The sequence below is a fragment of the Lontra canadensis genome, unplaced genomic scaffold (assembly GCF_010015895.1).
Source record: "Lontra canadensis isolate GAN:19392208 unplaced genomic scaffold, GSC_riverotter_1.0 scaffold184, whole genome shotgun sequence".
In the NCBI taxonomy this organism is placed as follows: Eukaryota; Metazoa; Chordata; class Mammalia; order Carnivora; family Mustelidae; genus Lontra; species Lontra canadensis.
In genome coordinates, this window is record NW_022631178.1 from 644,768 (window position 1) to 711,208 (window position 66,441).

The following is a 66,441-nucleotide window of genomic DNA, read 5'->3' on the forward strand; positions in this document are numbered from 1 at the left end:
CCTGCCCTTTGTTGAGGGCCGTATGAATGGCCCCCGGCGCGGGCGGGTGGAGCGCGGGGGCGGGCCGGAGCGGCGCCAGCCCCGCCCCCGCCGAGCACCCCTTGGCCGCCGGGCCGGGGGCGGGGCGATGGGCGGGCCCGCGCGGCCACGTGGGGCAGCGCCACTGCGCTTCTCATTGGCCCGCCCGCGCGGCCGACTGGGCGTTCGGCGCGCGGCGATTGGCCGACTCACGGCCGGCGGAGTAAGTAGTGAATGGGAGGGGGCGGCAGTCCCGCCCCTCGGAACGTTGATACATTATAACTTTTTTTTCTTGTTACTTTCACCCCCAGATCTTTCAAGCGGCGGCGGCGGCGGCGGCGGCGGCGGCAGGGACGGCTGTTGCTAAGGGAGGGGACGCGCGGGGAAGCGCGGCCCGAGCGGCGGCCGGCACCGAACGCGACCGCCTAAGCGGCGCCCCTTCTTCGGGACCCTCCCCCACGCCCAGCGTCCTTGAAAGGAGCCGCGAGTGCAGTCCCCACCCCCGGAAGGCGCCCCGACGAGCCAGAGCGACCCCGGAGCGCCGCTCGGATTTTTGATTCTTGATTCACCTTCCGCTCCTGGGACTTTCTCGAAGGGTTCCTGCGCTTCCCCTAGGAACGGCGAGGACCCCCGGTTCGGGGAGCCCAACACCCCGCACTGCCCGGAGGCGCGACGAGGATTGGCGGCGCCCCGTGGACCCCAGCCCTCCAGCGCGGGCCGGGGATGGAGCCGCAGCCCGGCGGCGCCCGGAGCTGCCGGCGCGGGGCCCCCGGCGGCGCCTGCGAGCTAGGCCCGGCGGCCGAGGCGGCGCCCATGAGTCTAGCGATCCATAGCACAACGGGCACCCGCTATGAGCTGTCGGTGCCCCCGGACGAAACGGTGGAGGGGCTGCGCAAGCGGCTGTCCCAGCGGCTCAAAGTGCCCAAGGAGCGCCTGGCGCTGCTCCACAAAGACACGTAGGTACCGCGCGCCGCCCTCGGACCCGCCGCCCCCTCGGGCCCCGGCCCCCGGGCGGGAACAAAGAGCGCGCCGCACGGGAAAGGAAGGGGGCGGCCAGACGGGGGGCGGGGGCGCGCCGCGCGCTCTCGGGCGCCCTCTGCTCGGCCTTGCCTGCCTCGGCCCCCTCCCCCGCCCGGGGTCGCTGCACAAAGGCTGCTGCGAGGGCGTCCCCCTCCCTCCTGGGAAGGCAGGAGTCCCGGGTCAGCGTGGGGGTCTCGGCAGCGGGGTTGGGGGGGGCGCGGCCGCCTCCTCCTCTGCCTGCTTTCCCGCTGGCTTCCGCATCTGCTCGGTGCCCCCCCACGTCTGGCTGTTTTCTTCCCCTACTTGCGTCTTTCTACCCCCCTTTGTTCTAACCACCGAGCACTCCCGCAGTCTCCCCCTCCCCCCGGTATTTAAATCGCCTCCAGGCCGGGGAGCACTCCCCCCCCGCGGGCCTCCAGGGACACACAGTGTCCATCCCCAGCGGAGGGGCCCCAGTGGGGGAGGGGCGGGTGGGGGAGGGTCTCCTTTGTCTGAGCCGCCGCGGCCTGCGCCGGGCGCCGGGGAGGGAGGGAGGAGGGAGAGCCCGGCACTGCAAAAGACCCTAAAGGCTAAGGTCTGTGGCTCCCACAGAGAGAAGCTCGGGGCCGGAGTTACAGGCAGGGGCCGGCCGTGGGGTGAGGGGCGGGTGGCAGAGGACCGCAAGGGTGCACTGGCGCCTGTCGATGAAAAAGTGCTTTGTTGAGGTGCTGAGGTGGTGCCCCAGCCCAGAGTGGGGCTTCTTCCCCGAGGAGGTTTGAGCCACTTGCATGGGGGCCTTCGGGGCCAGATACTTGACACTCCCCCTACATACACACACATACCATCCCTCTGGTTGGGGAGCTGGGAAGGGATAGGGGTGGGTAGGGCTCCCATATCTCCCCCAGGAACACAGCCCTCCCCGCTGGCCTGTGCTTCCGCCTCACCGCCGTGTCTCCTTGGCCTCACCCTCTTCCTTCCTTCCTCCCCCCAGCCGGCTCAGTTCGGGGAAGCTGCAGGAGTTCGGCGTGGGGGATGGCAGCAAGCTGACGCTGGTGCCCACCGTGGAGGCGGGCCTCATGGTAAATGGCTGGGGCACAGTGCCCCAGAGGCTCTGGCGCAGGCGGGCAGCCCCTTCCCCTGAGAGCTTGGTTACCAGCACACACCCTGCCAGGGCGGCCCCCGCCGGCGAGCAGCTCCCCCGCCCTGGTGCCCGGGCCCTCTTGCAGCGGAGCGCCCGCTCAGAGCGCCTTCTCCTCTGTTTCAGTCCCAGGCCTCGAGGCCAGAGCAGTCTGTGATGCAGGCCCTGGAGAGCCTGACCGAGACACAGGTAAGACCGGCGCCGGTCCCTCCGAGACCAGAGGGAGGGCCTGGGAGTGGGGGTGGTTGTGCTCCCAGGAGACCCGTGGGGAGGGAGGGGACGCACCGCCCAGCCTTCCTGCCAGTTTGGGCTGGTCACCCAGCTTCCTCTTCCTCCGCCCCCTCCGCACTCACCACCTGACCTTGAGGGCCTTCTCTCCCACGGTGGCTGCCATGGGGGAGGGGGCTGGGCTTTCACCAGCCTGCCTGCCGGGGTGACCTTGGGCCTGGGGCCCCAGCCCTATACTGAGGAGTACTCCCTCCACAGCCACTGCGGTTTCCCCAGGGCGACCTTTTTTTTTTTTTTTTTTTTTTTAAACATTTCTGTGGGTGGGTGGGAGGAGGACTGGAGGGGCCAGCCTGGGTGACACTCCTTCCGGCTTCTTTGACCCCATTGTAAGGGGTGACTCCCTCCCCTTCTCCCTTTGCCCTTTGTTCTCTGCCCCAAAAGGGGGAGGGGGGCTCCCACCCCAGGGCCTTAGCCTAGACAGGATGTTAGGAAAATATTTAGCAACTGGCCAGGAGCTGAGGAGGAAGGCAGGGACTGGCCCACGGCTGGGTTCCCGGTTTTGTTGCAGCATTTATTTATTTATTTATTTATTATTTTTTTTTTACCTCTTCCTTTCCTCATTTTTCTGGCGGCAGGGCCCTCCTCCCAGGAGGGTGACACAGGCTTCAGCTATCCGCCTGCTGCCAGGGTGGGGGAAGCAGGCTGCTGCCCGCCCCGCTAGGGGGTGGGCTGGGCTGGCCGCAGGAAACCTGCTCAGCGGCTTCCCTTCCTCCTGCCCAGAGGCCCTCGCCCCCTCCCCGACATGTAGCATCCTGTCCTCACCAGCTAGGTAGTGAGGAGGAAGAGGGGCGCTGGTGCTGGGTGGTCTGCCATCAGGAGGGCCGGTGGGCTGCAGGCAGAGCTGGGATCCCAGAAGCCGGGTGGGGGCCGCACTGGATTTCCTGGTGAAGATGGGAACTGAGCTCTGGCTCGCAGGGGGGCCTGCGGTTGGCAGGGGGGCCGGGGTGTCTTTGGTTCACATCCGCCCCACAGTGCCTGCGTCGGGGGGGGGGGCGCTGGGCGGAGTGACTGGCTCCCAGGGCTGTTTCCCCGCCTGGCACCGAGTCATGCCCGCCTGTTTGCCGTCCCCAGGGAGGAAGTTGCAGGGTGGGGGGGGGGACTCCCCAGCTGCTCTTGGGGAGCCACCCCAAGCCTTTCCTGCAAGGGGAGCTTCTGGACCCGGGGGGGGGGTACCCTGCAGACCAGGCTTCAGGGTTTGGGGGAGCTGCACACTGCCCGCCTTCCTCGCCGCCTCCCTGTGGCCCCCAAGCAGAGAAGGTTACGCCAGCCGCTGCCAGCGGAGGGCTGGGAGGCGGTGGTTCTGAGTCATCCCGGCCTATGTCACTTCTCAGAAACCTCCACCCTCCCCACCATCCTCGCCCCTGGGGAAAGCTCAGCACTGGCCAGGCTCCAGAGGAGGGACCCAGTCTGCACTGGGTGTCGGATGCACCCCCTGCCGCCGCCACCCACCAGATCTGAGGGTTTGTGTTGGGGCTGCATAGAGGTCTCGTGGGACCCAGGCCTCAGAACCATCAGGGCCCCCTCCAGCAGCGAAGCCTCCCCCTCAGCCTCAGCCCCACCCAGGACAGATAAATATTTATCTTGAGAAAGCAAAGGTTAGGAAGAAGAATTTGTCCAGGAATTCCCGCCCACTTGCTGCCTGGGTGGCTTAACTGGGAGGGGGTCTGTGATTGACTCCCCTCTGGTATTCACAGGCAGAGGATGGGGAGCTGGGAGGGTGGGGTTATTTGAGGGCAGCGACTGCTGACTGGGTCTTGCCCCCCTCTGGCCTCAGTTTCCCCTTGAAAGAACCAAGCTGGCCAGGGAGGGCCAGGCCCCCCCCATCTGACCCGCCTCTGTCCCCCACAGCCCCCAGTGGCGCCCGGGCCGGGCCGGGCTGGCGGAAGCGTCTTCCGGAAATACCGATTCATTTTATTTAAGCGTCCGTGGCACCGACAGGGACCCCAGAGCCCAGAGAGGGGCGGCGAGAGGCCCCAGGTCACGCAGCGTGGGGCGCCGGGGCTGGGCCGGGCTGGGGGCGCAATAGGCTGGGGCCCTGGCGCTGACGGGCCCCTCTCTACAGGTCAGTGACTTCCTGTCGGGCCGCTCGCCGCTGACCCTGGCGCTGCGCGTGGGGGACCACATGATGTTCGTGCAGCTGCAGCTGGCCGCCCAGCACGCCCCGCTCCAGCACCGCCACGTGCTGGCCGCCGCCGCCGCTGCCGCCGCCGCTGCCCGCGGGGACCCCGGCATGGCCGCCCCCGTGTCCCCCTGCCGGCCCATGGCCGGCGCTGCCCGAGTCCCCCCGATGGCCAGCAGCCCTGCCCCCACGTCCCCCTCGCCTGTCACCGCCGGCTCCTTCCGATCCCACTCCGCTTCCGCCGCCTGCCCTGAGGTGAGTCTGGGGAAGGTGGGCTGTCCCCCGCCTCACGGAGGGTGGGGGCTCAGAGCCCCAGGTCTGCAGCTTCCAGGGACTGTCCTTGCTCCCCCCCCCCCCCCCACCCCCCCCCCCCCCGCTGACCTGCCCTCCTCTCCCTGGCATCCTGCAGATGGACTGTTCGCCCCCTGCCAGTGCTGGCGCTAGCCCCACTTCCACCCCCGGGGGGAGCCCTACCTCCCGCTCCCGCAAGCCTGGCGCTGTCATCGAGAGCTTCGTGAACCATGCCCCAGGGGTCTTCTCAGGGACCTTCTCTGGTAGGTGTCGCAGTACCCCTGCACGGATCCCCCGCCACCCAGAGGCAGCAGCTGGGTGGGGGTACGATCTCACCCGTCGCCCCCCAGGGTCTCCTGGCCCGTGCCCCACCATACGGGAGGCTGGGGGCCCCCAGGAGGCGCAGGTCCCCGCGTGCTCACTCCCACCCTGGGGGCCCACCTGTCTGCGCATGCGCTTCAGAGGCCACGTGTCCATCCCGCCCGCACTCACCAGCAGCCCCCCACCTCCTGCAGGCACACTGCACCCCAACTGCCAGGACAGCAGCGGGCGGCCGCGGCGTGACATCGGCACCATCCTGCAGATCCTCAATGACCTTCTGAGTGCCACGCGGCACTACCAGGGCATGCCCCCGTCCCTGACCCAGCTGCGCTGCCACGCGCAGTGCGCGCCCGCCTCACCTGCCCCGGACCTCACCCCCAAAACTACCTCCTGTGAGAAGCTGGCGGCTGCAGCCCCGGCCTCCCTGAGCCAGGCCCGCATGTGCAAGCCCCTGGGTGAGTGTCCAGCGCACCCCGCCCGTCCCTGGGCTGTTCAAGGCCCCTCTGTGCGTGGCTCAGAGCAGCTGACCCGCCGGGGGGCCGGGGGGGGGGTGGCAGCTGCTGCTTGCCCTGCTCCGCAGGAGAGTGGAGAGAACAGAGCATGTGTGTTTGGGGCACAAAGTGTCCTTGTCCTCTCCCGAGGGGGGCACTTCCTTCCCTCCCCCCACCCCCCTGCACTTTGTCCAGATGGCAGGTGGGGCCTCTGTGAATGGCCTGGTCTGATGAAGGGGGGGAGCCATTGCTGCTCCAGGGGTGGCTTGAGTCCCCCAGAGACCCAGCCGGCCCCAGGAAATCCTGAGCCCTGTGGAGCAGTGTCCCTGTTCTGCCTTGGCAGGCCTCCGGCCCAGGTCATGAAGGGGAAACAAAGCCACCAGCCTGAGGGCCATCGTTCCACCTGACCAGTGGGCTGGTGGTGTGCTCCGGCGCCCGCCTTGGCCGGGTCCCGCGGTGGCCGGGGTCTGAGAAGCCTCCAGTCTGAGACACCTCCTGGCGACCGGGAAGGCTGGGTGGTCCCCCATGCCGTGGGGATTGGGGGTTGTCTGGCCTCTCCCCCAAGGGTCACAGGGCTCATGGTCCCTGCCTCCTTGCAGGGGACCGGCTGCGGCAGACAGAAAATCGGGCCACCCGCTGCAAGGTGGAGCGCCTCCAGCTCCTGCTCCAGCAGAAACGGCTCCGCAGGAAGGCCCGGCGGGATGCCCGCGGGCCCTACCACTGGCCGCCAAGCCGCAAGGCTGGCCGCAGCGACACCAGCGGTGGCGGTGGGGGCAGCGGGCCCAGCGAGGCCTCCGGCTTGGGCCTCGACTTCGAGGACTCCGTTTGGAAGCCGGAAGTCAACCCTGACATTAAGTCAGAGTTCGTGGTGGCCTAGGAACCATGTCCCTCGCCCGGCCACCTTGAGCAGAGAGTCCCCTGGGCCAGCCTGTGCGCGGGAGGGCAGGCAGTTGGGGTCAGGGCAGTGGGAGGCCCCTCCCTTCCTACCAGCTTCCTTCTGGTTTTTGGTTTGTTTTTTTGTTTTTGTTTTTGTTTTTTATTTTTTGTGGGTTTTTTTGTTTTTTTGTGTTTTTTTTTTTCAGTATTTGGGTTTTTTTGGGGTTTTTTTTTGTTTGTTTGTTTTAATTTCCCTTCTTAACCATGGTTTTCTGAACTCTCCATGGACTTGGTTCCTGCCTCCTTGGTTCAGCTCACATTTCCCCGCCTCTTCCTCCCGTGGTGGCTCCCGTCCTCGGCCAAGCCGGGCCCTCCCCGCCCACTTCCCAAGCTCCAGAGATGTAGCAGTCACTCCAGATGGCCGAGAGTGGGACGAGACGAGGAAGCCGCCCCCACCCCTTCAGGTTTAAGTCAAAAACATAGATGCCTCATGATGCACTTTACAGACGGGCAGGGCCAAGGAGGGAAGGCCCACTGCAGCTGCACCCTGGCCTTCAGGGTGGCCGGCAGGCCCCACAGCCACCGGAGACCCGCTGCGCTGCCCCTGCGGCCAGGTCTCCTCCACACCTATGCTTTTTTCTCTTGGTCTATTTTTCCAGGAAAAAAGGAGGGGCGCTTCAGTATGCTGACCCCAGCCTGCCTCTGGGGTTCAGGTGGAAGTGTGGGGCCCTCTCCTAATAGGAAAGGGAGGGAGGGGGACAGACCAGCCACCAGCCTTTGCGTCCACGCACTGTGCCATCTCCCCCGGCCCCACCCCCTTTTTGTTCTGAGCTTGGGGTATTTATAGACTATTAATTTTCTGAGCCAATAGTGGTTGGGAGTCTCTTGAAAACTGGGAGAGAAATGGTTGGGGGACGGGGAAATCACCCCCAGCCCTCCTTCCTGGCCCAACCTGAGAGAGATGTGGCCTGTGGGCTGTGTCTGGAGGGCCCCCTGGCAGTCAGGAGGGGAGGGGGTGCTGAGCTGTGAAGCCCCAGTAGGGGTGACGCTGTGTAGCATTAACCCCCTGGGGGGGGGGGGCTTCGCTGCTGGTCTAAATTGGACCCTCCCCACTCGTGCCCTTATCCCCAGATTCCCCTGGGGCAGAGGGACAAGCCCTCTACTGGGGCCATTTCAATGGGGGTGGAGTTTTTTTTCATTCACTTATTTTTTACTGATAATGGAGATGATCAGGCCCTGCCCCCTGCCCAAGTCTGGTCCTTGCCCCGCCTTTCTGTCCTCCAGACAGCCCCACCCCCTGCCTGTTCCTCCTTTCATCCTATTGTAGGTGAACCCCCCCCATTATGTGTTTAAAGTTAATGGTTTCAGATGTGAACATCATGTTTTATTTGTAGCTCTGTAAACTTTTTTGTGGGGGGGGTGGGTAGGGAGGGGTCAGAGGGTAGGGGTCACTGATTTTTGTTTGTTTTCATTTTCCAAAAAAAAAAGAAAAAGGAGAAAAAAGGAGTGGGTTTGTTTTTGAAGAACTGTGTTGGATACCTATTTAAATGTGTTCTGTTTTGTCGGGGGGTTTTTTGTTTTGATTTTTTAAACAATTTTTAAATAACACCTGTGCCTCCACGGGTCTGAGGGTGGAGGCCCCAGGCAGGAACCCAGGCAGCCCGTCCCTCTCTGCCCTCACCAGGGCTCCCCCAAGAAAGCATTACCCACTCTCAGGGGTCGGGCTGTGGGGTGTCCCGGCACCTTGCCTGAGTTTCCTGTATGAAAACAAAATTGGGAAAGATTAAACCTATACAAACACCGTGATTTCAAGTAATAAACAAGATGAAACGAGTGAATGTGCTGCCCGCTTGGGGGGGGGGGGTCTTGGCCATCACAGAGGGCGCTCCCAGGTACGATGGCTGGTCTTAAAGCCTGGGAGGGGCACGGCTGGCGGCTGTTTCCCCTGAAGAGGGGGCCCCGAGAGACCCGACAGGTAGTGGCAGCTGGGGAGTGGGTGGGGCTTGATCCCAGAACGGTTCCCACGTTCCCTCCCCGGCTTGAGGTAAGGGCGGGCAGGAAGTTGCCCCAGCAGGGGAGGGAGGGGCCAGCCACTTCCCGGTACTCAAGGCCGGAAGTCCTGCAGGGTGTGGGCACGGGGCTGCCTGCTAACAGCGCGCCGTGGGTGGGGCCTCCGTTCCCGGCTCTGGGAAGTGGGCTGGGGACTGACCCCTGGGACTCTCACCAGGGCTACCTGACCACGCTCTCTGGGCCTCGATGTCCCCAGCCACTGACGGGGAGCCTGCTTCAAATGCTGGGCCAGGCAGGAGGTGCTGCCTGGGTGGAGGGCTGACCTGAGCCCTCTCCTGGGTACCGGGCCTCCCGGAGCTGTCTAGTGGAAATCAGAGGTTTCCCAGGGCCCGAGGCTTGCGTTCGAGGCCACCGGCCTGGCCGTCACAGCCCTGGGTGAACTCTCACCCCTCTGGCCTCACCCTGGCCTTGCATTCCAGTGCTCCCCAGCCCTGACGGTCATGCCTCAGGCCTTTGTCCGGGCCATGCCCTACGCAGGAACACCCCTCTCCTGGGCGTCCTTGCTCTGCCTGGGGACTTCCTCAACTGGCATTTCCCGAAGGCTGGGTCAGGGGCAAGTCCGCTGGGGTCCCCCTGTCATCCACTTTGGGGCTGGGCAGGGAGAGGACAGTACCAGCATCCTCACCCGTACTTCCTCAGTTCCCGAACCCTGCCAACTAGAAGTTACAACTAATTACAGTCCCATCTAATAGGCGAGAAAACTCCGAGCCCAAGGAGAAACAATCAGTCGCCCTAGAAGATTGGGGTGTTTGTCAAACTGGTGACCACTCACTCCTGGGCAGATTTTGGGTGGCCCAAGCCCTTGCCCTCCCAGCCCCAGGGGTAAGGGACAGAGGTGCTGTCCCAGGAGTGTCCTGGGAACATCTCCAGAAGGCCCTTCTGCCCCTCTCCCTGTCCAGTCACCTCCAAATCATCCCAAGCCCACAGCAGGAAGGTTGGGTGCCACATGTCAGGGTGATCCCTCCAGACCTTAGAGTCAACGGCCACAGGTTGGAGGTGTGGGTGGGACACCTCAGGTGGAAACTTCCGCCCACGCAGCCCCTGAGGGTCAGGGCTGAGGACTGTACCCAGGTGACTCCGCAGGGCTGGGTTGGGGGTGTGGAAGGAGGTGTCAGCTGAGGCGCCCGCTGAATCACCGGCTGCTGCATCACAGGCTATGTGTGCGCGCGGCAGGGCGGGGGGCCTTGCCCTGCTGCCCAGGAACCCACCCCTCAGGGCGCTACCTGGAGCCCAGCTCGGGAGTCCAAAGTTCGCGGCCCTGCCCTGGGGTCGTAGGGGGACTACACCCCGGTAGGGGTTGCGGGCCCTTGGCCTCCTTCCCCCTGGAAGGGCGCGTAGAGCACACAACTCGCCGGGGGGAGGTGCCGGGCCAAAGGGAGCTGCGGCCAGAGGAGCTGCAGGCTAGGCCACTCGAAAGTAAGGTAAACTGAGGCCCAGCAACGGCTGGGGCTGCGGAGATCGCAGGGGGCGGTGTCTGCCCTGCGCCACCCCCTCCTCCCATTGAGGAAAAAGCTGAATGGGAGGGGGTGGCCCCCGGAAACCCGCAGGAATGGAATCGCGGTTTCCACGGCAACGCGCCACGAATCGGGCCTGACGTCATCGCGGGGAGGGCGCCCCGGTCGCCCCCGTCCGCGCGTCGGGGAGGGAGGCTCGGGTCCCGCCCACTCATCCCGGGGGACGCCTCACTGGTGGCCCCGCCGTTCGTTCTTCCGCGCGCACCAATGGCAGCGTGGCGTCCGCGCCGGAGGGTGGGACCGCGCCCGGGCCAGCAGAGTGCGCAAGCGCGGCGCGGAGGCGGTGGGGGGGGGGGCTCCCTGCGGTCGCGCGTCTGCAAACTTGGGGGCGGGAGGCGCGCCGAGGGTCTGACGGCTCCGCAGCGCTCGGACGGAAGAGGGGGCGTAGCGGAGGGCGCCGCACGTGGACCCCAGCACCGGCGCGCTCGCTCGCACCCCTCCTTCCACGTCCCGGCATTGTGTGCTGCCCCCTCCTCGGCTCGGCGGCGCGACCTCCGGATTGGGGGAGCACGCGGCCCCCGGGCGGGGGGGAGTGCCCCCGACCTGAGGCTTTGCCAAAGGAATAGGAGTTTGCCAAGCGCTGGAAGAGGGAAGGGGTGCCCCTAGGTGGGAGACAGCGTGTGCCACGACCCGGAGACGCGCAGGCAGGTGTATTGGTAACAGCTGCGAAGTGAGCTGGGGGAGAGGAAACAAACGGCGGGAGGAAAACGCCGAGGCGAGGACCCGAAGGGGGTGATTCCCCAAATCTGTGGCTGGGGATTGAGACGGTCCCCCGGGGAGGAGGGCCCAGAACATCCAGGTGGCTGGACGGCCGGGCCCGGGCCCGAGGAGCGCCGGGTGAAGCGCTGTCCGAAGGCGGCAGAGGTGGTCCGCAAGGGGCCGCGGGAGGCTAGCGGGAGCACGTTTTGCTGTGATCAGGAGTCCCCTCGGAGAAGGTAGCGGTCGGTGGGAGCAGGAACAGGCCCCGCCTGGTGGGGAACTTCGGGTCCAAGGGTAGCCCCCCGCTGGGCAGGCGCAAGACTCAGTCGCGGGTCTGGCGGCCGTGTGCACTGGTGTGGCTGCCAAGCTGTGGAGTCTGGACTGGAGGCTTGGGTCCCGGTGGACAGTGCTCCTGGTTGATGCAACCGCTGTGGGCAAGCAGGAGAAGGTCACTGGGGTCACTGATTTCTGCTCCAGGCCAGAGTCCCCTGGGGGTGGCCAAATGGATAATTGGGGTTGGCTCCACGGTTTTGAAATGCCAAAGGCCGGGGTCAGGGCCTGGCTTGGGGAGGAGCCCGCCTCTGGCAAGGAGCCATGTGGGGGACAGGAGTGAGCGATATCCCGTCCGGGCCAGCTGCCGCAGCCCCAGCACCAGGCAGGTGCCCTGGCACAGCCGCCCCCACCAGGCCCAGTGGGACCTGCCTGCCTCTCTAGGCGCCTGGGGAATGGGAGTTACCAAGCCACAGCCAAGGGTGCTGGGGCCTAACCCAGGAGTCTTGACTCCAGCCCCACCCACGGCTGCCCAGCCCTGGGAGGGCAGGGGACAGGCAGCTTCTGGTGTGACCCAGTGTGGGGGCAGGGCTGCTGTCACCTGGGGCCCTGCCCCTGTGACGGCCCTCCCTCCGGGTCCCTGTGCCTGGCTTGCCGCCTCTCCTTCTCCCCTCTAGTTCTGCCCCCTATCTACTTCCTTTGCTGACTCTCCTTCGGGCGGCGGGTTGTCCTCTCCTCTGTTGGCCTTCCTCAGTGTCTCCGTCTGTATCTGGGTCCCTGTCCCACCGACTCCTCCCCCACTTCCGCCCCCTCTCCGGAGGGGGGAGCCCTCCATCACCCCCGGCACACATTCCAGCCTCCACCCCCGCCTGGCTGCCCCTCCCTGGAGCCAGCTGCTGCTGGAGGGAGTGGGCTAGGGATGGGTCAGAGGTTGGGGTGCCGGCAGGGGCTGTAGGGGGCACCCCCTCCTCCGGAATGTGGGCGGGGCTGCCCGCAGGCTGGGGGGGGTGGGGACAGGGCTCTAGACAGCTGGCTGCGAGCAGACCGCCCGCGCCCCCCCCCCCAGACACTGCCCACGGCCCACCTCCCACACACGCCACCCCCCAACCCGCCCTCTCGCCCACGCTCTGAAGAAGTGCACCCTCCAACAGTTAGGGGCCTGATACCGATTCCCACCTGAGTGCCAGGCTCCTGGCTCTGCAGTACGCAGGCCCGCCCCCACACACACACTGCCCCACTCACACTTTGATGCCACCACAAAGTCCCTCGACGCTATGATTTTCAAAACAGTGCCCCCCCCCCCCCCCCCCCCGTTCTCACCCTGAACCAAGACCTCCCTTAAGAAAACCGCAGAATTGAAAGTCACACCCGGCAGGGCAGGCACTTGGAGCCTCAGAGACTTGTCACCCACAACAGCAGCACCCTCCCAGAACACGGCCCATCGCTCCAGCCACACACTCCGGCCCACCATACGCTCCGTGGCTATAGGCCTGCCAGAGAAGCAGAGAGCTGCTTATCTGGGTTGGGGATAGGTGGGGTGCGTGCCCTCACTCACTCCATCCCTGCTGGGACCTGGAAGAAGGGGCAGGAGCGTCAGACCATTTCCCGTGTGCCTGCGACAGAAGAAAGGGCAGAGAACCCCAAGTGCCTCCTGGGGGGCTCTTGTCCCCATTCAGCCTCACTGACCCCAGGAATCCCTGCTGCTGCACCCACGTCTCAGATGGGCAGCTGAGGCCTGAGAGGGGCCTGGCCACACCAGCCCACCCAGCAGGGCACCCGGCCCTCACTGACCTTCAAGGAAGAGCAAGACAGCCGTGGGACACCAGCACTTGTGTGGCGGATGCTTGGGGCAGCCCAGGCCACACGGACACAACTGTCTTCCCTGAGCCCCTGGCAACTGCCACAGGAGGGGGCCACTCTGTCTCCCTCCGGCCACTCCAGTGTTGCCGTGGAGCCACAAGCCCCGGGAAGGGGTCCTTCTGCCCCTCCTTGTGCCCACAGGGAGGCTGTGTGTGGGTGCCATCTTGAGTGTGGGGCCAAGGTCAAGTGAGTGGATAGGACACTTGTGGGGGACAGCTCCTCCTACCTGCCAGGGGTGGGGAGGTGTGAACCTCAGCCCCTCCCCAGCCTCAAAATCCAGCGGGCTGTGGCCCCGGCCCCCACCAAGGCAAGCCTCAGGGTTTTCGTGAGCACACAGAGGGGGTCTTTGTGCGCAAGGTCTGGCGTTTCTCAGACATCTGGCACATGTTTGATGTACTTGTGTATTTGTCCACCACACACGCGCCTCCGGGACCCTCTGCAGAAAAGACAGGGTCACCGTCTGGGCCTCTGGGGCATCTGGAGTACAAAAAAGAGCAAATGTGCAAACCCGAGGGCCGGGAGTGTGACATCCAGAGGCCTTGCCCTCACACTGGTGGGCTGGCGTGTCTCTGTGGCCCCTCTAGGCCCTACCCCACAGTCTGTGCTCACGGCCACAAACCATCCAGTGCTCGGCCCTTGCAGCTCTGGGGTGGGAGCCAGGGCGGGAGCGGGATGGTGCCAGCCTCCGTGTTCCTGGGCCTTCACTCACAGGGGGCTCCACGGAGTGCCTCTGCCCGTCCCCTGCCCTGCACCTTCTCCACTGCGGAGACCCCTTCCTAGGAACAGGAGGGAAACTGGCGCCAGGGGCAGCCCCTTCTAGCGCTTCAGGGTGGCAAAGAGCCGAGCTTCCTGTGTTCACAGTCAGCAGCCACCTGGGGCCTCAGAGACGGGCGAGGGTCCACACCTCCTCAGGTAGGAGCCAGAGCCCAAGAGTCACGCCTCCAACCACGGGGGTGCCCACCTCTCTGTGAGGCCTGCCCGGGAGTCACACACACGCAGGCCTGTCCGTGACTGGTCCCACGTCCGTGTCCCTTATGCACACGCTCTGGAGTCCATGTACGCCCCCTTGGTGTCTTGCGCATGGAGCACTGTCCACACACTTCCATACCTGGGCACACACAGCCCCACTTTTGCATCCACGCAGGCACGGTGCCCTGCCATCCTGTGTCTGTTTACCCACGACTCCCAGCTCACCGGCACACATGTGCACCACACCTGGCAACGCGCGCACTCATCCAGTCTCCGCTTCCCCCACCCTGGCTCTGGGCCCTGCGGGCCAGCGAGTCTCTGCCAGGACGGTCCCGTTCGTGCGCCCCCGCCGGGAGGCCGCCAGGTGCACTGTCCCGGCCCCCGCCTGGTCGACCGAGAGGGGGCGATAATTACGCGGCCCGAGGGTCGTCCTCCCCCCACCCCCCACGCGCCTTTCATCCCGGCCAACGCCCGTCCGGGACCCAGACGCTCATTACCGCCTCCCGCCAGGTCATTAGCCAGGGTCGGGGGAGGACCCGGCGTCCCGAGGCCCGGCCGGGCGGGAAGGCGGAGGGGCCGCCGCGGGAGCGAGATAGCCCCGCCCTCGTCTCCACGGCGACGACCGCGGGTGGGGAGTCCAGGCGGGGAGCGGCTGGACCGCGGTGGGAGAAGTGGTCCCGGAGGCGGGCGCCCCCTCCGCGGAGGGGCGATTTGTAGACGCGCCGACGGGGACCTCCCGGCCTAATCCCCGTCCCGTCGGGCAGGCGGCGAGCACCACGCGTCCAGGCCGCGAATAGCAGCCTCTCCCCTGCCCGCGGCTATTTTGAGACCCATCCTCCCACCCCCCCTCCGCCATCCACCCCTCCCGGCGCGCTGGCAGAGGCGCGGGGTCAGGCCTTTGGGCGGGACGAGGACCCCGTCCCACGCTGGAGCACGCGGCGGGACCCGGAGCCCCCGGCTGGGGTGACAGCGAGGCCGCAGCGCCGCCTCGCGTCCGTGGGGAGAGCGTGGCGCAGCGGTCGCTACAGCGAGTAAGGTGTGAGAGCCGCCCCCCACCCACGGAAAGGCAGATGCAGGAAACCACAGGGATGCAGGCGGGGACGGAGACAGGCCGCCCACCTGAGACGCCAGCACGCAGTCTCCGCCCAATGCCCAGAGCGGGCAGAGTTGGCCACAGGTGTCCCCAGGCATGGGTCCTTTCTGAGATGGGAACCCAGGACAGTCATGGGTATACATGGAGATGCAGCAACAGGCTCGTAGTAAATGTTTAATAACCGCGCGCTGGTGGAAGGAAGGAATGAATGAACAGAACGCTTCACAAAAGCAGGGCAAGGCAGACTCAGAACCGCGGAGCCTTGGGGGCGGGGCCTAGGCCAGGGAATGATTCGGGGCCACCAAGGCTGCGGGGACACCAGGTCTGGGCTGGAGCCAGGAGCCCTTGACCTGACTTTGCTAGGAGAGCCCACCAAAAAGGGTGGCGGGCAAGTGCTCCCGGGCTGGGCTGACCTGGCCCCAGCCCACCGGCCCCCCCTCCACACCGGCTGGGAGGCGGAGGGAGTGGAGAGCTGGCGTCTCTTTTTGCTCCTTTTAATAACCACCCTGCGTGAGAGGCTGACGCAGCAGCGGGCTGCCTCTGACGGGGAGGGCTGTGGCACGGGGCAGCGACGTGTGTGTGGGGGGTGGCAATGAGTCAGGAGCTTCTCTGCAGGAGGGGGGCTCCTAAATGGGGGAGGGGTCCCAGTGATCTTGTTACAGGAGACCATGTCCTTGCCTGTGTGCCTTACTTGGTCAGCTAGGCCCGCCTGAGGGTGTCAGCAAGTCTGAGGGGGCCTGGAACTTCTCTGTGGTGGGCAACAAAGCGGGGGGTGGGGGGGTCCTCTGTTCCCAAGTACTCCAACTCCTCTGCATGGCGTCTACCCTCTGAAGACTGTCCAGAGCAGGGCGTGGGCAGGAACGGTTCTGCACTAGTTTTTTCCATCCCGTGGAGGCGTCCAGGGCCACCAGAGAGACAACACAAGCCAAAGCCTGCATGGGGGCAAATGGTGGCCACACAGGGACTCCCATAAAGTGGCCTTGGGACTCTCCGAGAGCAATCTTGCAGGTGAGGGTTCCTGCAAAGCTTGTTCTTCTGATAGCAGAGGTCTCGGAACCCCCAGACAGGAGAGGAAGAGAGCATTGCTCACCCCACCACGGATGATGAGTCTGTTCATGTGCAGGCAGGAATCCGGAACGCATGCTGGAGGGGAGCCCAAGGGTTGAGACCAATGTTGGGTGCAGGGCTGGCCCCAGTGATGGGCTGGGTGCCCAGGAGGGGGTCAGCCAGCCCTCCGGAGCTGCAATGCACAGAGGCGTCTGTCTAGGTGAGTGTGGGGGTGTAGGCACAGCACCAAGCAGATGTCAGGATTGGGGTGGAAGGAGGTGTGGGTGCTGGTGGAGGTTTGTAGGCAAAGCAGGTTGCGTGCTATTGGGTCGCCCCAAAATTGCGAAGTAGGAGGAAATGGGAGCTTGGTGAGTATTGGGATCCACACACGTGGGGTTGTCTCAGTCTTGGGGCTTGGGGTGGCGTTGGGGCCCATTCCATGAAGTAGTGGGGTCCCGGGAGTACCAGGGTATCCGGTTATTTGGCGTGGATATCAGAATGATGTCAGGGTTCAGGTGAACTGACAGTTGGGGCTCCGGTGGGGATAGGGACTTGGCCAAGGCTGCATTGGCGGCGACTGCCGAGGCAGAGACCAAGTCTGAGTTCCAGCCACACCAAGAGATGCCCGGGAGGTTTGGGGCCTTGGCCTCCAGAGACCCCTTTGTTCCCGACCACAGATCGGGAGGTGGGGTGGGGGCGGGCATGCGGTTGTGGGTCAGCTCCGCCCCGCCGCGCGCCGGGCCCGCCTCCGGGTCGCGGGCGGGGGACTGCGGGCGAGGCGCGTCCTCGCCAATTATCGCGCCCGGAACCCGCGCGCACGGGAGTGGGGAGGAGCCGGGACAAGTCCAGCCCCTGCCTCATGAATATGAGATGTGGCTGCGCTGCTGAGCCCTCGGATTGGTTGGCGCGGGGCGAGGGGGGGCGGGGACCCGCGGCGGCGTACTTAAGGCCGGGCGCTCGGCGCCCCCCCCTCAGTCGCGCGTTAGGAGGCTTGGCTCGTTGTGCTGCGCCTTGTTCCCGCCTGCGTCAGGGACCTTCCCGACTCAGTGGTGAGGGCCCTGGCTGCACCGACTCCGCGGGCCCGGGGCGGCAAGCGGCCTGCGGCCGGCCGGAGGAGGCGGGACGGCGGCGGCACGCCCCTGGGCGGGGGCGGCGCCGGGGCGGGCCCGGGGTGGAGTCCGCCCCGCCGGCGGCGATGGGCAGTGGGACACCGGGCCAAACTGTGGCCGGAGAGCGTCCTTTCCTCAGGCCCGGCTCTCCGCGAGCGGGACGCCACCGCAAAATGGCGGCCGCGAGCGCGAGGCTGCACCCAGCGAAATGGCGGGAGTGCCGGGTGCCCGGATGGAGTGGCGCAGGGCGTGCGCGGGGCGCATGCGCGCGGCGGTGGGCGGGGCCACGATGCGTGGCCAGGGCCGCCACTCCCGGTTTCCCGTTGGAGTCGCGCGGGGGCAGCGTAGGCCCGGCGCCCTCCCAGTTCCCCGAGCTAGGGTCCGAGAGACGCGGCCTGCCGCGCGTTCTGGCCGGTGTTTTCGGCGCTGCTCGGCGGGGTTTCTCCCAGCCGGGAAAGAGTCGGCCCAAGCGGGCCGCAGCCCCACACGTCAGGCTCCACGTGGGAGGCCCCCGCCCCCCCGCGCCCAGTGCCCAGCCCCCCGGCTCCCGCCCGCACGGGGCCCCACAGTGGACCAAGCACGTTGCCCCTCCCCACCCCATGGTCCTGCTCACGGAGGGGAAGCCCGGGCTGCGCGCAGCCGCTCACGATGGAGGCCGACGCCCCCCTGAGGTGTCCCGCCGTAACCGTCCCTGGGGCCCTCGGCCTGGACAGCCCAGACGGCCGGGGTGCAGCGCCGGCCCGCGGGGATCCCGCAGCCCGGGGGGGCGGGGCGCAGAGCAGGCGCGGGGTCCCCGTGAACCCAACGGTCCCGGCGTGCACCGGAGGCGGGCGCGCAGGGTCGCGGCGTTCATCCCACACGCCACGGGCGTTTGCGCGAAGTGGGCTGGCGGCCCCTGACGCCCCCGGCGGCCCCGGGGTCTCAACCGCGTTTGCCGCAGGCCGCCATGGCATCGGACGAAGGCAAGCTTTTCGTCGGCGGGCTCAGCTTCGACACCAACGAGCAGTCGCTGGAGCAGGTCTTCTCCAAGTACGGGCAGATCTCCGAAGGTGAGGCGGGCGCCGGGGGCCGGGCGGGGCGGCCGGGGAGGGCTGAGTGCAGACCCCGCGTCTCTCCCGGACAGTGGTGGTCGTGAAGGACCGGGAGACCCAGCGGTCGCGAGGGTTTGGCTTTGTCACCTTCGAGAACATCGACGACGCCAAGGACGCCATGATGGCCATGAACGGGAAGGTGAGGGCGGCTGTCCCCAGGGGTGCGGGTCCTGGTGTGCGAGCGGGCCGGGAGGGTGGAGGCTGACCGCGCCGTCTCTGCTTTCAGTCCGTGGACGGGAGGCAGATCCGGGTAGACCAGGCCGGCAAGTCCTCCGACAACCGGTCCCGTGGGTACCGAGGTGGCTCCGCGGGGGGCCGGGGCTTCTTCCGAGGGGGCCGAGGCCGGGGCCGCGGGTTCTCCAGAGGTGAGTGCTGCATGCTCAGGGCCTTGTCCCCGGGAGCCCGGCGGGCCGGTGCTGGTAGGCGGTGGGCTGACCGCTTCCTTGTCCCTGGCTGTAGGAGGAGGTGACCGAGGCTACGGCGGGAGCCGGTTTGAGTCCAGGAGCGGGGGCTACGGAGGCTCCAGAGACTACTACAGCAGGTGGTGGCTGAGGTCCTGCCCCGGGGGTGTTCGAGGCTGCCCTCTGGACGCTGGCGCAGGGCGGGCAGGCGGGTGGCGTGCGTGGCCTGAGGTGTCTTTTTTTCAGCCGGAGTCAAGGCGGCGGCTATGGTGACCGGAGCTCCGGCGGGTCCTACAGAGACAGCTACGACAGTTACGGTAAGTCCTGCTCCGAGGGCACCACGCTGCGGGGCCTGTGGTGGGAGCTCAGTAAGCATTGGCGCCCTGTGCAGGCGACACTCAGACTCTGCCACTGTCCTTGCCCGTAAGGGACACGGCTGCTCTCTGGGTCTCCGTGCCAGCTGCCGTCTCTGCTGCAAAACGTGAAGGCAAAACCAGACTGACTGAGGAGGAAAGGGAGAGCGAGGGCCCCCCCACCCCGAGCGGGCAGCATCTGTGCATGTGCGGCCACCCGGCCCTGCCGCCCTGCCCTCAGCCGTGGGGGGTTGGTGCCTCCCGAGGCTCTAGGGCCGAGCCCTCCAGGTCCGACCCGGGAGTGGAATGCTGCATCTTGTCGCGTGCTTCAGTGCTTTACCCTGTACCTGCTTCTTGTTCTCAGCTACACACAACGAGTAAAAATCCTTCCTGCTCAAGATCGTCCTTCCAATGGCCGTATATTTAAAGATTTTGGGAGCTTCGCTGAATCGTTGATGTGTAGTGAACACACCTCCTTGTACCCCACTTTTGTAGTCTTCTCGGTTCTGATCTTGTCAAACACAGCCTGACTGCTTCTGACCCCCAGATGGCCTCATTGCTAGACCTTTCTTTTTAAGGAAGCGCTGTCCGTTTTTAAGGGTTTTAAAAACGTTTTGAGAAGCACTTCAGATTTTCCTTTGTCGTTTCTACCAGGAGCCATAAGTTTTTTAGGAAATCACTGGGGGTTGTGTTGCCGTTTTTGTTCCTCTTTTTAGCGGGGTCAGGCCCCTGACGTCGGGCACCCCGGTCTCTTAAGATTGAACGGACTCTGAATCCGCTTTTTGTCGGAAGCTGAGCACGCTGTGGCTTTTTCCAACTCTGTGTAACGTTTCTGAGTGTCGCGTGGTCGGACCCGTCCTGCGGCAGCCACAGAGGCGCTCCGGCTGCCCTGGGCCTGGTGTGAACGGCCCTTCTGTGCTATGTATGACCCGCAGTAGATCGCAGACGTCCCTCGAGAGGTTCTTGAAAATGTTTATTTATATTGTCCTTTTTTACTGGAAGACGTATGCATATCTTATTGATGTTGTATTTGAAGTGGTTAAGGAACTCTTGTACGCAGTTTTCTTTGGCTTCACGAAGCCGATTAAAAGACCGTCTGAAATGAACCTTTCTCTGACAATTTCCCTTTCATTGCACAACACACTCCCTGCTCCGGGTCGAGGCAGTTGGATCGGAGCGGGGAGCAGTTTGAGGAGGAGGTCTGCCAGTCCTGCCCAAGGCCCCTGGAGCACTAGACAGGGAGGGCCGGACGGACGGGTGCTTGCCGGGCCCCGTGGGACGCGGACTGCCTTTGGTCCCGGTGTAGGCGAGGAGGCGGGTGACGGGGAGAGCAGTTTAGCAGGGCCGGTGGACACTGGGGCACGTGACGCCGACCCAGACCGCCTTAGTCCAGAGGCAGGCAAGAGAGCGGGCAGCAGGCAGCGTCCCTGGGCGACCGCAGACGGACCGGCTCGTTAGCTAGCCCTGCTGTTGCTTTACAAGTTCTGAGCTTTCACCGCTAGCCTATGGAAGCTGCAGCCCCTCGGAGGACAGAAGTGTTGTGCGCCCAACAGAACCCTCTGAGACGCAAGCTGCTCCCTTGGCTAGCTCATATGTGGAAGTAGCCCTGTAATTCGAGGTAACTCCTTTTGCTCGTGTCCGCATCCCTCCTCTTGAGAGCTCGTTTGAAAGTAAAGTCACGTACCTGGGGAATGGTCCTTTGACGGTTTTTCCTTTTCCATTTTTTTTTCCTTTTTCCTTTTTTTTTTTTTTTTTTTTTAATCAAGCTAGCACTAAAGTCAGACCTTGGCCATTGACCCTTCCCCGCCTGCAGCCAGGCGCGCGGCCAGGCAGTCACGCCTCAGGAATAGGTTCGATCCGTAAGCAGGATTGGAGGCCACCAAATGCCCTGGTTTTTGGAATTTTTGTTCATCAATGGACCGTCTTTTCCAGACCTCCTTACTCAGGCTCCTAACTAGCGTTCTCTGATGTCTGTTGCTGCCACGAGTTTTTCCCAGAGCCCACGCTCTTCTCTAAGCAGCTCCGTCCCAGTTGGGTAGCTGGCTCTGCTGAGGGGTGGAACGTGGCCTGGCCCATTGGAAAGGCGCAGGCCCACCCTGGGCAAGCCAGCCTGTGACGGGGCCGCTTCCGGGATGCCCCCGATGACTAGGTTGAGACCCTCCTAGGAGCTGTGGATGGTTTCGGGGGGGGGGGGGGGCGGGGCAGATGCAAGCCGTAGTGGGGACACTGGGCGTAACGCTTCTTTGCTTTGGCAGGTTGAAAGAAAACCAGTATGACTTGGAAGGGTGGCCAGAGAGCAGCGATGACCTGGGGTCAATGTCCCAGGAGGGCCGTCACCTGGAAGTGAGAGCCAGAGGCAAAGTTGCTTACCTCCGACCATGTACCTGTAAGTGCTCTTCTGGGGTGGGCGAGTGAGGCCCCTTGGCCCTGGTTGTGCCCGGCCCATCCAGTGGGTTCTCCTCTCCTGAGCTGCCCCACTGTGACCCCAGCCAGAGGTTGGGCTTCCCACTGGATCCCTCCTTATCCCCCCTGCTTCTTGTTTTCCAGCAGGTGCATCCCTGGGGAGGCTGAGGTGCTGGGTTCACGTGGCCGGGAGGACCAGCCCTGTGCCAGTACTCTCCCTGGACGGGAGCGGGACCTGGACGTTGGATTTGAATAAAGGCCTGGTGTGTCCACACGGAAATCTGAGTTTGGCTTGGGGGCGTGGCCGCAGAGCTGGCGTGGAGAGGGACTTGGGAGTCCGCCAGAGAAACCATCTCCTGGCCTTTGTTCGGGGCCCAAGCTGAGCCCAAGCAGGAGCGACCACCTAGTCACTCGGTCGTCTCCTTGCGTGGTTCTCGTGGGTTCAGAGGGGCAGCAGGCAGGGTGCGAGGTGGTGGTGGTCCCCAGCCCCCCTCATCTGAGGCAGGCCTGCTCTCCCGGGGTCTTGGTATAGTGACCCCCAGAGCCTCCCATTTTGAGTTGCCTGCAGGGCAGAGCTTGCTTCCCGGGCTGGTTGCCTCCTGCCCCCGTCTTGGGGTGCAGAGCCCTGGGGCTGACCCTTGGTGGCGCTGCCGTGGGCCCTGAGCTGCGCACCTCAGCTCCCAGTGGGGTGGGGAGGGTGATGGCAGGGAACCCAGAGCCCGGTCAGTGTAGCCTGCAGCCCGTGAGAACGAGGTGCCCCCACTAGCTGGATCCCCACCCTCTGCCCGGGTTGAGAACAGCCGCAGGTCCCGGGACCGAGCGCCTGGAGAGCACTACCCCCCGCGGTGTTGCGGGCCATGGGCTTAGATGCCACCGTGCGTGCGGGGAGCGCTTCCCCAGGGAGGAGGTGCGAGCGGGCTGGGGGCGGGGGGCCGGGGAGCCCGAGGTGCGCGCGCAGCAGGCCGAGCGCCGGGCCCTGCGGGCCCCGCCCAGGAGTACCCGGGGAGCCGCGCGGTGGGGGCGGGTCTCTGCGGGCGTTAGGCCCCGCCCCCGAGGTCCATTGGCTGACACCGCCCCCGCGCCGATGAGTGACAACTGCTTGCGGAGGCGGGGCGCAGCCACCGCTTCCGCCGGGCCATGGGGCCGCGCGTGCCGCTGCCGCCGCTCCTGCTGCTGTTGCTGCTGCTGCTGCTACCGCGGGCGCTGCTGTGCGGAGCCGAGGAGGCCGCGCCCCCGTCGCCGCGCCGCGCGCAGGTCACGCTGTCGCCAACGCCCGCCGTGACGAACGGGAGCCAGCCGGGCTCGCCGCACAACAGCACGTACTCGCGCTCGCCGGGCTCGCCGGGCTCGGCGCTGCTGCGTTCCTTCTACGTGCTCACGGGCCTCAGCGGCCTGGCCGCGCTCTACTTCCTCATCCGGGCGTTCAGGTGCGTGCGCCGTGCGCCGCTCCCGCAGCCAGTCGTCGTGTGCCTGGCGCCTCACGTGTCTGCGCCCAGCCCCGCCCCTCGGCGCGGACTGGCGGCGCGCGCTCGTCACGTGGGCGGGGCGGGATGGGCGGGACGGCATGGGCCCCGCCCTTTTGCGGCTGCCTGTGCGGCGATGCCGCGGGATGCGCGTGCGTGGTGGACTTCGGCGGCGTCTCCCCCGCGCGGGCCGGCGGGGTCCTCCGGGGGGCGTTTGCCCGCGGCGCCGAGCGTGCCCAGACCCCCGGACAGGCCCTTCCCGGGCTCCGGTGACCGCGGCCCCGGCAGCTCCGGCCGCGTCCGCGGAGCCGTGTCCCCTTCCTGCGCGTGGCGGGAGGCCCGGGAGCGGGGCCCCTGCCCAGCCGGGCCTCGGTGAGGACCGTCGGAGCCAGGGAGAGTCCCTGTGGCGGGCGGAGCGCGAGGGGAGCGCGCAGACTAGGCAGCTCCGTGGCGCGGCTTGGAGGGGTCTGGCCGCGGGGCGGGCGCGAAGCAGGACGGGGTGTCAGCACCCCAGCCCTGGACGCGCCCGCGCGTGGTCCCCGAGCTTGCCTGGGCCTGCTTGCAGGTTGAAGAAGCCGCAGAGGCGGAGGTATGGCCTGCTGGCCAGCAGCGACGACCCCGCGGAGACGGCATCGCTGGACAGCGACGAGGAGGTCGTCTTTGAGACGCGGAATCTGAGATGGTAGCGCGGGCCTCCCCTCGAGCGCCAGGGACTCCTGTCGCGGGGTAGCGGGGCGGGCCAGGTCGGAGGGTCGGGGGCTGAGGGCCTCTGAGGCCTCGCTGTGATCCCAGGGCTGGCCTTGAGCTGCAGGCTGTGTGGCCCCGGAGCAGGGCTCGCCGGCTTCTGGCCTCCGGTAGTCAGCTCTCCAAGGCTGCGGTGCTTGCACTAGTGGACGCTGGCTGTGCTCCAACCCAAGAAGACCCCCGTGTGGGGGCAGAGAGGGAACAGTGGGCAGCTGCGGAGGGGCTGGGTCAGGGATGGCCTCCGTTGGGCCCCAGGCCCCGGAGAAGTATCAGGGCCCCCTGGGCGCAGAGCCCGTAACCAGTCTGAAGCAGGAGTGAGGGCCTGCCTAACCCCAGCCCCAGTGTGCTGGGGTGGGAGGTGCAGGCGTGGAGGCCAAGAGACCAGGAGACTCTTCAGGTTTTTCAGGCCCCAAGGGGAGGCATTGGTGTGATCTGAGATCCCCTGAGGCTGGGGGGCCCCTCCTCCTGAGCTGGGTCATCTGGTAGGGCCTAGCAGCTCATTGTGGTGGACCTTGGTGGACCACGGTGGAGGGGCCGGACAGGTGCGGGCGCTGCTCATCCCTTGCAGGATGGACCCCAGGCACGGCGGGGTCTCACCATCTGCTCCTCATCTTCAGACGTTCCGGTCAGGGAGGCGGCATTTCCAGAAGCCCCGGGGAGAGGACAAGAGATGGACCCTGCTCCCAGTGTCTGGTGCGCCCCTCTGACCCTCCTGCCAGCTTTGACACGGACTCTGAGAGCCCGCACGGGTCCTGCCTCACTCGCGCCTCAGCCTGAAGCCGCCTCGGCCCTTTGCCCAGACAGGACTGTGTCGGATGCTGGGTGGAAATCAGAGGCCCCGGAGATCAGCGGGACTGTGACTGGTGCTGCTCCCCCTGCTCCGTGGGGATGGGGCAGCCCCAGTGAACGCTGGGTGGGCGGGCGGGGTGGGATGAGGGACCTGTCTGGGGGCGTTTTCCCGCGGGGCTGGGGACAATAAAAGCCGCCGTGGATGTGTAGCTGCTGCTCTGCTTTGCGCGGGGCCCAACCCTGTGTGACAACGCGCAGGTGGCCGGAGGCTCATCTGCGACCAAGCCAGGCTTCTGTGGACCTGTCCCCAGGTCCTGGGGTTCCAGTGCGGAGTCCCCCAGGGTAGACGGCGAGCTGGGGGAGACCTACCTCACCTGCCTGGACAAGGTTCTTCAGGGACGTTGTCTCTGGGCCCGGAGAGAACTCTGTTCAGGTCAAAGCCCTTGTTCAAGGGCTCCCTCCTCTGTGCTTGTTGGAGCCGGAGTCCCATTCTCCAGTATCCTGCCCGGCCCTGCTTGCACCTCTGGCTCATTTGGGGGTGTTTCCCAAGGAGCCCTGGGGCGGGAGTGCGGGGGCTGGAGGTTCTGCAGCCTTGGGCCCCCGTGCCTGCTGCACCCTTCCCCAGCGGCCCTGTGGAAGTGTCCCCTGCGAGGAGGTTGGTGGGTTTCTCCATGGGCCTCGTTCTCCTTGTGAGCTGCGCTTTCTGGGCAGATTGCGGTTCTGGCCCGGCACCCTCACCCTCTAGGTTTGATGCCCGGAGAGTCCGAGGAGGGGCTGGCCCGCGGCCACCCGGCCGTGTCTCTGTGAGGCGCTGCCACCAGGTGGCAGCCTCGGGCCGTGCAGCCTCTTCCCGCCGGCCTGCTGGGGGGTGGGGGGGGCAGGGGGTGTGGCCTGTCTTGCCCTTGAGAGCCTGTGGTGCAGATGGGAAATAGGGCCAGCTGGGGCCTCCGTTTCTCGTGCCTTGTCCTGAGCCCCACCTTGTCCGCGGGGGCATGAGCAGAGCCTACTGCCTGCTCTGGATCTGCCAGCCCTGTGGGCCGTCCACTTCCCGGGGCCGGCTGACCTGCCCCACTGTGCAAAGCCCGGCCCCCTGCCTGCTACCAGCGCGCAGAAAAGCCGTCTCCGCCACAGCCAGCTGGTGCTCCCCTTCAGCCGGAGTGTCCTGCGATGGTCCCTAGTCTGCTTCCCTCGGCATCTCAGTTGGCCTCCTCCCCACCCCAAGTGGGCTCACATTTCCCCTTCTCTGGTGGCCAGCTGCTGCCTCCAGGAAGTCCTCCCTGACTGCTCCTCACATCCTTTTCTTTGGGAAGGTCTTGCACGGAGGGTCCCGCGGGAAAGTCCAGCACAGCCAGCATCCCTGGGCAGCCCGGAGATGTCCCAGCCCCTGCTCCTCTGGCCCTGGCTCTTTCTCCATCTGTTCCCACCACGGGTCTCTGTCTCTGATTTTGTGCTGGTGCGGCTTCCTCTGACTGTGACTCTCCGCCTGCTTGTCTGTTTCTCTCCTGCGTCATCTCTTCCCCTCGCTCTTCTTTTCCGTCCGTCCCCGTGTATCAGACCCGCTGGGGCACATTTTTAACAGGCACACAGACGCCGTCCCCAGCTCTCCCGTCCTGTGATCTGCGCCCCTTTCCCACAGCTCTGAGCGATTTTTCGAGCTTCAAAAGGCACGTTAATTACTCTAATGAGGTCAGGAGAGACCCTGCGCTCTGCTACCCGGAGCTGGGAACACACTGCATGTCCCCCCCAGGCCCAGCCGCCTCATGCCCACCCCAGTTGGGCAGGGTGGGGTGCCCCCGCCAGCTTCCCAGCCCTTACGCCTGTCAGCTGCCGCATCCCTGCGCACCCACACCCCCGTGTGGGCGCCGAGTGATTGGCGGCCCCCGCCAAGGTTAATGCACTATTAGCAGGAAGTTCTCAGCGGCTAAAAGCCAGGAGAGGGGCTGTCAGCTGGAGATGAAAGTCCCCGCCCAGGGCCTGCCGGCTCCAGGGCCCATGTGTGCACGCGGATGAGCAGGAGGGGGGTCTCCGAACGCCCCTCCACCTCTGGCACACACGCGCAAGCGTGTGGATACACACACCAGTGTTCCTGCACCGGGAGCGGGGCGGTGCACAGATCCACTGCCCAGAGCCCTGGAGGCCCCTCCCGACACCTTAATTCCCCACCACTGTCACCAGCGGCACACAAGCTGGGCACGGCCAAGGGCCGGGTTTGGGTCTCGGGCTCCCACGGAGGACAGGACCCGCCCCCAGCCTCGGTTCCCCATCTGGTCGCTCAAGCTCCCGAAGGGACGTCTCACAGCCAGGCTGAACCGGGCTGATGGCCCCTGGCGGGGGTCAAGGCCAGGTGTCTTCCCAGGAGCTGAGGGGCCTCCTCTGCTGGCTCTGGTAGGGGTCTCCCTCTGGCCAAGCCGGGGCCGCGGACGCCCGTTAGAGCCGAGGCGGAGGCAGCTTGGGTCTAATCTGTTCTTTACCGAGAAACTTCTCCGGCATGCCCTTAGCTTTCTCCCTGCCACTGCAGACTTCGAAGGTGTAAGGGCACTGGGTGCTGATCCCAAGCCACGGGGACTCACCCTGTGGGCAGCAGGTGGTGGGTACTGGGGTGGGGGTCAGGGGTGCAGTCTGGGCCTGGCCTGGATAAGACCCTCCCTGAGTCTGGGGCAGACCCCAAGACCAGGTGGACAGGGACGTACCCCATCAGAGACCCTATTCTGGATCTGGGCCTGGGGCTGACAGCCAACCCTGAATGACCTTTGACCTTGACTGAGCCTTGAACCCAAAACTGACCCCTGTCCCCAGAGAGAACCTGATCTCTGACTCTTCACTCCAGAAGAAGCTTACCCCAGAATGATCCCTGCCCCAGCTGACGTCCCCCCCCCAACCGCTGGCGGCACCTGGAGGCTGAGATGGCCGCCAGCCCCAGGGTCAGGGCCTCCAGGTGCCCACAGGGGCCCCTAGCAGGACAGGAGTCCCCAGAAGCCACTGTGCCCCCGCCCCCACGTTGCCTGGGGCCAGGCCTTGGAGTGCCCTGCCCTCCCCTCCGCAGGGCCCCTCCTCCAGGAGCTGCCTGCGGGGGCGCAGAGAGGCTGAATTGGGGACGTGCGCCTTTGTTCCTGTCCCTGCTCTGGCTCTGACCTTGAGAGAGAGACAAGAACAGAAGGAAAACAGAGCTTCAGCTCAAATCCGCTCAGACAGCGGCTCTGGCGGTTCTTGCCTTGGTTGCCCCTGCATGCAAATGAGCAGACCCGTCGCGGGGCCTCTGTCAGGCAGTGCTCTCTGCCTGGTGTGCCCTGCCCAGCTCCCCTCACCCCTGCGGGTCCAAGTCCTGCCGGGTTTGATGGAAGAGACCCCAGGCCCAACTGTGAGGTCCCATCAAATCAGAGGACAGAGGGAGCTTCCAGAAGGCCCCTCTTTGTCAAGCAGGACACTGGACTGGGCTGGGCATGCTGCCCCCCGCGGGGCTTATGGCCCTACTGCCATACCTGTGCCTGGGGAGAGGTCCCCACTAGGAGCGACCACCCCTGTGCTCTCCGAAGAGCCAGGCCCGTCAGCCGGGGTGAGGCCAGCCTGTGCTGCTGGAGCCCCCGGCCTGCAGTCCGCGGTGTCCAGAGGCTGTATTTGAAGGCCCTGCCAGGTGACCCCAAGCCAGTTCTGGCTTCTCTGGGCCTGCTGGGCCTGCCCTGGCCACTGGCCGTGGACAGGTTCCCACCCTGCTCTCTGGAGCCACGGGGCCACCCTGGGACTTGGGTGCCCGCAGTCAGGTAAGAGGATAAACCCAGAAGCCAGACCACCCAGAACAGACTGGCTGAGTTCCCCGGAGGGCAGAGGACAGAGAACCTGCCGGGGGTGGGGGGCGGGGGGCAGGGACGGACATGCCTTGATGGATGAGCGGAACCCAAAGGCCAGAGGAAGGGAAGGACTCTGAGAGAGGCCGCAGCCAGAGCACGGGCCGGGACGCACGTGGGGTACAGCAGCGACGCACCGGAGGTATATGGCCGGGATGGGTCCGTCCACCTGGCCGAGGTGACGCTTGCTCTGCCAGTCTCCGGACTTGTGGTAACCCCTCACGTGGGAACTTCCAGCTCAAGCGCTCTTGGCTCCTGGACCTTGTACCTCACCGGGCCTGGGCCCAGGAAACAAACCCAGAGCGGTGGGACCCAGCTGGACGCCATGACGGTTTCCAGCCAGCACCTGGGGACAGAGCACCTCGACAGACAGAAAGGCTGTGGTGTGACCAAGGACAGCAGTGGATGGACAGGCCCCCAGTTCCTCACCTGCAGTCAGCTGCCCAGGAGCGATGACTCTGAGTCCCCTGAACAGGCCAGGCACTCTGGGCCTTTGCTTATGCTCCCTCTGCCCAATCCCCTTCCCGGCCTTCCTCCCCCAACGGATTTCGCCTGTGTGTCGCCTTAATCTGCTGCTGCCCTGGTTCCCACACGGGGCTGCTTGGCGCCCACCCTGAACGGCGCAGTTAGACTGTGTCCGGCCCTATTATTTGCCCGGCACCCTTAGGAGCTGAAGCAGGGACTCGGGTTCCATTTCCCAGAAGAGGAGACGGAGGCCAAGAGAGGATGAGTGATGGTCCTGGAGTCCCCCAGGGAGGCAGTAGCTTTGGTGGTCCAGGACTTTGGACTTCGGGGGAGCAGGGAGGCAGGGAGTTAGCTCAGCCTAGTTCAGGATGTGGGGTCTGGGTTTAATGATGGAGGGGAGATGGGTGAATCCTCCCTGGGCCTCCTGCCCCTTGCCAGCGGCCAGGCTCTGCAGACTGCCTTGGTGGCCCGATTGCCAGGAACTCGGGGACCCTCGGCCAGGTCCTAGTGAGAATGATCATGGGGAGGGGGTGGCACGAGGCGGGCACACTCCGAGTCCGAGTCCGGTGTCTCCGGGGCAGGACCCCGGCGGGGCTGGGGCGGGGGCGGGGCGGGGGGGGTATGCCCGCAGCAGGCAGCCCCACCGGGGACCGGTCCGGCACGGTTCGGCCAGGCTGGCGGGCGCGCTGGAGGCAGGAGCCCCCGCACCTCCCACCCCCGCGCTCAGACCCCCGCGTGGCCGGGGCGCGGCAGGAGGGGGCGCCCGCGGCCCTCCCGGCGCTCGGGCGGGACAAAGGCCGGAGCCCCGGCCCCTCCCCAGCGGCTGCGGCGGCGGCGGCGGCCCGCGCTGCGAGAGTCCGCGGCCGGGGCCGGCGCCCGGGGCGACCCCGGCGCCTCGCCCGCCGCCGCCTGCCTTCTCGGCGCCCGAGGTCGAGCGCGCCCCGGCGAGGGCGGCCGCGGATCTCCAAGCGCCGGCGCGCCCTCCTCCCGCCCGCCCCGCGCCCGCCCGCTCGGCGGCGGCGGAGGAGGCGGAGACGGCAGGCAGGCGGCGGCCAGGCGAGCGCGGGGCGGCCGGACCGGGGCCATGGCGCCCGCGCAGCGCCCGCTGCTGCCGCTGCTGCTGCTGCTGCTCCCGCTGCCGCCGCCGCCGCCCTTCGCGCGCGCCGAGGACGCCGCCCGCGCCAACTCGGACCGCTACGCTGTCTACTGGAACCGCAGCAACCCCAGGTGAGCGCGGCCGCGCGCGGGGAGGCGGCGCCGGCGCCGGCGCCCCGGGCCCCCCCCACCCCCCCCCGGCCCTCCCGCCGCCCGGGCCGGGCCTCCCCGCCCCGCCTCGGGGCGGCCCCCCGCGCGCTCCGCCTCGGGAGTGGGGGTGCCGGGTCCCGCGCGCCAGCCCCGGGGGAGTTCCGCGCCCCGGAGTTCGGGGGAACTCCCGCTCCTCGTGCATCCCCCCCCCGCGCGCCCACCGGACGCCCTGCACGCCCCGAGCGCCGCTGGCCCCGGAGTTGGGGGACACCCCCTTCCGGCACCCTCAGGAGCTGCTCAGCCCCGAGTTCTTTCCCCGGACTCGGGGGTCCCCCATCCTGGGGCCTCTCCGGGGGGCCCCTGCCGGCGTCATAGTTGGAGGAGATCCCCGGGGAACCTTGTCGCTGAACTGTGCCACATGGGGCACCGTGGCCCCCAGGGCAAGGGGGCCGTGGGTGCGTCCTGCAGTGGGTCCCCACGTGAACTTGGGGAAGTTAATGTATTCCTCCCCGCCAGCCCCTAACTGCCTTCACTCCAGAGGGTCCCTGGTCCTAGCTTTGTAGAGATGGGGAGACTGAGGCTGATGGGGTTCCGGGCCGCATTCTGGGGGTCGGACCCAGCAGCATCCTCTCCCATCCGCCTGGTGCTGGTGGGGAAACCGAGGCAGAGTGGCTCAGTGGCTGGCTCAAGGTCACGGCGAGGGGAGCCAAGCTGGGGTGGGGACCCAGGTGACCTCGTGTCCAGCCTGCTGTGGCTGGCTGAGGTGTCCTGCCTGCCTGCACATCCCCCTCGGTGTCTAGTGCTAAGTGCACTTTGGGGGGCAGCCGAAGTCCCTGGCAGTCGGGGTGAGAAAACTTTGCTGGTGACTGACCATGTCCTGAACATTGGCTGAAGCCTCTGGGCCATCTCTGGCTCTCGGAGGCTGGAGTGCACTGGGGGTCCCATGGGAGATGGGCTTGGAGCTCCTACGGCTTTGGGGTCAGCCCCAGTACTCCTGGCTACACTGTGTTCCCATGGCTGGCTGGGCTGCACATAGGAGCTGGGGAGGCCAGCCTCCCTGCTTCCTGTCCCTGGGTCACTGGTCACTTTCCCTCTGCTTCGAGTGCCAGCAGACACCCTCCAGAGCCCACTGTCCCCTGCCATCTCGGTCCCGTCCCCTGGCGTTCTCCATCCTCGGGCAGAAAGTTGCATAAAGGGCTGTCTTTGAGGCAGACCCTGGGACAAGGGTAGCCAGTGTCCTGCCGTGGGGGGCAGGGAGCTCACCCAGACACCCCCTCAGTTGTCCAGCTGTGGGGTTGGGCCCCGGGGCAGAGGGCAGAGACCCTGGGCTGCAGAGGGACAGCCAGGCCACCAAGGAGCGGGTTCCCTGAGCCGCCTGCCCCGCCAGTTACATGTGGGTTTGATTAAGGCTCTTCACTGCGGCTGAGCGGGGGAGCCCAGTGGGCAGGGGGGGACCCCAGCGGGCAGGGCTTCCCCGGCCCAAGTTTTCGGTTTCAGCTTTGGAATCTCCGTCCCAGGCATAGCCTGTCCTTTGTTCTAGCAAACACCAAACACATGAGGAGCCTCGGATGGGGACGGAAGGGAGTGTTCGGGGCTGCCCGCTGCCCCACCTGCCACGGGGCTGCGGGCAGGATCCCAGCGGGGGGATGGAGGCCACCCCTGGAGCCTGGCCCTGCCCGGCCGCTCGGACACCGTCTGTGGTGAACCTGACAGCCCCCACTCCAACCGGCTGACCGAAGGCCTCGGTGGCCTAGGGAACCCCCAGGAGGAGGCTTGCCGTCTGGGGGTGGCTGGCCTGGAACCCGTGGCCAGGGACAGGGTGTGTGTCGGACACAGGAGTAGGGGTGGTGTTGGGCCTCGGGTCCAAGGGCGCCCAGAATGGAGATTTCCCGAAGGCACAAGTCCCGGGGACATGGCCCAGAGCAGAGATACACGGTCAGTGAGCAGGGCCTGCAGCGGGAGGTGGCCCCACGGGTAGGGACGCGAGACACAGGACCTGCTGGGTTGCCAGCAACTGTGGCAGGTAGAGGTGGGGAAATGCAAGGCCAGGGTGGGGGGCCGTGCCTGAGTGGGAGAGGGGCACACACAAAAGGCGGGCAAGGAAGGGGGTCAGAATGAGGGCTGAGCACACTGGAGTGGGGGTTGGGCGGTCAGTGGAGGAGCCAGAGGCACGGGTGTGCTCACAGGGGAGCGGGCGCAGCCAGGCACGGGCAGTGCTGTGGGGAGGCCGGCCATTCTCGCCCGCCTGGGCCTCGCACCCGCACCGAGGTACAGGGATGCGGCTCCATGTCCCAAACGACATTCTCCTGCCGTGCGCGGCGCGTTCCCCGCACCCCGTGGCACGGCCGTGGTAGGGTGGGGCCCTGCAGTCCAGCCGGTCACCAGGCCCTGGCACCCCCCTGGGTTGGCTGTCCAGCCGTCTGTCCGGCCGGTCCCTCCTGGTCGCCCCTGGGCTGGCCGCTAGGTGTCGGGGCCATGGGTCCCGGGCCAGCCGCCCTCCTGCGGGGCGGGTGTGCAGCGCCGGGAAGCTTCCGTGCGCCTTCCAGTCTCAGGCCGCGTGTCTGGGTGTCGGTGCGGGTTTTCGTCCAGGACATGCCAGGGTCCCAGGGACGCAGGAGAGGCAGGTCTGCGTGTGCGGCAGGGTGACGCATGTGCTCCGTGTGCACGGCGCCCGGCTCTGGCGTGTTTGCACGCGTGTCTGTGTGTGGGATGTGTCTGGTGTCTGGGGGCACGTGGATTTCTTGTGGGGCCGTGGGGGGCGCACACATGTGTCTGGTGTGGCTGGGCGTGGAGTGCACATGTCTGCACATGTGTGTCTGTGTGCATGGCCTGGCCTGGCCGTCCCGGAGCCTCCATGGAGGGGTCTGACCGTCCGCACCGATGGCGGCGTGGCTTGCTGTCCCCGCGGAGGCCCCGCTGTCCTGCTGGAGCTGGCTGTGTCCTCCCCAGGGTGGGTGTGCGTCGGTCCTGGGAGCCCCCAGGCTGCCTGTGCTGTGAGGGGCCGTGGAGGCCCAGGGCTGGCGTCATGCAGGGCGCCCCCCACCCCCAGGAGGCCCCACCTGACGGAGACCGGCCTCCCGAGAGGCCACGGGGCTGGGGGCTGGGGGCTCGAGCCCACCCTCCCCAGGCAGGTCGGGCACACTGAGGGTTGCGTGTGCCTCTGAGTGGGGTCGGGGTGCTTCTGCGTGGGGGAGCTGCGGACAGGAGCATGGCGACTGGAGAAGCGTCTTCTCCGGGGTGCAGGTGCCGGGCGTCCCAGGGCCCCCGGCCCCTCAGCCTCACCCGGGCCTCCAGGGAGGAACGGCTTCTACCGGCTGATGCTGTGGTTTGCCGTGGGAGGGTTTTCTGTTTTGTTCGAGAGAGGTTAGCGTGCCTGGCATCCAGGGCTTGGCGAGCGGGGCCCCGTGGGGCTGGGGGTGCCATGGGGAACCCCGGGAAGCCGGAGGCAGGCGGGGCTGCTGGGAGCCTCCCGTCTCCTCTGTGGAGTGGGGCGGGCCAGTGCGGCACGCAGCCCGCGGGCACAGGGCCCAGGGGCTGGGCTGGCCGAGGCCGTGACCCCGGGGGCTCAGAGGGAAACCCAGAGAGCTCCTGCCGGCCAAACACGAGGGCCTCTGGGGCTCGGCCCCGCATTCGCAGTGACAGCAACTGCGGCCCTGAGAGCGGGTAAGGAGCAGGGAAGTGGGACGGGGTCCGCCAGGGGGTCTGCAAAGGGGTCAGCGATGGGGTCTGCGGAGAGGTCGGCATCAGGGTCCTCGGTGGGGTCTGCGACTGGGTCCGCGGTGGGGCAGCCTGCACTGCGACGCCCCCACCTGCCGGCGGACGGGCGAGGGGTCCTCTGTGTCCCCCGCCTCCGTCCCCCCCCACGGTGGACCGCCGTGGGCAGCATCCACGTGCAGATGAAGAATGAGGCTCGTGGCTGAGGCCCCAGGATACGCTGTATGTGCAGCAGCCTGGGGCCTCCGTCTGCCTGGGGGCGCCGACCCGGGTCCCCCAGCAGACGTCCCTGCGGGGTCCTCAGGACCATGGCCGGAGCTGGCTCTCGGGACAGCAGGTGCACTAAGGCGGTCTGGGAGGCCGAGTCTCTGAGGCCCCATTCCACAGCCCCTAAGCTGGACCCGTGTTTTCCCCGTGACACCCCCCACGCCCCTTCCCCCTCCTTAGGCAGCAGGGACACAGCCAGCCTTGCCCCGTGGTGTGGCTTTGGGGGGATTGTCTCTTCTGGAGCTGGATCCAAAGCAAGGCTTGGCCGGGTCTCCTGCCCCTCGATGCCAGCTGCCGTGCCAGTGGAAGGGCAGAGCCACCTTCCTGCCCCCACACAGCGGAAAGCCAGGTGTGTCTTGGCACAGACTTGGGCGGGGTCTTCACCTTGGCCAGACTTTGAACTCTGGCGGGCCAGCCCTGGCCGGGGTCTCACCCCCAGGCCCGCACTCTTGTCGACAGGGCAGAGGGCTCAGCCGCCGTGCCTCGGTCTTCCAGCTGGACCTGGGGACCGTGGCTTCGAGGGGCTCCGTCCACCACGTGAGCCTGGTTGTCCCCTCAGCTGCCCCCCCTGCCACAGCCCTGCACCCCGTGTGACCTGCCCACCCCGTTATGCGCCGGTGGGGAGGGACTCATCCATGGCCCCGTCGGATGACCCCCTTCCTAGAGGCAGGCGTGTCTGGAGCATCCTGGGGGGCAGGGGTGTCGGAGACCGGCCCCCCCCCCCGCCCAGGCTGCGGCCTGCTTGAGACCCAGGCCCGGAGGCGGGGCTGGCCGTGTGGCTCCCCGCCTCCACGTCTTGTGAGCACCCTGCCTCATTGTTCTACCTCTTGCTTTGGGTTGTCCCGGCACACGGGAGGCCATACTCAGCCTTTCGTGGACTGACCCTGCGTTCCCTCGGGGCCCCAGTCTCGCGGAGGCCCCGCCCAGCGCCCCAGCGCTAGGAGGAAGGGGCCAGGTCTCAGGTGGGGGAGGTGTCTTTCTACCCTCGGAAAGCTAGGGGTGGGTGCTGAGGTCTTGGGGGCCCCCGCTGAGAGTCGGGAGAGGGGCTGGCCCTGCCCCAGCCTGGGCCTCGGCCCTGCTGCCCATTCAGGGCACCCCTTGCTGGGGTCTCGACACAGGCGTCTGCCGGCCCCTTCGCTGGCAGCTGCGACTGGGCTCAGACCAGGGAGACAGTCCCGCATGCAGCAGGGGTGCACAGCACCTTGCCGTCCTGCCCGCCTCACCCCTGCCTCAATTTCTGGTCTGGGGAGGCGGTGCAGCCCTCCCTGCCCCGCTCCCATTTTGGGTGAGACTCCTAATTAGTTGCTTTGCTATTAGTGTCTAATGACTTGACAATGGCCCGATTGAAACTAATTAGCTGCAGGCCCGCGGTGGGGGGGGGGGGGGGGGGGGCAGGGTTGTGCCCACCAGGGGCTGGGAGGGCTGCCTGGAGGAGTGCACAGCGCCGGTGGAGCCGGCAGGCTGAGCAGGAGCGGGTGAAGGTGTGGCAGGGGAGGGGTTGGTGTAGGTCTGAAAGCCTCAGGAGCCCTCTGTCTGGGAACCCATCCCTCGGCAGTCATTAACCCGTTAGTGAGAACTGCTGTCTCGACCGGCTGTTCCCACGGAGCACTTGCCCATCATGCTTCTGCACTAATGGAGAAAATGAAAGCTTTGTCTTGCTCCCACTGGCTTGGTTTTGGGGTTGGGCTCCTCCCCCGCTCAGGCGCCACCCTGAGCAGGGGCCAGGCGCCCGCTCCTGGTTTGCCCGCCAACTTGGAACCCGGAATGCCAACGCAGCAAGGCCATCGCTATTTTAGAGCCGGGGTGGGGGGTGGGATGGAAACAAATGGTCCACTTAGGCAGCCAGAGGCTGGTTCTGGGACCCACCTACCTGGGGTCCTCACCCCACTGGGTCTGCTTCCTATGACTCCAGCCCCTCAAAAACCTTGAGCCTCAGGCCTTCGTTTGGTCAGTGAACATGTGTCAAGGTGCTGTGTACAGGGCCTGTGCTGGCACGGAGGGGAGGGGTGGAGGAGGAGGCTGACCCCCATGGCCCAGGAGGGCAGACCACAGACTGCGTGACAGTAAAAAGTGTGATGACGTTGAAATGGGATATGTGATGAGGTGGAAGGCGCAGGCAGTGGGGACAGCGTGTGCAAAGGCCCTGGGGTCAGGACAGGGCCAGCTGGATGGCAGGTGTGCTAGAAGGGAGTGAGCTGGGAGCAATCACAGGGCAACCAGGGTGGGAACGGTGGGGCCTTTGGACCTCGTGACCTGGGAGGACTGTGGGTTTATTCTGAGCGATGCGGAGCTGTGAGCCACTGGATCACAGGGTCTGATTTACATTCGGAAGAGCAAGCCCTGGATTTTGGGAGGCCGGGGTCCCGGCCTGCCTGCTGGGGCCCATGCATCCAGCCTCTGAACCAGCCAAGCAGCTTCGGCTTCAGACGTTTTTTGGAAGATGAAATGGGAGAGGGGAAGGACGTTGGTCCAGTGCAGGGGAGGAAGGCAGATATTGTGAGAGAAGCACGGGCAGGGGCGGAGTGGGGAGAGCTGCTGAAGTTGGGCAGCCCTACCTCCTGAGAAGGGCCCCACGGAGAGCTAAGCTGTCCTCTCCAGGCTGAGTGTGTAATCCCTGCCTGATGCCAGGGAGGAGAGGGGAAACTGAGGCCCAGAGGGGGCCAGGGCCAGGACGGCAGCTCGGCCCTACACGCCCTACTGGGCACCCCCCTAACTGTGGTTTCTGTGTCTCCACTTCCCCTGCGGGGCTGGGCACTGGCAGTCCCACCAGGCGCTTGGCCCTCGTTGACTGGCGGATCGGCGGGGCTTCCGGTGGGCTGGGAAGGAGCAACAGAGGGGCCTGAAAAAGCCTGTGGGGGTTTCTGCATCGGTCTTGCCCAAGCAACTGGAGAACAGACCCAGCCCGCGAGACAGCCGTGCTTGACCGCAGTCCTCCCTGGCCCTGCCCCGGGCCCACCCTGCCCCGACCTGACCCTGACCCAGGGTGGCTCCACCTCTGCAGGGTCCACAGTGGACATGCCTGGGGTTCCCCCATCAGCCTCAAAGACCGTCCCCACTGCACAGAGTTGGAAACTGAGGCTTCTGAGAAGGAACCACAAGGCCTAGCTGGGTGCCGGCTTGTGCCTGATCAGAACTCTGCCACCCCCACCAGACGCCACTTCCCGAGTCTCCCTGCTCTTTGCCCTGACCTCTGTGGGGGGGGAGCTGAGCTCCCCATTGCTGGACATCCCCAGGAGCACGGAAGGGGCTGGTGACGAGCCTGCTCCCTCCGACGCTCTGACCAGGAATTCTTGGAGCCTCCATCTCAGCCACAGACTTGAAATCACCATGAGACGCTTGTGCAGACTGGGAAACTGAGGCACAAGCGAGCAAGGTCTCCTGCTTGCCTCACTCCCACCGCTGGAGCCCTAGGAGCCCTCTCCCTCGACCGGTGCAGTCTCAGGGACCGCAGGTCCTCTGATAATCCAGCCACCCCCCCAATCAGCATGCCCGGCACGGGGGCCACACCGCTGCTCCCCCGTCCCCCCGCACTGGGGCGGTTGGCATGGCAGAGCTGGAGTCCAAGCCACCAGGCCGTCCCTGCCGTGGACCTCACTGGGGCTCAGTGTCCAAGCCTGTGCGGAGAGGGAGAAGGGGCAGCCCGGGAGCCTGCGCCCCAACCCTCCCTGCTTGGGCCTTTTATGTGCTAATCTCCTCCCCGAGGCCCCCTTGTCCCACCTCACATGACAGGGACCTAGGGGACCACAGCAGGGAGATCGAAGGGCTCCTGGCACTCTAGCCTGAGGCAGTGATGGTGTGGGGGGGCTTCCTGTTCCTCTCTCAGCTGACCGGCTCCGGGGGGGCCCTCCCCAAGGAAGGGGTGCAGGCTGCATGACGGTGGGGGGGACCTCCAGGGCAAAGGTTGGGAAGTAGGGCTGAGGGGCAGAGGTGTCAGGGGTGGGGGAAGCCGCTGCTATGACCAAGAGGCTGGAGGGGACAGTGGCCAAATTCTAGGGGCTCTGGAGTGAGGATCTTGGACTTGTTAGGGTCACAGGGACTGAAGGAGTTGGGACTGGGGGTCCAACCCAGAGCACATCTGAGCTGGGAGGGGGCGTCCTTCACGGGGCACTGAGGCTAGGAGAGGGGTCAGAACTAGCCCCCCGGGGCCCGGAACACCCAGCCTGTGTCCCCACACCCCCCTGTACCTTCTTCTTCTTTTTTTCCCTTATTTATTTATTTTCTTATTTATTTATTTATATTTATTTATTTGTTTATATTATTTCTTATTTATTTATTTATTTATCACAAGTAGGCAGAGAGGCAGGCAGAGAGGCAGGCAAAGAGAGAAGGAAGCAGGCTCCCCGCCGAGCAGAGAGCCTGATGTGAGGCTCAATCCCAGGACCCTGGGACCATGACCCGAGCCAAAGGCAGAGGCTTTAACCCACTGAGCCACCCAGGCGCCCCTTCTTTTTTAAAGATTTTATATTTATTGGACAGACAGAGATCACAAGCAGGCAGAGAGGCAGGCGGGGCGGGGGGGGGCATGGGGGGAAGCAGGCTCCCTGCTGAGCCCCCCCATGTAGGGCTCGATCCCAGGACCCCGAGATCATGACCTGAGCCGAAGGCAGAGGCTTCACCCACTGAGCCCCCCCTCCCCCCCGGCGCCCCCACCCGGTACCTTCTTGGCAGCCAGATTTGCAGAAGGAAAGCTAAGGGGGCTGCCTGTGGGGGGCAGTGTGGGGAGCTTCCTGGAGGAGGGGGCGTGGGGTCAGGCAATAGCGTTTTTCTGGAGACGGAGTTCATGATGGGGGAAACAGCTTGCACCAGCCCTGCTTGCCACAGACCGGCCCAGATGCCCGGCGGTGGGGGGGGCGGGGACGGGAGAGGGGGTCCCAGCGGCGCCGCACCTGCTCGGCGGCCTGCGGTTACCCAGCAGGCCCGGCGACCGCCCCTCCCCCCCAAGCAGGTGGGCGGGAGGCCAGGGCGAGCCCGGACCCCACGGCGGCCTGGGGGTGGGGGGTGGGCACGTGGGCTCGAGCCCTGGAACGTCTCCCCGCGCCCCCGGCCCCCCACTCCCCTCGCACTGACCCGGCCCCCCTCCGGCCCCCCCTCCCCCGACCGGCCCCGGCGCGCGGACCGCGGGGCCGCAGGTTCCACGCGGGCGCGGCGGACGACGGCGGCGGCTACACGGTGGAGGTGAGCATCAACGACTACCTGGACATCTACTGCCCGCACTACGGGGCGCCGCTGCCGCCGGCCGAGCGCATGGAGCACTACGTGCTGTACATGGTCAACGGCGAGGGCCACGCGTCCTGCGACCACCGGCAGCGCGGCTTCAAGCGCTGGGAGTGCAACCGGCCGGCGGCGCCCGGGGGGCCGCTCAAGTTCTCGGAGAAGTTCCAGCTCTTCACGCCCTTCTCGCTGGGCTTCGAGTTCCGGCCGGGCCACGAGTACTACTACATCTGTGAGTGCGCTGGGGTGGGGGCGGGGTGCTGAGTCAGTGCGGGGGGGGGGGGGGGCATGTGCCCTGGTGCTGGAGGCAGAGGCCCCTCCCAGGAAGATGGGGTCTGGGCTGGACTGTCCCCTTGGGGCCCTCCTCCCACCCTGGCCTTTGTCTCCCTGGGCTCAAGCTCTTGAATGGTATTCTTCCAGCAAGCCCCAGAGGCTTGTCAAGGGTCCCCATTTTGCAGGTGGGGAAACTGAGGCTCAGAGGGGCCTTGAGAGTCCGAACCCACAGCTTCCCTTCTGGGACCTCAGTCTCTGGACCAGGCCACCATGGGCTTGTCCAATCCTGAGACCAGGGGTGCTCCCCACCATTGCAGTGAGGAGGGACACAGGCACGGGGAACCTGGTGGGGCAGGGAAGCATGGTCAAAGCCAGTGAGAGGACAAAGCCCGTGTTCTGCCCAACCGCCTGGCTTGGGCAGATATTTCCCAGGTGCCCCCCCAGCTTCCCCCCCGCCACCCAGTCTCCCCCCATCTGGCCCACCTGGCCCAAGATTCCCCAAGGACCTTGGAAGCTGCTTTTCAAGGCTTGGGACCCTCAGGCACACACAGCCCCACACTGGGGCAGAGGGTGGGCTGCCCCTGGCTCTGCTGCCCATGGGGGTGGTCCCAGGGGGCCTCTGTGTGCTTCCCCATAAAGTCCCGGTGGCAGGGCGCGGGGAGGCGGGAACACAGCAGAGCTGGGCCTGGGTTTGGGTCCAGATCGTGCTATGTTCTTCTCCATGAACCTCAGCCAGGATCCTCGGGCCTGGGTGTCACGCCCCACCAACATGGGGGCCTCCGGGTGCCCACCTTGTCACCCGGCTGATGCCTCTGGGCAGCACTGAAGCACCATGGTGTTGTGGGGGTCCCCATTGCTCAGCATCTTGGGGCCTCTGGGGAGCCAGGAGGGGAGCCAGGCTGTGGGCAGAGGCCACCCCTCGCCGCCCTGGTTCCTGCTGCGTCAAATTAAACTGTACAAGCCTCATTCTTCCTTTCTGCTCTATTTGGATTTTTTCCTTTTAATTCAAGGAAAAAGCGGGTGGAGGAAGGGGGAAGAAGGTGTTTAAATTAAGTCCTCATAATATAAGAAAAATTACATTTTTCTTTCCAGGACGGGAGTTTCATAAAGATAATTATTGTAATTATTCGTTCTATCTCTGTGACGAATGTTATTTTTATTACGTGCTTTTTTATCTTCATCTCCCAGCACAAGGGGCTTCTAGAGGGGAGGGCGGAGGAGGCAGCCACCAGGAGGCCTGGCTGTCCGTGTGCGTGAACAGACTTCCCATGTGTGAACCCCACTGGCCCTCACTGGCCTTTGGGCCTCCTTCCCTCTCCCTGTCCTGAGCCCCAAGTCCCCCTCCGTTGTGACTCTGCTGATGCTGCGTTCTACCCCCATCCTCTGCAGGGTACTCTCATGTGGGCCAAAAAGCAGGGAGCAAAAATGGGATGTTAGGCACAAGGCCCGACCATGCTTCTGCCTCCACGTGACCTCTAGCAGTGTGGGTCCCTCTCGGGGGGAGGTGGGAGTGCAGCCTCTGTCCCAGGGGTTACCGGCTTCTGCTGGCTCCCAGATGGAGGCCATCATTTCCAAAGCACATACTGTGTGACAGATGAGGCCCAGATAGGGGGTGACTTGCCCACGGGCACCAGAGAACAGGTATCTGATCCCAGATCAATCATTGGGTTATACTGATTTTTTTTTTGCTGACCTGTTCAATACAAACGCATTTTTGTTCATCACCTTTGAACCTTTCCCTGTGCTGCCGTGGGGTGAGATGGAACCAGACAGACACCTCCATTCTCTCGGGTCCGGGTTCAGCAAAGGAAGGGGCAGGGGGAGTGCGCAGGAGGACTTCTGGGAAACAGAGGGCGTCCTGTCTGGGGCTTTGATGTATGGTCAGGAGTTTTATGGGGGGTGCCTCCCATAGCCTTGGGGGGGTGGGTTGAGCTGCCAGTGTGGGAAATGAGACACGGCCCCAGGAGGTCCCCTACTCCACCAATCCCCGTCTCCCTCTCTTCCAGCTGCCACGCCTCCCAATGCTGTGGACCGGCCCTGCCTGAGGCTGAAGGTTTATGTCCGGCCTACTAGTAAGTCCTCAGGGCACCGTGCAGGGTTCAGTCCCCCACCGTTGTGTCCCGAACCCACAGAACCCACTCTGTGGTCAGCAGGGCCAGAGTGCTCGGAGCACAGCCCTGGGAGTCCCGTGACCTCAGCGATGGCTGCGCCAGCCCCTGCCCAAGCCTCAGTTTCCCCATCTGTAAATGAGGAGAGCGTTTCAGACCCTCAGGAGTACAGGTCAGGACCTGGCCGTGTGCTGAGGCCAGAGCCCTGTTCCCCCAAGAGTGAGCATCAGCGGGGTTTCCTGAGATAGACCTAAAGGGCCCATGTCCTGAACTCTTGAACCATCAGAGCCACATCCAAAGAGGAGGGGGTCTCCACAGTCCCTCGTGACGTCCCCCAGGTGCTGGACACACATGATTTGGCACCTGCTGTTTGCTGTGCTCTGCCCAGTGAAGACGGTCAGAAGTGCCCCAGCTGGGGTGGGGGGCGGGGGGCGGGGCCACCTGATGACCGTTCTGCCTCCGTGTCCCTCCAGACGAGACCCTGTACGAGGCCCCTGAGCCCATCTTCACCAGCAACAACTCCTGCAGTGGCTTGGGGAGCTGCCGGCTCGTCCTCGGCGCAGTGCCCGTGCTGTGGACCCTCCTGGGCTCCTAGTCCCGGCCCGCCTGGACGGCCCTGCCTAGAGACCAGAGAAAGACTCCGATTCTCCCACGGCTGGTGCTGCCCCTGCCAGGCTGGGGGGCTGTCCGCCGCCCCACGACCAGCCCCGCGGGGTGTGTGGCTAAAGACCCCGAGGCCCGAGAGGCCCGGAAGCTGGCCAGTGCCTGGCCAGGCGGGCTCTTCTAGAGTCCCGGAGAAGCCAAGAACCTCTCAGCAGTGCTTTTCTTTTATGGTGGAATCCGAAAGACTTGAGTTTTTAATTTAATTTATTCCTTGCTGTTGCCGGTGACTTTGGGAAGGAAACAGTGGACGGGGGTTGGGGTGGTCCCTGGCCCCCTGGGGCACAGGTCTGGAGACCCCTGGCCTGGTCACTCCATCTGTTGGGTCCGGGCTGGAGCCCGCCCTGGACCACCCGCGAGCCCTGGAACAGGCCGGTCTGAGACCGAAGGGGTGAGTGGCGACCGCCGGCAGGCCCTGGTCCAGGAATCAGACCCGCCTCAGACCCCCGTCCCCTGCCCCACCCCCCTCGCTCCTGGTGACCCCTGCCCAGAGCGGAAATCGGGGATGTGCCACTGGGGGCCTCTTCAGAGTCACAGCCTCCGAGGCTTAGAACCGCTTGGGCCCCCTCCCCCCGCACCGCCCCAGCCTCACCAAGCGCCCCCCACCGCAGGCCGAGAAGACATGACGCTTCTGTAAATAGACTGGGCAACTATACTGTGACTTATTTCTACTGTGCTCCTAAGGACGGCCGGAGAGTTTCTTCTTCTCTTACCCCTTCCTGGGAGGGGGCACTTCTGTTTGGCGAGGGGTGGGGGGACCTTTTAGAGTAGAAGCCACCTTCGCAGTGAGCTCGATTGTCTGTCGGAGCCCCTCCCCCTGCGCTAGGAACTACGTTTATAAGAGAAAACAGGACGACGCAGAATGCGGGGGCCACACTCAGAAAGAGACTCCCGACCCTTTCAAGAAGCAAACGGCATTTATACGGATTTCATATTTCTACCCGCCTTTCCTGATCTGTGTTTTCTATATATTACACGTACCTACACAGCGCGGCGCCGGGACGCGACCCGGCTTCTGGGGGCGGCGCGGCTACGCTGGGAGCTGGCGGCACAGGCTTCCCCTTCTGATAAGATCAACTTTGGATTCTGTATTTTTTTATAATAAAATGAGCATAAACCTCAAGGGTGTGCCTGTGTGTTTGGGGCCACCGACCCTGACTGGGCGGCACAGTGTGGGGTGGGGTGGCGTCTGGCGTGGGCCAGGGAGGGGTGTCTTCGAGGAACGTCTGGGGCCCGTCATAGCCGGGTCTCAGGGGGCTTGGGGGCCAGGTGCTGGGATGAGCCTCCGGCGGCCTCAGTCACCCCCAGGCCAAGAAATGGGAACGAGCCCCCTCCCACCCCACCCCCGCCGTGGGGCAGCTGGGAGGAGGGAGGGAAGAGACCCTGGCGGCAGCAGGAGCACAGGGGAAGCCAGGACCCCAGGGCTGGTCAAGGCGTCCGGCTCCCTGCTCCATGTCGGGGGCGGGGGGGATTGGCGAACCCCGATTTCATCTCGGCTCCTTTAGAATCCAACCACCTTCTCTGACCTCTATGTCACCAAGCTCTGCTGCTTTGTGACTCAGTTTCCCTAACTGCCCAGGCCAAGGTAGGGGTCAGTCTATTGCCTCTCAATCCCTCTCTGGCTTTGCAAAAGGCAGGTGTCGGGAGCTGTGGGGTCCCAGTGGCCTTCACTCCAGCCTCGCCCCAGCAGGGCCAACGGGCAGGGATCGTCTCAGAGGCTTGTCCCCTCGGGGCCACCCGCTAGGACTGAAGCCTCCTGGGCACAATTAGCAGGGAGGGAGGAAGGCTCTCAGCTAATTAATTCAGCCGAGCTTAGCCCAGCGACAGAGCCTGCCTCTTAATGAACCCACTGAGCCGCACAAAGACCCCTGTGTGCGTCCCACCTGCCGTGCCCGGTGTCGCGGGGTGGCCGAGGGACACCTGTGCTGAGCACCGTGGAGGGAGACGCTAAGGACCCCCCAATCCATGGTGAGGACCCGGAGGCTCAGAGAGGGAGGAGGCCTCCCCTTGCCACAGGGGAGGGGACCCGAGGGACACGGTGCTGGGACCGTGGTGGGACCCCAGCACTGACTTTAATTTTCTTACTAAAAAAAGTTGTTGAGGGGCGCCTGGGTGGCTCAGTGGGTTAAGCCTCTGCCTTCAGCTCAGGTTGTGGTCCCAGGGTCCTGGGATCGAGCCCCGCATCAGGCTCTCTGCTCAGCGGGGAGCCTGCTTCCTCCTCTCTCTCTCTGCCTGCCTACTTGTGATCTCTCTGTCAAATGGATAAATAAAATCTTAAAAAAAAAAAAAAGTTGTTGAGATATAACTCCTGTACCACACTGTCGTCCACGTAAACGTTAGTACATCCACAAGTTGTGCAGCCGGCCCTCCATCTGATTCCAGAATTCTCTCTGCCCCCAAGGGCAACCCCTCCCCATCCTCTGTCAGATCCCAGCCCCCGACCCCCATGAGCCCCTTCCCGTCCGTGGAGGAGCCTGGTCTGGACGTGTCACAGGCGTGGACTCACAGCCCGTGTGGCCTCCTGTGTCTGGTCCCCTCCCCACGCATCGTGGGCTCGGGGTCTGTCCCCAGGGCAGTGCCTGGGGGCCTCGCTCCTGCTTGTGGCCGAGTGATGTCCCAGCGTGGAGCTATATCACATTTTTTGGTTATCCTTTCACCAATTTATGGACATTTAAGGTGTTTCCAGGTAGCTATTATAAGGATTTTTTAAAAAGATTTTATTTATTTCTTTGACAGACAGAGATCACAAGTAGGCAGAGAGACAGGCAGAGTGGGGGGGGAAGCAGGCTTCCCACAGAGCAGAGACCCGGATGGGGGGCTCCATCCCAGGATCCTGAGACCATGACCTGAACTGAAGGCAAAGGCTCAACCCACTGAGACCCCAGGCGCCCGGGACTTTTAAAAAAGATTTTATCTACTTATTTTAGAGGGAAGGAGCAGGAATGGAGGAAAGGGCAGAGGCAGAGGGAGAAGCAGGCTCCCCACTGAGCAGGGAGCTCCATGCGGGGCTCGATCCCAGGACCCTGACCTGAGTTGAAGGCAGACACCCAACCTACTGAGCCACCCACGCATTCATTTAAGACAAAGTTTTAACATAAAAGGTAATGTCAGGTGGGTGAGTACGAAAGTAGCCTTGTTCCCACCTCAGGGTCCTGGCATACGCTGTTCCCAGCTGTTCCCACTGCCTGGCCTACGGTTCCCATGGGTCACTGATTGGCCGTCTGCCCGGGACCCTTCGGACCAGGGCAGATGTCCTCTCTCAGCCTCCCTGGCCACCGGGCCACTCAGCCCACCCGCCTCGAGTGGAATCTGGTTCTTGTCTGCTCTCCCCTGCAGGCTGGGAGCCCCCAGGGGAGCAGGGCCAGGCCTGCCTGGGCAGCACCGGGACCCAGTGCCCACAGTGGGGACACGCCCCTTGGACCTGTCACCCACCGGCTGCGTGCAGAGTCGCGTTCGCACATGTGCAGAAGAGCCCCACAGCCACGCTACCCCCGCCACACCCATGTACTGCCTGGGGCTTGCATGCAGGCCCTGGGTCTCTCAGGAACCACCCCGTCCGTCGCCAGCCACAGACCACTACCAGACCACGGTCACCACGCGGGGTGGCCGCTCACTCCCAAGGCTGCACTGAGCACAGTGAGGCCCCTGGGGACCATACCCCAGCCTCAGCCGGATGACGCGCACCACCCCGCAGGCCCACCAGCAGCCATCGGTATGCAGGTCCGACACGAACCAGCTCCAAGGCTGGTTTGTGCTGCCTCAGTGCCCCGCTACGGAGAGGGGGTCCTGGGCGGAGCTGGTCAGGTCTGCAGCGTCTTGGCTTGGGAGCGGAGTCAGGCCTCTGTCCCTAAACACGGCCCCGGAGGCCCTGGCGGCCCCTCTCCATCTCCACTGGAGAAAGGGCCCCAAGGCCCATCATCCCTCACCCTCAGGGCTGTCGGGGACCACGTTGACTTCAGGGGTCCTCTGGAGTCCCTCAATTACAGTCCCACAGCCAGAAGCCCCCATTGCCCCTGCTTTCCACAGCAAGTAAAGGCCACGGGACCATTGCAGGTCTCAGCCCTGTGCCTCCCTGTCTCTCTGGTCGCTGCCATGTCATCAGGGCCTAGAGCATGCCTGGTACACAGCAGGCGCTCCATAAACGCTGTGAACGGGGCGACGGAGCATGGAAGCTGCGGAAGCAGAAAGGAGAGAACGTGACAGATGACTCACTCCCACCCAGGTCAGCGCCCCGAGAGGGCACTTTCGGGCCCCTCTCCTGTATGGGTCAGTCTGGGCCCTTCCCTCGTCTGCGGGCCCTTGTGGCCTCCGGGCCCAATACTGGGGGCACTTAGGGACCACGGGAGGGTTGGGGCGCCTGGTCCAGGTTGCAGGTGGCCAGGAGGCCACAGATGGACAATTAAAAAGCAAGTTCACAGCCCAGGAGCCCCCAAGGAACCATAAATCAGAGCAAGATGACACACAAGCCAGAAATTAACTGTCCGCAGCTGGGCCGGTGTGGCCAGTGGGGCAGACTGCCATGGGAGGGGCTCCTGTCCCCTCCTGGTCCCCCTCGCCAGCGGCTGGCACGCTGTGGCCGGGGGGAGGGGCCTGCATGCCCCGCCTAGGGCAGGGGGCACAGCCGCAAGCCACCAGACTGAGGGGTGAGCCAGTCAAGTCGTGGCCCAGTCTTTATGGAGGCCGTGGGTGGGGGAGAGCTCAGGGGTGTGCAGAGGAGCTGGGGGAGCCGTGGGAGGCTCTGGGGCAGGACTGGAAGCCAAGGAGGAGCGGACCGGGGTGTTGAGCACCAGGCCCCGGGTGGTCTCACCAGGACCCGAGGCGCACACCTCGGTGCCTCCCTCCCTGTGGAGTCACCTGGCGGAGCAGAGCCCCTGCCTGTGGCCCCCGTGGGCCCTCTGCACACTTATAGGAACACGGGGCTTGCCTGCTCAGTGGTGGAGACCCCAACGTTTGGAGTGAGCCCCCTCCCTCTGAGGCCAGAGATTGGGAGAAACTCTCGGGGTGGGGGGGGTTGCCGCTTCCCTGCTAGCCCCTTACCCCACCCGATCCATAAACGGAGGTGCAGAGGCCCAGGGCCATGGGTCCAGGCGCCCTCATGGACAGTGCAGTCTGGGGGGGACACTGGGTGCCGAGGGAGGCTCCTCTCCAGCAGGTGAGGACAGAGGCCCCACTTGTGCTTGGGATGCGTCCAGGGTGAGCCCCAGGCCTCTGTGGGATCAGGATTCGGATCTGCCCCAGGGGACTAGGGCAGCCCAGGGAATGGACCAGGTCCCGTCCCCCGGCCACCCCAGCAGCCAGGAAACATTTGTTCGGTCCCCGCTGGAAACTCCTGTTGGGGTCGGACCCTGTTGGGGACCCCTGGGGCTGCCCTCTCCCTGAAACTCTGATGTACCTGCTTGGGTTCAGGATCCCTGGAGGTCTGCTGTGGGTTCGAGTCCAGACCCCACCCTAGGCGGGGCGGCCTTTCGCTCTGGGCCCCGGGGGCACTGGCCTGACTCCCTGGGTGGGCGTGGGAGAAGCTTCCGGGACAGACTCACCAGAGCCATTTCCCAGGATGCTCCACCCTCTGCCCCCTCCAGCGCCAGCCCCCAGGGCGCACGGATGGAGGATGGAGGGCGGGTTGAGGGGCCTCGTGGACGGCGCTTCCCGAGCCCCCGCCCCCCACCCCCGTCACGACGCCTCCCCCGGATCCCGCGATCGCCGGAACCATCGGTTACCGAGCCCTCGAGGGCGGCCGGGCCAGACGAGAGGGAAACCGAGGCTTGGGTCAGGCGCACCGCCCCCCGCCGCGAGATTGGTCCTGGGGGAGGAAGAGGAGGCGAGAGGCCGCGGTTCCCGCCCCGCCGCCGCCCTCGCACCGGTCTGCGGGCTCGAAGGGCTTAAAGCCAATTGCGGCCGCCGGGAGCCAGGCGGGAGCCAGGGAGAGGCCGCGACCCCCACCCCTCCCCGGCTCCAGCCCCGGCCCAAGCCCCGCCCCTCCCCGAGGCCCCGCCCCCGCCCCGCTCTGCGCCGGGTTCCCGGGAGGACTCGGTTTCCCCACTTGTGTGATGTGCTGCATCTGCACACGGACCAAACCCACCCGAGACCCATTTTACAGGTGGCAAAGCCGAGGCCAGAACGGGGGGCGCGTCCAGCCCCAGGCCCCCCAGCTGGCAGCCCAATGTCGGTGCCTGAGCGGGGGACCCCTTTAGCAGGGATGCGGGTGGGATGGGGGAGGGCCTGACTGTGCGTACTCCAGCCAGTGGGGAGCGCCTCCCACCCCACAGCCCCGGTAAGCGCAGCACACCGGAGTCTGGAATCCGTTTCCCTGTAAGGTCGATTCAGTGAGGGCCTGTTGGGGGCGCGGGGAAGGGGCGCCTGAGCAGGCAGCGAGAGGTGGGGTTCCTGGGCTCTGAGCAGCCAGAATGAGAGCCTGATATTTTCCTGCAGTGGGGGGACCCCGAGAGGGGCTCTCTGTGGGGCCTGCGTGGGAACGCCCACCGCCCGCTCTGCGCCTTTACCTGGCCCGCCCCTGCCAGGCGCCAGAGTTATGGTTTCCAGTATCTCGGCTCCCCTCCGTGGCCTGAGTGTTCATGAGTCTTCATGGCCCGGGCATGGCTGGCATCACTCCTCACGCCCACCCCCACGCTCCACTTCTAGATGGCACTGTGGCCAGGAGGGGAAACTGAGGCACAGAGCAGTCCCTCGCTGCCGGCTGCGAAGGGCACAGCTCCAGGCGTCAGGCAGGTCTGGGTTCCGGCACAGCACCCAGTTTGCTCTCCTGGAAAATGGGGCTGTGGTGGCCCAGAGGGGCCTCGGAGCCCGGGTTCTCGATAAGCTGGAGAAGTGTCCGCACAAGACCAGGGCCTTTGGTTCCCCTCCCTGCATGGCCCCAGTGGCTGGCACAGTTGGTGCCCCTTGCCGAATGTGTGTGGAATGACCAGGTTACTGTGTTTTGTGCATGGACTCCAAATCAAGTGCTCTTTGTCACCCACCAGCCGAGGCTGGGGGTGCTGGCCTCATTCTCCATTATTCTCTCCTTAGGGAGTGCCCATATGGGGGGCGCTGTTGGGGAACAGCCTCTCTCAGATGAGGGGGCAGTGGGACACTGCGGGAGTCCGCTAAGCTGGCTGGCAGGTCTTTAAATTAAAATACATATATATACCACGTGAATAACCTGGCCCGCATCCTGGGGACAAGGAATTAAGTCGCCCGGTTGGGGATCCGGCAGCGATGGCAGGGGTAGATGGAGGGGTGGGGACCTGTCACTGGCTCTCTGTTGTCACTCCCTGACCCCTGTAGCCTGCTGGACACGGGAGGAGACACTCAGGGGATCAAGAAGTGAGATGAGGAGTCTGACACCCACATTCTTGAGTGCAGAGTAGGAGCCCAGGGGACCGTAGGCCCCGGGCTGGGGGAAGGCCAGCTCCTCAGCTGGGGGGAGGTGGTCCCTGCACAAGTCACATGCCCTCATTTGAACCCAGGACACTGTGTGCCTAGGTGTGGTGGGGTGGGGTGGTGGCCCTGGGGGCTGGGCATGGGACAGACAGTTCTGAGTCCTGGCCTGGCCCCTCGTGGGCTGGGGTCAGCCTCGCAGTGTCCCCTTCCCCCCCGCCCCGTCTGCTGGATGCCAGGGAGACCCCACTGGAGCATGTGGGAGGCCCCCCGGAGGCCCGCATAGCTGCGCGGTCCTCCCAGGCCCCCTCCCTCCTCCAGAGGCTGGCCCGGGGCGGAGGGGTGGGAAGGGAGTTTTCAATTAAGGAGCGACTAATCACCAGGCGGCAAGGCCCCATAAAGCTATTACGAAAAGCCTCTCAATGTCTGTAAAACCAGCCTCTGACAATCCAGGGATTAGGCCACCAGGAGGGGAAACCGAGGCGAGGGCCGGCAGCTGGATTAACAGGGGGCGCGGTCTCTTGAGGGCTGTGGGGCGGAGAGCCCGGGAGTTGAGGCAGATGGGGAGGTCTTCTCCGGCAGCAGCTGGAGCCCATTTCACACCGTTTTATACCATTTTATACAGGGGGAAACAGGCCAGGATAGGCCCAGACCCAGCACACCTGTGGGGCCCCCCCAAAGGTGGCCTTGATGGTGTGGAAGACTGGGGCGCACAGAAGGGGGCTTTGCCCAGCCCAAACTGCTGGTGAGCCCCTGCCCTGGCCTAAGGATCCCAGGGCTGGGATTTCAGGGTCCCTGGACCCGGCTGAAGTCACCCTGAACAGGCCCACACCTTTGGTCAGCCGTCTGGGAGCTCAGGTGGACGCCTGGCTGCGTGGCCAGGCGGAGGATCATGCAGAGGAGCCTGGGGCCGTGGGGGGTGCAGCAGAGAGGGCATCTGTCTCTCCTGAGGGTGGCAGGGAGCTCTGGCAGGCTTTAGCCCCAGTGGCCTTGACCTCCCTCCCAGGATCTGCTATGGGAACAGTGCCCCAGGTCCCTAGGGCCTCAGTTTCCCCAGCTCAGCCCCCACAGGCCCCCTGTCCCATCCCACACTCAGGGTCTAGAGTCCCTCCCCCTGGGATGCCAGCCTTCACCCACAGAGACCCTTCCAGGCACCCAGGGGTGAGGGGCAGAGGGCCAGGTGAGACTGGGAGGTCCATCCAGCAGGGCTCAGGTCCGGTGGACGGGCAGACCCAGCCACTTCTGGGGCCTTCCCGGGCCCTTAGTCTGGCTCTGGTCCAGCCGCTGTGTGTACCTGCCACCCAGGTGCTGGGGAATGAACAGGAGGCGAGTGATTCCTGGGCCCAGGCCCCTGAGTCCCTCCAGGGTCCCGGTGAGGTTGTGTGGAGGTGAGGAGGTCCCAGCAAGGCCGACCCAAGGTCTGGGCCCCACTGAGCTGCCCTGGCCTCACTGTGTGGTGTGAGGGGCTGTGTGTGCCCCTCCATGACTTGGTTTCTCCATCGTCACCACTGGGGATGGCTTGAAGCTATTCCCAGCAGCTGGGGGGAAATGTTGGGGGGGCTCCAGCCCCGCCCCCAGCCATCAGTCAGGCCTACAGGCCCCTTCAAGTCGTCACGGCCCAACGGTGGTGGGGGAGGGATTATCCAGCCTGTCCAGGATAGACTCAAGTGGAACCACGGCTGACGAGCGGAACGCGCCCCTGTGGGCCCAGCCTGCTCTCCTTTGTCTTCCGCCCGCCCCCCACTTGCCCCCTTCCCACCACTGAGCCGCAGGCCCCCTGCCGGCCACAGCCTCACAGAACCCCTGGGGACCCTGAGCCCAGGGGCCTCCTGCGTGGCGGCCCGGCTGAACCCCTCTCCTGGGCTCAGTGTCCCTGTCTGCGGCATGGGTGCGTCTACCGAGCATCAATGGGGGCTGTGAGGGCAGAGGTGGCCAGGGGTGTGGAGGCCCTCCCAGGACTTTCCCAGGGGTGCTTGGCCACCCGTCCCCCCAGGCCCTCCCCCGAGCCTTTGTCTGGGAAATCGGAGGTGGCAGGGAGAACGGATCCGCTTGCGGCCTGAAAGGAGCCAAGGGAAATACCGTTGACCCCCGACCCTGGCCCCCTAATCCTGGGCTGAGGCCCGTATGCAGGGGGCCCTGAGAGCCCGGTCAGGGTGTGACCCCCGGCCCCATCGCCAAGGGGGGCTTCCGGGTCAGGGAACACAGGCTTCAGAGGAACACAGCTGCCCTGTTGGCCACGTGTCTGGTCACCACCCCGAGGAGGCCCACAGGAGAAACTGAGGGAAGGCGGGTCCTGCTACCTCTAGGCTGGGCAGCCGTGGGCCGGCAGCTGCCCTCTCTGAGCCTCAAAACAGGAAGTTCCTGGGAAGTGAGGCCTCATCGGGAGGGTACCTGGTTTCTGTGCCTTGGTGGGACCTTCTGCGATAAGGGGTGGCTATGGGGGTCCATGGCCTAGAGGTACGCCTAAGAAGGCCCCAGGAAACTCTCCCTGCTCTAGATTCCTCTGTGGTTCCCACTGTCTTCAAGACTGTTTTCCCCACCTGGACAAGGGCTGAAGAAATGCTGACAACTTTGTTCCCCGAGCTTCGCGGCCTGGGCTTATGTCTCCACTTGCCTTCCTTGGGCGAGCTCTGTCCTCTCTGAGGCTCCCCAGTGCACAGAAAGGATCCAGGAAGAGCCACATTAACCATGCTGAGCCCAGCCAGAGCCAGGCATACAGTAGGCACTTACGGATGCACGTGAGGGCAGAGCTGGGCTGCAACTCTCTCCGTGTCCACCGACCCCACAGGGCTGGCCGGAGAGGAGCTGAGATGAGAGTTGGGCTGGTGCACGGTGTCGCCACAAGGGTGCTCCCGGGACAGAGGGGCAAGCAACGAATGGAGGGAGGGGGTGTCCTTGCTTCTGCAGGCTGCCGCAACTTAGCCCCTCACCCTCCAGCTCCTGGGAGGCCGTCGCTAGAAGCTTCCACTGAAGACTAAAGCATTCTCCCTTGCCAGCCCGGAATGCATTCACACGCTCGGGCGCCCCTGAGCTCCCCCGCGGCCACGCGTCTGTTCCACCCTGCTGAGCTGTTCCCCACAATCAATTTCAATTTGGCCTGGGCTCTGCCTCCGCAGCCGACCCTCCTTGGGGGCTAGGGTTGGGGAGGGGGGACGGTGGTTTCCTCAGCCTACCCTACTACATCCCGGAGCCCGTCTGCTGATGAGAGGGCTCCGCTGTTGCTGCCCCTTTCCGGGCCTCGGTTTCCCCAAAATGATGGACTGAGAAGGTGGGGAAGGGCTGTCTGGGGGCGGCCCCATTTTCATCCAACCTCATGCATTTCAGGAGGGCCAGCTGTGCCCTCAATCCCGTGTTGAATGCCAGAGACACAGTGGGAACCAAAATGGAAAATTTTGGATTAATCAGGGTGAAAGGGCATGTGGGGCTTTCCTGGCAGGGAGAACGGCATGTGCAAAGGCCCGAGGCAGCAGGAGCGCGGCGCCGGGAAGAGCACAAGGAGGCCTGTGCGGCGGAAGCTGGTGAGAAGAGAGAGCAGGGGGGAGGGTGGATGAGGTTGGTAGCAGTACGACCCAAGGATCATGAACAGCCAACATTTATTGAGCACCTACTGCATACCCAACATTGACCTATGGGCTCTACCGGCCTCACCTCCCTGGAAGCTCACAAGGACCCTGTAATCGCGCCCATTTTATATATGAAGAAACAGTGAGCCTACCAAAGAGGTTGCTGTCCAGGGACACGGGGTGGGCGCTGGGGTTTGGACTCCCGGAGGCTGAAGTAGGAGAGTGGTGTGGCCTGCCCCTTCCCCCACAGTAGACCCCTTAGCAGCAGTCCGCTGCCTGCACCCCTGTCCTTCCCCCATGGTAGGTCCTGACTCCAGGCCTCTTTCCATTTCTCCGGGATGGGGGAAGGACATAAATGGGGTCCCACGTCCCCGGAGTTTGATTGGAACTCACCAGCCCTTCTGTGTGACCTGGGAGGCACACCGGCCCGTCCCTCTGGGCCTCAGTTTCCTGGCCTTGTCAGGAGAGATGTGGGCGGCTCTTCTCTCTGACCAAGGCGAGCTGGGGGCAGGGATGAGGCACTGCAGTCATGGCCCAGCACCCCACCCCCCTGCACCCGGGGAAACTTCTCCCTGCTGTGTGCCCTGGGAGCCCTCTGGGGGTCTGTCGCGGCTCCAGGCTCTGGCCGCCACTAGGTGGAGCGAGGAGGCTGGTGGAGATGGGCGCGACTCCGGGGGCTTGGGAGCGAGCTGCAGAGGCCGGGGAGAGGCGGGCCTGGGCGGGCTGGAGGGGGGCGCAAAGCTGCCATGCTTGGGCCTGTGTCCTGCAGGCAGCGGCCATAAGGAATGTGACAGATCTGTCTGGGCTGGACGGCGGGGTGGGGGGACAGTGTCCAGGGCATGGCAAGGACACACCCTGGGGCCCAGCCTTGACTCCCGATCCCTGAGCCACCTGTCGCAGGCAGGAGCCCGCCTGTCTGGCAGCGGGGGAAACCGAGGATGGGTGCTCAGCCCGTGGGTGGGGGCTGCGAGCACGGTCCTGCGGGAGGGAAGGTGGAGGCCGGGTGGGCCTCCTCGAGGTCCTCGGGACGGGGGCCAGGGCGGTGCGTCGTGCGGGCCTCGTGGGCTCTCCTGAGGAGGTGATGCTTCAGCGGAAATGCGAGGTCTGCGACCCCGGGCCGGGTGGGCGTTGTGCATGGAGAGACGGCTTCGCCAGTGCCCGGGGGGCCCTGCACGTGCGGGAGCTGGAGTCCAGCCATGGGGGGCCAGGCTAGCCTGTGTGGACTGTGGGAGGGACTTGAGTTTTATGTGGACGGCACTGGGGAGCCATGGTGGGTGAGGTGGGAGAGTGGTGCCGGCGACATGACTGTCTCACAGCGCCGAGGGGGCTGCCTGGGGACAGGCTGCTTAGGCTGGAGTGGAGGCCAGGGAGGGACAGGGAGAGGTTGGGGGGTGGCCAGGTGGGGCCTGGGCCAGCACCTCAGAGATGAGGATGGCCTGAGGGGGCGTCTTCAAGCTGTTCTCTGCCTCCCGGAGCCTCGGGGTTGGACCCACCCCCAGCTGAAGCCCCACGCCTGCTCCGGGACCCCTCCTGCCTCTGCCAGCCCCTCTCCTACCATCTGACAAGCGGCTTCTGGCTTAATTCTCTTGGTTTCCACTGGAGGCAGCCGAGCCGCTCACAGTGCTTCCGGGCCCCTCACCCCTTGCTATGTAATTAGCACATCTGGGAAGGCCTTTTGCGTATCGGCATGTCTGGGGTCCCCCTTTGGGGTCACAAGCACACGTGAGGGCCACTTTCTGTCCCTGGGCCCCAGAAAGGCCACATCACTCTAGACCCCATTCCCGTGTTCCTTGCGGGAAGAAGCCCTTAAGCCTGTCCGCTCCACATGTGGTCACCGTGGGGACAGAACAGGCATGGATTTCAGTCCAGGATTGGATCTGACCTGAGGCTCTGGGAGGCAGGGGACAGCCCGGGGCTGGACGCCCAACACCGCTGAGCTGTCCGCTCGGACCGTGTCCCTGGCAGCAAGAGCCAGGCCCAGGCCCTCACCCCACCCCACAGAGCCCCTGTGCCCCTTGGCCCGCCCCTCCCCCTTGTTCCCGCAGACCCGCCCACCTGTTCCATCTTCGGAATAAACCAATCTTGTCCCTGCCTTGGGGCCTTTGCACAGGCTGCAAAGCTTTGTCCAGCCTTGGCCAGCCAAGCCAAGAGCAGCACCCCCACCCGAACCAGCCACCCACCTGTGCGCAGGTGGGTCCTCCCACACCTGCTGATGCCCACTTTCAATATCTCCTAGAAAGGGGTCAGGGACCACGCTTCCAGACTGGTGAATGGTCCCTGGCTTCCGGAACGTCACGTCAACTACAAGACGCAAACAGGTTTACAAACCATGCGGCGCACGCTGACAGAGGGAATGGATCAGGCCTTACCGGGAAGAGCCGGTGACTCCTGTCTCCTGAGCTGGGGGCAGTTCAGGTGGAGCTCACCTGCTTAAAGAGAGCAGGTCAGTTGTTTTTAGCAAATGTGTGACCATCACCTTGGTGTAATTCCAGAACATTCCAATGCCCAAGAGAGCAGCCCCGTCCCCATCCCCGGCCGCCACGAGCCCCTTCCCGTCCGTGGAGGGGCCTGGTCTGGGCGTGTCACACACGTGGACTCACACCCCGCGTGGCCTCCTGTGTCTGGTTCCCTCCCTGCACGTCGTGGGCTCGGGGTCTGCCCCGGGGCAGCGTGTGGGGGCATCGCCCTGCTCTTGGCCCGGGGCCCTCCGGTGTGTGGGAGCTCCCAGTTTTTGTCTCTTCTCCACGTTGGTCAGGGTCCTGTTGAGATTCAAGCGTGATCGCCTCTCACAGACAGTTGGGTCTGAGCCTACCTCCCTCTGGGCCAGCACCCCGGAGTTCGGGTCCCCTGGGATCCGGCTCCTCCCCACTCCCCGTCTGTCCCACCCTGAGCCACACAGGGCCCACTGCCCTCATCCCAGGGACTGCCCCCAGCTCCCTCCCTCTCAGGGCACCAAGGACTTTTCAACAACCAAGATCAGACCATGACCATCCCCTGCCTAAATCCCCCTGAGGCTCCCTGTGGCCCTCGATGTTAGTCCGAATTCCAGGGCATGACCCGACATCCTGCTGGCCCCACGGCAGGGCCGGGGCATTCTCAGGAGGGTCCCAGCGTGGCGAGGAAGCGGGGAGGCTTCCTTCCACCAGGGCGGGGTGCTGGCGAGAGCTCGGAGATGAGAGGTGGGATCGGCCCCATTTCCTGGGTGAGGGAGCTCCGGCTCAGGGGCTCCAGTGGGGGAGTCATGTTCTCGGGCGCTCCAGTGAGTCATGTTGTCAGCTCAGGAGCCACGTCCGGGGGACCCCTCGGTGCCCACACCCCACTGCGTGCTTGGCATTCCTGCCTGGGAGCACAGAGCCCGTGAGGACGCCCAGCCGGCCCTCCGCGGCCCTCCAACTGGCAGCAAGGTGGGGTGGGATTTTCTCAGGGACCCTCCGAGACCCGCAGGAATGTCAGGAACCTGCCCAGAGTCCCCAGGGGCCCTGCCCAGCCCGGGTCAGGGGATAAAGGCCACCTCCTCCGCTCTGCTGTTTCCCCATCCCCCACCATAATCGGATCGGGTCGTTTGAAGTCACTAGGAAGCGGGAGGCTCCCACGTAGAGAATACAAGGAGAAGGGCTTAGAGGCGCCTTTGTGCGCCAGGCGGGAGGTGATGAAAGCACCATGAAATCCGCGATGTCACCGATGTCCCGCGACCATGACAGGGCCCTTTCCTGGAAGAAAAGGGGGGAAATCCCCAGTTGCATGTGTGCATGCGAACGTATGTGCCTCACGGGACAGTTTTAGCAGAGGCCAGGGCAGGGACCCCTGCCTATGGCTTGCCGCAATCTGCCTGCAGGCCTCTGGGGACGGGAGCCTCACTACCTTACAAGGCTCCCAGACAAGCCTTCCTTGCCTGTGGCACCAGGAGAAGGTGAGGATGTGCCTTACCCGGGAGTGGACTTCCAGAGCCAGGGAGGAAGGTGACACTGGGCAGGACGGTAGCTCACGTTTCTAAACAGCTTCACGGAGGGCCATGTACCTTCTAGTTCGTTCACTTAAACCGTACAATTCTTTAGTTCTAGTGCGTTCACAGAGGTATATATCCATCAACACTACTGATTCTGGAACACTTGCCTCTTCCCCAAAAGGAAACCCTGTCCCGTCAGCTGTCACCCCCCAGCCCCACCTCCGGCCCCCACGGGCCCCCTTACGCTCTGTGGATGTGTCGCATGCGTGGACTCACACCCCGTGGGGCCATCTGTGTCTGGTTCCCTCCCTGAGCGTCGTGGGCTCAGGGTCTGTCCCCGGGGGAGCGCATGGGGCCTTTGCTCCAGCTCGTGGCCGGGGACGTTCCCGCGCGTGGGGGACGCGATGTATGTCCATGCGCCACTGGCGGGCAGGTGGGTATGTCCCTACTTGGCAGGTAAGAAGGGGAGGCTGTTCCTGAAAACGCTGCCATCTGCCCTTGTCTTCAGTGTTAAACCCTCATACAAGGTCAGGACCCGCCAAGGCCAAGAGCAAAGTGCGAGTCTATGCAGGCCTCAGGGGCGGTGCGGGGGGAAGTGGGGAGAAGCCTCGCTGTCTTGGTGGTGAGGGCTGCAGGTCCCACTGCAGGGAGCTTGGGCTGGCAGCCGCATCTCCACTGGCCAGAGCATTTCCCTGGGACCCCCGTGCCCACCTTCCCAACCGCAGACAGGCCTGCTCCCTGCCTACCGCAGACGGGTCGCTCCTCCGCTGGGCATGGCAGGCAAGCCCGGCATGTGAAGAGGGCTGTGTCCAACCAGACCCGCAGGAGACCACTCCCCACCCATGGTCCCCAAAGACGTCCCACCATGCCAGTGCTGCAGGGGGCTGTGCGGGGGCGTGGGAGAGACGGCGGGCTGTGCGGCTGCAGCTGGACGGGTGGTTCAAAGGCCCCCTTGTGGCAGGGGCAAGACCTCGCCCTGGAAACTGCTCTTCTCTGACTCTCCCCGGCCCGTAGAGACCCGTGTCCCTCCAATGGACACAGGAAGACGAAGGTCACATGGCGGGTGGGAGACAGATACAGACCCATGCGGAGGAGGCTGGCCAAGGGCTGGGTACGAGGTCGCGGGGCCAGCAGCCTTAGTCCTGGCGCTTCTGGCCTCCCTGAACCCCAGTGTCCAGGCTGACCGCGGTCTGCTCGGTAACCTTCCGGGCTCGAGGGTGACATAAGCCCAGGTCAGGTTCCTAGGGCCCAGGGGCTGGCTGCCTCACATGGCTCCTGGCATCCTGAAGTTCTGGGGCAGCCCTATTGGGAAATCCCCGCTGTGTGCGTGTGTGGCTGCAGGAACCTGGGAAGGGGGTCAGACCCCCAGGGGGTCTACCCCAGCTGAGCGCCCCAGGACCCCAGGAGGGGAACCTGAGGCACTGTCGTTGGGGTGCGACGGCTTCTCCCGGGAACCTGTGGGGGCTGACGAGAGCCAAGGGTCTCGGCGCAGGGGACAGAGGGGGAGGGCGCAGACTCACAGACACGCCACTGCCGGTGGACTGTGTCCGAGTCCTGACCCTCGAGTGGGACCTGACCTGGAAACAGAGTCCCTGGAGATGTGGTCGGGTTAACTCGAGGTCATTTGGGTGGGCTCTGGTCCCGTGCCCTAGAGTATGACACGTAACATGCGTGTGTGTGACGGGGACACGCACCAGGACATACCACAGCGGCCGACATGCAGCAGCAAAGCAGACCTGCTCACTTGGCCTCGGTTTCCACCTCTGCACGTCTGGCTAACAGGCAGTTATGGGTCCAATGAATCCATACTTGTAAGGTGCCCGGGACAGCGCGTGGCACGAGATAAACACGTTGTGTCTGAAAGTGACGTGGAATCCCAAAAGGGAAAATAAGACATGAAGGGAAAGCTGGTGCCCGTCCTCCAGAAGCTGGTGGTCAGTGAGCTCGGAGGAGCGGCCTATCTCTGTCCTCTCTCTCTGAGTTGACAAATACTAAGGGAAGGGATGGGAGGGCTTCTCAGAGGAGGTGTCACTAGAGCAGAGACCTAAAGAGAGTTGGACTCCTGGGGGGGGGGTGAGCGTCTAGGCAGAAGGAGCAGCATGAGCAAAGGCCCTGAGCCTGGTGAGTGGCAGGGTGGCTTAGTAGGAGGAGGTGGGGGAGGAGTTTGGCTTTTCTCCTAGGGGCACCGGGGAGCCACAGCAGGGGAGGGATGTGGTCAGGCAGTGGCCATCAGAAGGCCGACGCAGGCAGGACAGCCTAGAGGCAAGGGAAGGGGCTCAGGCTAGAAATCCTGCCGGGGGCAGTTCTGGGAGGAATTCAGTTCTCCTCTGGTCCTTTCCCGTCTCCACCTGGTTGGGCACGCGAGGTCGAGGACACACTGCTGGCATCGAGGGTCCTGGGCCCCACAGCCCATCTCCTGGTGGGGACTGACCCAGTAGAGCCAACCGCCTTTTCCCTCCTGCAGCCCGGGCACTGGGGTGAATTGGGGCCCGGACAAGCGTCCAGCTGTGCGGAGCAGCCTTGGCCCCCGCGTCACTCCCTGCTGTCCCAGGGCAAGAGAGCGGGGAGGGGTCCCCACAGTGGAGCGGCAGGGCTCCAGCCCCCGCCCGGCTAGCTCTAGCTCGCGCTGGCTGACCCCCACCTGCCGGCCCCTGCAGCCTGGCAGACGCAGACGGGGAAGCTGAGCCCGGTGAGAGTAGGGCTGCCATCGGACACCCCCCAGGCCTGGAATATGCGTTTCTAACCCCACTGGGGGAGCTCTCCTTTTCTCAAGTTTAGGAAAGCCTGAGCTGTCTGGATTGAAATTCTCCAGCTGCGCCAGGCCGCGGGGAAATCCATAATGCATTGTTTAGACAGATGCCTTTAAACCGCTCGGCGGGTGGGGGACCCGGGCGGGGGTGGGGGGGGAGACGAACAGCCGATGGGGCGGAGGGACCGCACTGGGAAGGTCACCCTTTTTTCTGCACAAAGGTCAGCTGCAGACCGTTGCCAAGGCAACAGCAGGCTTAAAGATGGAGGCTTAAGGAGAACAGAGGTTCCCCTCCCCTGCCCATGCGAGGGGCCTGGGCCCTGGGTTCAGGGTCTTGGGGGAGGGGACAGATCTCGGTCCTGCCCTGCCTGGATCTGGGGCCCAGCTGTGGCCATTTTGAGCCTCGTGTCGCTGGCTGTGGAATGGGAACAGTGTCCACACGGAGGCAGGGACCCCCTGGCTGGTCTGGTGTTGGGGTTACCTGCAGAGTCCTGGGTCCTCGCTGGGGGAAGAGCAGTCTGGGTAGGGAGGGGCCAAGGTTTGGCCTGAATCCCTCCATCTGACCGCCCGCAGCACCTCTGGGCAGTGCACAAGAGGCTGGCGTCCTCAGCGCCCCTTCCTGGAGCCCGGGGCAGGGACGCAGCAGCCCCTGTGGGTCCAAGCCAGAGTGGAGGCTCAGATTTGCAGAGGTGGGGGCAGCGATCCTGACGGAGAAGCCCCGGGAGGGACTGCATGGGCCTAGGACCCTGGCTGGTGGCCACCGGTCCCGCCGTGAGCTCTGGGACCTTCTCGGCGGGCGGGAGGCGGGAGGGGAGCGGCACCAGCCCTGGGCAGCGAGGGCCTTTGCTGACATGGCTTTCCTGAAGTTCCTGAGAACGGGTTGTCTGCGCCTCTCTCCCTGGAGGGTGATCGGAACACCATCTCCTTTGTCCCCGTAGGCCACAGTGTCTACTCCTGCAGTGGCTAACGCTGACCATGTGTCCCTGTCCCCGTGAAGAACAGAACGAGGGAGGCAACTTCTTCATGGAGACGAGATTCACACAACATACAATGAGTCATCTTCAGGTGAGCAGTTTGGTACACTCAGAGTCCCACAGCCACCAGCTTTATCCGATTCCGGAACATTCTGTCACCTCAAGAGAATAGTCACCTTCCCCTCCCCCAGCCCCCGACCCCCACGAGCCCCTTCCCGTCCGTGGAGGAGCCTGGTCTGGGCGTGTCACACGCGGGGACTCACACCCCCTGTGGCCTCCTGTGTCTGGTTCCCTCCCTGCGCGTCGTGGCCTCGGGGTCTGCCCCGGGGCAGCGCGTGGGGACCAAGGGACACTCCCGGGCATGGTTTTAGAAAGGTAACTTTTTTTTTTTTTTAAGATTTTATTTATTTATTTGTCAGAAGAGGGAGAGCAGGAGCAGGGGGAGGGGCAGAGGCAGAGGGAGAAGCAGGCTCCCCACTGAGCAGGGAGCCCGATGGCGGGGCTCGATCCCACAGCCCAGAGATCTTGACCTAAGCTGCAATCAAGAATTGGTTGCTTGGGGGGCGCCTGGGTGGCTCAGTGGGTTAAAGCCTCTGCCTCCGGCTCGGGTCATGGTCCCGGGGTCCGGGAATCGAGCCCCGCATCGGGCTCTCTGCTCAGCAGGGAGCCTGCTTCCTCCTCTCTCTCTGCCTGCCTCTCTGCCTACTTGTGATCTCTGTCTGTCAAATAAATAAATAAAATCTTAAAAAAAAAAAAAAAAGAATTGGGTGCTTATCTGAGTGAGACCCCTGGTGCCCAGAAGCGGGGCTTCTGTGAAAGCCTGTGTTGGGTGAGGGCCCCGAAGGCTGACGGGACTCACCACCTGGGTGGGTCGGACGTCCCAGGCAGTAGAGGGCCCCAGCTGGTGGTGTCCGCGGCCGCAGGTATCTGGGTCACTGCCCCAGGCTGGCCACGGCGGGGCTTGTGGGTGGGCAGGTGGTTTCAGAGAGACGTGCAGCTGGTTTTCAGGTGTTTACGGAGCTGCTGCAACGTGCTGACCTCGTGCTCGGGTCCTGGAAATCGGGTCGGTGGGGCTTTGATACGTCCGAGGCTCCAAGGACCTCTCCCAGCTCCGGGGGCCGCTGGTCCTCAGCCTGTGGTCGTGTCCCTCCAGTCTCTGCGTCTGTGGTCGCGTGGCGATCTCCTCCCATCTCTGGAAAAGACACTTGACATTGGACTTAGGATGCACCCTAATCAGGAGGATCTCACCTTGAGATCCTTCATAACGCCTGCAAAAACCCTTTCTATGAGTAAGCGTGAATTCAGTTTCCAGGGTTTATAACGTGGACGAGTGTTCTAGGGGCTCACCAGGCAGAGCGGGGGACGCACAGAGCTCCACTGCCGCGGCTTGTTGAAGGGACGCTTTGTTTGGATGCAGAGCCTGTGTTGATGACTCTCCCAGTAAACGAGGACGTGGGGCCCTGGCCCGCAGTGGGGGCTCCGTCGGCAGGAGGGCCCGGCGGGAGGGACACCTGCACGGGGACTCCTTGCCAGCCAGAGCTCTGAGGTGGCGTTTTGGAGGCTCCTCCTGAATGATGCAGCATGTCGGGGTCCCTGACCCCGTGGCCTTCCCAGAGCTCTGCACCCGGGTCTGCTCGGAGCCACCGGGTGCACGCGCACCCTGGAAAAGCAATGACCACAAGCAGGATGGTCTCAAAACACAGAAATGTATTCCCTCCCGGCTCTGGAGGCCAGAAGTTCAGCACCAAGTTCAGCACCAAGTCACGGAGCTGCCCTTCCCTGTGAAGCCCACGGGGGCCGGGGCTCTGAGGCTCTCCCAGCGGCTGGCGGCTTGCTGGCGATCGTGGCATCCCTTGGCCGGAGGCCTCCTCCGTGTCTCCAGACAGCATCTACATGGATGCGTGGCTTCTCCTCTGTGCGTCTCTGACCCATCCCCCTCCTCTCATGAGGACAGCGGCGCTGGATTCAGGACTGTCCCACTCCAGGGGGACCTCGTCTTAACGAATGACATCTGCAAAGACTCCATTTTCAGATAAGGCCCCATTCATGTGTTCTGGGCGTTGCGACATGTGGGGACCCATCTTTTGGGGGACGCAAACACTGAGGGATGAGTAAAACTACCTCCTAGAGATTGGAAATGATTCATGTAAACACCAATGGGAGAGAAAAATCCAGCAGATTCTTTTTTCTTTTTTTTTTAGATTTTATTTATTTGTCAGAGAGAGACACAGAGAGAGAGAGTGAGTACAAGCAGCGGGGACAGAGGCTGTGCAGGGAGCCCGATGCGGGGCTTGATCGCAGGCCCCGAGACCACGACCCGAGCTGAAGCAGAGGCTTCACCCACTGAGCCAGCCAGGCGCCCCTCCCCGGCAGATCTTAGAGGACAGTACGATCCGGCCAGAGGAGCCTGGGGACACGTGACAGGTGGATGAAATGGCAAATCCTGGATGGGATCTGGGAATAGACAAGACGTTATTGGAAAAACAGGTGAAATCTGTTCCCAAAGGCTAGGATTTCTGCGTGATGCGGGCCGAGTCCAGGGACCCAGAGGGGGCCCCGCAGGACCAGCCGAGTGGGGCCCTGGCTTCCAAGGGGTGGAAACTCGGCGTGAGCCAGAAGCGAGAGCCAGAGGCATGGACGGGAGCGTCTGCGAGACCTGTTCAAGGGGGCGGCTCACCCTGGCTTGGTGGTGGGGGTTTACCCTGGAAAGGGGTCCGGGTCCGTGTTCTTGGCAAGTCCAGGAAAGGGTCTGACCTGAGGTGGGTGTCTGGGGAGCCACAGATGTTACTCCACAAATCAGCGAGGGTAGGGGTGTGGGCGTCTGTGGGGCCCAGGTTTGTCGCCCCGTCATCCTGGAACACGCTTGGGATCCAGTTCTGTTTAGATGCCGTCCGGGGTGTGGGGGGTCTGGGCAGAAGCTCGGGGGCTGACAAACCTCCGGCCCCCCCGTGGAGAGGGAGCTTCCTCGGGTCACTCCGATGCAGACACGGGTACAGAGCCCATGGGACCAGGCCTCCTTACGCCGGAGGCCCCTCAGGGCCCTCATCTCACCGACCAGTCAGGCCCGTGCCCGTTTCCTGGGGGGAAGGTCAGATGCAGACACGGGGTGTGGGGGCCTGGGTGTCTGTGAATCGACTTTCCTATACAGCACACACCATTGCAAAATAAAGAGTTTGGTGAAGACGTATGTTCTGGAGTCGCTCTTGATCCATAAAGTCCCAGATAAAATTCCACGTATTTTTTTTAAGATTTAAAAATATTTATTTATTTATTTATTTGACAACGAGAGAGGGAATGTAAGCTGGGGGAGGGGCAGAGGGAGAGCAGGCTTCCCGCAAGCAGGGAGCACAATCCGGACCTCCATCCCAGGACCCCGGGATCATGACCTGAGCCGAAGGCAGACGCTTAACGACTGAGCCCCCCAGGCACCCCAAATAAATATATTTATTTAAAATAAATTTTAAAAATATAAAAATGTATTTTTTTTAATTTAAAATTTTTTTAATTTAAAAATTTTAAAGATATTTTTTAAAGCAAGCGTGCTTTCTCGGCACGCTCCGGAGGTCAGCAACTGCAAAGAAAGGACGCGTGCGAGATCTGAGCGCTGGGAACCCAAAACTTCCCACGCAGGGACGCCCCGTGAACGTCCTCCCCAAATGGCTCCTCTTGTGGGCCAACAAAGGCCACCAGCCCCAGACAGAGTAGGGACCGAGCCAGTGAAAACACGGCCCTTGGCAGGCACGATGCGTCGGGCGGGGCGACCCGCGGCCCTGGGGAGCAGTGGTGTCACTGGCCGCGAGCTGGGGCTGTTTCAGGGAAGCGGGGGCCGCGGGCCTGCTGTGGGTGCGCGGCCCTCGTGCCGAGCATCTGGGAGACACACACGGACGGAGATGAGCGGCCTTACCAGCGGTGTCGGTGGCGCGAGAGGAGCCAGGCAGACCGGCAAACGCGCGTGACCTCGCTCCCGCATGGAATCCACGCCAGCAGCCCAGCTCGTGAGTCCAGAGGACAGAGCGGCGGCGGGGGTGCAGGGGGGCGTCCGAGGAGCAACCGACCGGTGACAGCAAGCCGCGCCGGGCCGTGGGGCTCATCCCGCTGACAATGCCGGGCTAAGCACAGGCATCCCGGGAGCCTTCTCTGCCGGACGGTGCCGGCGCGCAGTGAGGAGCCCTGACCAACCCGCCTGGGTCCCTTTACAATGTCTGCAAACGCTGGGTCTGCGTTCCCGCCTGGAGTGAGCACCTTGCGATAGGTCGATCGTCTCAATTTGCAGAGAAAGGCCGCTCGAAGACATGTCAGAGGGCAGTGGCCATGCACGTGGGACACCTGTGCTCCCCGCGGCCCGGCACCCTGTTACTCCACTTCTAGAAACACGTGGTCCGAGGGGAGCCACATCCCAGCGTGTGCTGTGTGCCGGGCACCACGTCCCTTCCCGCAGCCACCGTGAGAGCCACCCGCCTCTCACTTCCTGCCCGGAGGAACCCCGAGAAGCCACCACAACAGGTGACGTGCGTCCACATCCGGCGACGAGGGCCAGGAAACAGACCACCAGGCAGCATGTGACACACTGGGACACGAGCCTTGCCGGGTTCGTCCCCGGCCTTCCTTCCAGAGAGGAAGACTCGTGTCCCCCCGGAACCCGAGCTCGGACATGCCCGGCAGCTTGACCCACAACAGCCCCAGACAGGACTCCGCTCGTGAGCCCGTCAGGACACCGGCGGGTCCGGGCACTGCAGAACGTTACTGGGAAGACAAAGGAAGATCCTGAGGCAGGGGCACCCTGGTGGGCCCCTCAGGCATGTGGCCGCTCTCCAAAGACATGGAGAAAACATTCTCACGGTGACAGACCTTCCGGACAGATGGCGGTCTGTGCGGACAACGGATGGCAGGGGTGCGGGCCTGCAGAGGTGCGGGTCCGCAGGTCACTGGAGGGAGCTCTGTGCGCTGACCCGATGCCCTGCTGGGATGCACGGACCGACGGGGATGGGGGATGGGGAGTGGGAGGGGGTCGGCACCACGGCTCCCCGGTCGCAGCTTTACGAGTTCCTGTGAACCTGTTACTATTTCTAAACAAAGAGTGAAATTAAAGAAAACTTAAGAAGCATAAAAAAACCAAAAACATGCGTTTGTATAAAAACACCAGTTCCCTGAGGATGTCTGTGGGGTGCGGACGGGGTCCCTGGCCTTTTTGCCTTTGTCCTCTGTCCATTCCCTGAGCTAAACCCAGTGTCCTTCAGGGCGTCCGGCTGCCTCTGCTTGGGGGGAGTGGGCGACGCTTGATCTCAGGGTTGTGAGTTTGAGCCCCGCGTTGGGCAGAGAGAGAACTTAAAAAAATTTAAAAAAAATTTGTTTAGAGGACATATTTTTTACAATACAAAAAAAAAAAAAAAGCAGCTGAACGTTTTTGGAGAACACAGGCCATTGTTTTGGAAGACGGTCGGGTTTCCCCGCGCTGAGTGGACGACCGGCTGTGTCATTCGAGGCAGCCCCCAGATCTGACAGCCCGTGATTTCACAGTTGTCACCATTGCTCAGATGAGGGTCACAGAAGGGCAGCACTAACCCTGCTCGGACAGGGAATTAGTGTCCAAGTTGGCCGGGGCAGGCACAGGCTCCGGGACACCTGTCCTGCCGC

At 64.5% G+C, this 66,441-nt stretch overlaps 4 protein-coding genes across 11 annotated transcripts in view; all 4 read left to right on the top strand.

Moving 5' to 3' along the window:
- MIDN (midnolin) overlaps positions 1-6,690 on the top strand; it is a 7,698-nt gene extending 1,008 nt beyond the window's left edge. Inside the window, exons 2-10 of one of the 4 annotated variants that reach the window (XM_032847024.1) lie at positions 330-974; positions 2,009-2,096; positions 2,282-2,344; positions 3,775-3,903; positions 4,292-4,420; positions 4,506-4,817; positions 4,972-5,116; positions 5,369-5,629; positions 6,265-6,690. In XM_032847024.1, the coding sequence (XP_032702915.1) occupies positions 742-974; positions 2,009-2,096; positions 2,282-2,344; positions 3,775-3,903; positions 4,292-4,420; positions 4,506-4,817; positions 4,972-5,116; positions 5,369-5,629; positions 6,265-6,542 (1,638 nt within the window). In that variant the 5' untranslated portion in view covers positions 330-741 and the 3' untranslated portion in view covers positions 6,543-6,690. The remainder of the gene's footprint in view (positions 1-329; positions 975-2,008; positions 2,097-2,281; positions 2,345-3,774; positions 3,904-4,291; positions 4,421-4,505; positions 4,818-4,971; positions 5,117-5,368; positions 5,630-6,264) is intronic. The other 3 variants (XM_032847026.1, XM_032847025.1, XM_032847027.1) reach the window with 3 other exon arrangements.
- Positions 6,691-9,280: 2,590 nt separating this feature from the next.
- Positions 9,281-21,353, top strand: CIRBP (cold inducible RNA binding protein). Of its 5 annotated transcripts, none has more exons than XM_032846970.1 (7): positions 9,281-9,303; positions 18,113-18,221; positions 18,296-18,402; positions 18,490-18,628; positions 18,723-18,804; positions 18,911-18,981; positions 19,382-20,123. In XM_032846970.1, exons 2-7 carry the CDS (start codon positions 18,119-18,121, stop codon positions 19,396-19,398), a joined length of 519 nt encoding a protein of 172 aa, XP_032702861.1. In that variant the 5' UTR covers positions 9,281-9,303; positions 18,113-18,118; the 3' UTR covers positions 19,399-20,123. The 5 variants fall into 5 exon arrangements, with proteins under 5 accessions (XP_032702861.1, XP_032702859.1, XP_032702862.1 ...); XM_032846968.1 differs by lacking the exons at positions 9,281-9,303; positions 19,382-20,123 and adding exons at positions 15,839-16,024; positions 21,273-21,353; XM_032846967.1 differs by lacking the exon at positions 9,281-9,303 and adding an exon at positions 15,919-16,024.
- A 1,189-nt stretch (positions 21,354-22,542) lies between these two features.
- FAM174C (family with sequence similarity 174 member C) lies at positions 22,543-24,625 on the top strand. The gene is made up of 3 exons (XM_032847080.1): positions 22,543-22,847; positions 23,449-23,565; positions 24,245-24,625. Coding segments are annotated over exons 1-3 (408 nt in total). The 5' UTR covers positions 22,543-22,557; the 3' UTR covers positions 24,246-24,625.
- A 5,039-nt stretch (positions 24,626-29,664) lies between these two features.
- On the top strand, positions 29,665-42,765 carry EFNA2 (ephrin A2). The gene is made up of 4 exons (XM_032847082.1): positions 29,665-29,950; positions 39,079-39,392; positions 41,440-41,505; positions 42,015-42,765. Exons 1-4 carry the CDS (start codon positions 29,808-29,810, stop codon positions 42,134-42,136), a joined length of 645 nt encoding a protein of 214 aa, XP_032702973.1. The 5' UTR covers positions 29,665-29,807; the 3' UTR covers positions 42,137-42,765.
- Positions 42,766-66,441: the final 23,676 nt, after the last annotated feature.

Bases quoted from the DNA above. Each gene is read 5' to 3' on its own strand.
- FAM174C (XM_032847080.1), top strand. From the start codon at position 22,558: ATGGGGCCGCGCGTGCCGCTGCCGCCGCTCCTGCTGCTGTTGCTGCTG. The intron at 22,848-23,448 runs GTGCGTGCGCCG...GCCTGCTTGCAG, and splicing joins TTCCTCATCCGGGCGTTCAG to GTTGAAGAAGCCGCAGAGGC.
- EFNA2 (XM_032847082.1), top strand. From the start codon at position 29,808: ATGGCGCCCGCGCAGCGCCCGCTGCTGCCGCTGCTGCTGCTGCTGCTC. The intron at 29,951-39,078 runs GTGAGCGCGGCC...GCGGGGCCGCAG, and splicing joins TGGAACCGCAGCAACCCCAG to GTTCCACGCGGGCGCGGCGG. The intron at 39,393-41,439 runs GTGAGTGCGCTG...CCTCTCTTCCAG, and splicing joins CCACGAGTACTACTACATCT to CTGCCACGCCTCCCAATGCT.
- CIRBP (XM_032846967.1), top strand. From the start codon at position 15,953: ATGGGGGCAAATGGTGGCCACACAGGGACTCCCATAAAGTGGCCTTGG. The intron at 16,025-18,112 runs GTGAGGGTTCCT...CGTTTGCCGCAG, and splicing joins CTCCGAGAGCAATCTTGCAG to GCCGCCATGGCATCGGACGA. The intron at 18,222-18,295 runs GTGAGGCGGGCG...TCTCCCGGACAG, and splicing joins GTACGGGCAGATCTCCGAAG to TGGTGGTCGTGAAGGACCGG.